Genomic DNA, 71,369 nt, shown 5'->3' on the forward strand with positions numbered 1-71,369 from the left:
GGCCCATATCCTTCTAAATCCTTGCTATTAATATGCACATCCAGATGCCTTTTAACTGCTGTAACTTTAGCAGCTTGCGTCACTTTCTCTGACAGCTCATTCCATATCCACATCACATTCTGCATGAAAATGTTACCCCTTTGCTCCTTGCTCCTCTCACTTTAAGCCTTTGTCCTGGAGTTTTGGATTCCCCGATCATGGGTAAAAGACCTTGGAAATAAAGGTTATCTATATTTCTTGCGATTTCTAAACCTCTATAGTGTCACGCGTCGGTCTCCGATACTCCAGAGTAAACAATCCCCAGTCTATCGGTTTCCCATGTAGCTCCATGCCCGGCAATATCCTTATAAATCTTTTCTGCACCATCTCATGTTTAACAACATCCTTCCCATAGTAATGAGAACCAAATTAGAAACAATTTTCTAAATGTGACCTCTCCAACATCCTGCCCAGTTGCAATGTGATCTCCCAACTTGGGTACTCAATGCACTGAGCAATAAAGACAAGTATACCAAACCCACTTCTTCACCACCCTGTCTACCTGCGACTTCATTTTGTTAGAGATTAGATTAGATTACTTACATTGTGGAAACAGACCCTTCGGCCAAACCAGTCCCCAGCGCCCCTTTGAAGAGAAACCCACTCAGACCCATTCCCCTACATTTATGATCAGGAGTGCAAGCACGAAGGGCAGAATGGTCTAGTCCTGCACCTATTGTCTACCCCTTCACCTAACGCTGCAGGCAATTCACATAACCTGCACGTTTTGGACTGTGGGAGGAAACTGGAGCACCCGGAGGAATCCCGCAGACACAGGGACAATGTGCAAACTCCTCGCACACAATTGCCTAAGGCGGGAATTGAACCCAGGTCTCTGGCCGTATGAGGTAGCAGTGCTAACCACTGTGCCACCTTGCCACCCACTTTTAAGGAACCATGAATCTGCACCCTTTTGTTTAACAACACTCCCCAGGACCCCACCATTAATTGTATATGTCCTGCCGTATGTTACATTACCAAAATGCAACATTTCACATTTATCTAAATTTACCTCCATCTGCCACTCCTTGGCCCATTGGCCCTTCTGATTAAGGTCCCACTGTACTCTAAGTTAAATCCTACTGGCCATTGCACCTCCAATTTTGATGTCATCTGTAAATATATTAAACAGGCAAATATTCACATCAAAATCATTGATATAAATGACAAAAGCAGTGGACTCAGAACCTTGTGTTACACCACTGGTCACAGGGTTCCAGTCTGAAAAGCAGTCATCTACCACGCTCTGCCCCCTAGCTTCACTCTAATTTTGTATTGGATTGGCTAGCTTATCTTGGATCCATTTATGATCCAAACTTAGTAATTTGTTTGTTGTGTGGAATCCTGACGAATGCCTTGTTGAAGGCTGCATGGACAGTGGCTACCGCACTGCCTTCACTAAACTTGTTTGTCACCTCTTCACAAAACGCAATCAATTTTGTCGGAAATGATTTCCCATGCACAAAACCATGTTGACTATGCAAGGTTCGTGAAGGTTGGTAGCTCGTGTTGAGGTTTAGGGTGTAGGTTTTCTCGCTGAGCTGTAGGATTGATATTCAGACGTTTAATTACATGGCTAGGTAACATCATCAGTGCCGACCTCCAAGTGAAGCGAAGCTGTTGTCTCCTGCTTTCTATTTATATGTTTGTCCTGGATGAGTTTCCTGGCGATGCCATTTCCTGTTCGTTTTCTGAGGGGTTGATAGATGGTATCTAGATCTATGTGCTTGTTTATGGCGTTGTGGTTGGACTGCCGGGCCTCTAGGATTCTCTGGCATGTATTTGCTTAGCTTGTCCCAGAATAGCTGTGTTGTCCCAGTCGAAATGGTGGGAATTTTTTCAGCTCACACACTTTGCTGGGAAGAGGAACACGGAGAGAGAGGGAGCAACATGCTGTTCTTTCATAGGAAGAATGCATTTTCTCCCTCTCTGAGTTGAATCACACAAAAACATTATCCTGCCCAAACTACACCAAATGAAGTCTCTTCGGACAGTGTCTGAACTGTACGACTCCAATGCATTACCTTCTCCAAGTAGGTACACCATTACTGCTGTCGTATGCAGAGACAATGCTTCCGTAACAAATAGCGCCATTAGATTTAAAGATGTGTTTATGTGTTCCGGTATACTTTTAAAGTACAAACTTTAATATTTTCACGATATCTATATTTAAATGAATATATTTTCGTCTTAAAGTACTTCCCCATCCTTTTCTCACATGAAAGGTGAAATATTCATCAGGTATTCTCGAGCTGAAAATCTTTTATGGTCAATGAGAACATTTCGCATTCTCAGGCCTGAACATCTAAAAAGGTAACATGATGTCTTCATCCCAAGAATGAGGAAAGAAAATCATATTTTAAAAGTTTCAAAAGCAATTTATTTTTCACTTCAGTGGAATTACAACCCACACACAGTTCATCAGATGTCGTCTTAGCAATGGCCTGTACAGATGCAGTAAAACATCCTTAAGATCATACCAGATACCCCTTTCGAGAAAAAGCATCATTCCATTTATTTTCCAAATCATGTGCTGTATCTACAGATTAACTGGATTTCAATTACGTACCAGCCAGATCTGCATTCTGCCTCCAGTTACATAATTTACTGTTGTTTTATGCTTCCTTCAAAACACAAACTTCCCATCACCCACTTTGTGCATTTTCTTTTGCCAAAGGTTTACTCACAGTCCTCCCCTGTCTGCATCCCATTGCAGACACACTACACTCTCCTGTCTGTATGCTATTGCAGAATCTGTGTTTCCACTTGGCATCTAATTGAATGACTACCCTGGAGAGTGAGCAAATTGAACTCCAGTCCATTCAGCCTCTTTAACCAAATCAATAATCTAGAACATAGAATATAGAACGTAGAACAATACAGCACAGAACAGGCCATTCGGTCTACGATGTTGTGCCGAACATTTGTCCTAGCTTAAGCACCAATCCATGTACCTATCCAATTGCCACTTAAAGGTCGCCAATGATTCTGACTCTGCCACTCCCACAGGCAGCGCATTCCATGCCCCCACTCTCTGGGTAAAGAACCTAACCCTGACATCTCCCCTATACCTTCCACCCTTCACCTTAAATTTATGTCCCCTTGTAACACTCTGTTGTACCCGGGGAAAAAGTTTCTGACTGTCTACTCTATCTATTCCTCTGATCATCTTATAAACCTCTATCAAGTCACCCCTCATCCTTCGCCGTTCCAATGAGAAAAGGCCTAGCACTCTCAACCTATCCTCGTACGACCTATTCTCCATTCCAGGTAATATCCAGGTAAATATTCTCTGCACCCTCTCTAAAGCTTCCACAACTTTCCTAAAGTGAGGCGACCACAATTGCACACAGTACTCCAAATGTGGTCCAAGCAAAGTCCTGTACAGCTGCAACATCACTTCACGACTCTTGAATTCAATCCCTCTGCTAATGAACGATAATACACCATAGGCCTTCTTACAAACTCTATCCACCTGAGTGGCAACTTTCAAAGATCTATGAACATTGACCCAAGATCCCTCTGCTCCTCCACCTTACTAAGGACCCTACCTTAACCCTGTATTCCACATTCTTATTTGTCCTTCCAAAATGCACAACCTCACACTTGGCAGGGTTGAACTCCATCTGCCACTCCTCAGCCCAGCTCTGCATCATACCTAAGTCCCTTTGCAGCCGACAACAGCCCTCCACACTATCCACAACTCCACCAATCTTCGTATCATCTGCAAATTAACTGACACACCCTTCGACTCCCTCATCCAAGTCATTAATAAAAATTGCAAACAGCAGAGGACCCAGAACTGATCCCTGCCGAACTCCACTTGTAACTGGACTCCAGGCTGAATATTTACCATCTACCACCACTCTCTGACTTCCACCGGTTAGCCAGTTTTCTATCCAACTGGCCAAATTTCCCTCTATCCCATGCCTCCTGACTTTCCGCAGAAGCCTACCATGTAGAAACCTTATAAAATGCCTTACTAAAATCCATGTACACTGCATCCACTGTTCTACCCTCATCCACATGCTTGGTCACCTCCTCAAAGAATTCAATGAGACTTGTAAGGCAAGACCTAGCCCTCACAAATCCGTGCTGACTGTCCCTAATCAAGCAGTGTCTTTCCAGATACTCATAAATCCTATCCCTCAGTACCCTTTCCATTACATTGCCTCCTACTGAAGTAAGACTAACTGGCCTATAATTCCCGGGGTTATCCCTATTCCCTTTTTTGAACAGGGGCACTACATTCGCCACTCTCCAGTCCCCTGGTACCACCCCCGTTGACAGTGAAGACGAAAAGATCATTGCCAACGGTACTGCAATTTCCTCTCTTGCTTCCCACATAATCCTAGGATATATCCCATCAGGCCCGGGGGACTTGTCTAATCCTCAAATTGTTCAAAATGTCCTACACACCTTCCTTCCTAACAAGTATCTCCTCTAGCTTACCAGTCCATTTCACCCTCTCCTCTTCAACAATACGGTCCCTCTCGTTCGGAAATACTAAAGAAAAGTACTCATTCAAGAGCTCTCCTATTTCTTCCGACTCAATACACAGTCTCCCACTACTGTCCTTGATCGGACCTACCCACGTTCTCGTCATTCTCATGTTTCTCACGAACGCATAAAATGCCTTGGGGTTATCCTTGATCCTATCCGCCAAAGATTTTTCATGCCCTCTCTTAGCTCTCCTAATCCCTTTCTTCAGGCCCTTCTGGCTATCCTGTATCCCTCCAATGCTATGTCTGAACCTTTTTTCCTCAAGCTTATGTATGCTTCCTTCTTCCCCTTTACAAGACATTCAATCTCCCTCGTCAACCAAGGTTCCCTCACACGACCATCACTTTCCTGCCTGACAGGTACATACATATCAAGGACACATCGTATCTGTTCCTTGAAAAAGTTCCACATTTCTACAACATCCTTCCCTGTCAGCCTATGCTCCCAACTTATGCTCCTCAGATCCTGTCTTACAGCATCGTATTTACCCTTCCCTCATTTGTAAAACCTACCCTAGGTTGTAAAATCTAGATTGTAAACTGTCGATTACCCCACATTGATCCCTGAGGCAGTCCACTAGTGACAGCTTTCCAACCTGAAAATAAGTAATTATCTCTATTCTGTACTTCCTGGTAGCTGACCAGGGCTCCCCCATTCCTGTGTACCTGCCCAGAAAGGTTGCTTGGCCTCCTGCTGTGCTGTGTAGCTGAGTGTCGATTTGTTTTTTATCTCAGTGATCCTCCTTCAGGCCATTTGTAGTCAGATGATCAGGTGGAGTTCATACCGTCAATTACCCTGATCCCTGAGAGTTTAAAAATTAGCACAGAATATAGACTAACATTTGGGGAGATCGCTACCCGGTCAAACATGCTGTCTTTCAGATGCAGCAAAAAAAATCTGTAATATCAGTCATGTGCTCAATTTTCAGCAGACAGACACCCCCTTCACATGCATCCCCTTAACAGCACAACCAATAATCTTAAGTTTCATTTTTGGCTGTTGGTGCTGTCTTGAAATATTGTCGCATTCTCTACACATTAAATAAACTATTGTCCTAGAGAGGTGACCTTATAAATGTTTATAAAATCACCAGGGGCATGGATTGGGTAATTAGGAAAGGTCTTTTTCCTGGGTGGGGAGACCAGAACTAGAGGACATAGGTTTAAGACGAGAGGGGAATGATATAAAAGGGACCTAAGGGGCAACATGTTCACACAGAGCATTCTGTATGTATGGAAAGAGCTGCCAGATGAAGTGGTGGAGGCTGGTATTATTACAATATTTAAAAGTCATCCAGATGTGGATATGGAAATGAATAATTCAGAGGGATATGGGCGAAATACTGGTAAATGATGTAAATTAATTTAGGACATCTGGTTGGCACAGATAAGTTGGACCACAGGGTCTGTTTCCCTTATGAATATATCTATTACACTATGTCTGAATCCTTCATTCGATTCCCGTATAACTCCTTAGAAGGACAGAATAGGCTCCTCCTGCCTCATTGCAGTGACACTGACTCGCTGAATGGGGTCTTCCTCTCCCTCTGTAACAGCGTCAAGGAGTACAGTGAGAGAACAACATGAGATAGGAGCTCCAGACAGCTGCTCAGCTGATAAAGATAATGGCTGGTTTGTTTGCTGCTGAAAATCCCATTCACGTCTATTGTCAATTATCACTGACTTCCCTGTCCAACAAGGTCAGTCAAGGTCAGTCTTGAATATCTTCAATAACCCAGTCTTCACTGTTCGCTGGCGATGAGAATACCAAAGACAGCACAACCTTAAGGTGATAGAAACATCCTTATCTCAATCTTAAATGGGGAAACCTCCTAATTTAAAATTGTATGAACTTCACAGCAAGTCACGCTCTATTTTTTGAGAAATGAGGGCACAACCAAAAGGAAAGAAGTAAACCATTAAACCCCTCAAACCTATGCCACATTCTTATTACCTCCGTTCAGTAAAGTATTTATCAAACTCAGCCTCCACTGCTCTCTTGGGTAGACATTTCCGATATTGTAAAGCATAGAGCCTATGAAATTGTTGCAGAACTGGACTGTTTGGTCCATCAAGTCTGATCTACTGTTAGATCATGGCTGACATGTTTCTCATCAAAATTCTCCTGCTTTTCACTGTAACCCTTGCTCCCCTTATCAATCAACACGTTATCTATTTCTGTCTTAAACACAGAACTGTATCTATATGTCTGTATGTGTGTTTCCGGTTATTGGCAGGAGGCAGAGGGTGGTGGACGAGGGTTGTCTTTTAAACTGGGTGCCTGTGTCTATTAGCGTTCCACAGGGATTGTTGCTGGATCCACTTTTTGTTGTCACTTTTATCAATGATTTAGATGAGAATTATAGAAGGCACGGTGAGCAAGTTTACAGATGACACCAAGATTAGTTATATAGTGGAAGGTGAAGAAGGTTACATAAGATTACAAAGAGATCATGATTAATTGGATCAATGAATCACAGCGTTGTACAGCACAGACACAGTCCCTTTTTCCAACTCATTCGAATCAACCAGATGTCGTAAATTAACTTTGTTTCATTTTCCAGCATTTGTCCCATATCCGTCTAAACCTTGTCAATTCATGTCCCCATCCAGTTGCCTTTTAAATGTTGTAATTTGTACCAAACTCCATCACTTCCTTGGCAGCCCATTGCATGCACGCATCACCCTCTGTGTGAAAATAGTCCCCTAAGGTCCCTTTTAAATCTTGTCCATCTCACCTTAAATCTATGTCCTCTAGTATTAGAATTCCCTACCCTAGGGTAAAGATACTGACTATTCACCCTACCCATGGTCTTCTTCGTCACATAAACCTCGAGAATGTGCAAATGTGACTCCAATCAATACGTATGTCTGTGCTTTCAGTCATCCCTGGCCCACATTCTGACATTCAATACTGACACCTCTTCCTTCTCCATCACGTCAGAATTCTAAAATTATTTTCCCAAATTGTTGAGCCACATTATAAAATACCTCTGTGGAATTTGAGTCGCGGCATTTGTATTCAGAGGTAGGGACACTACCACTGCTTGGCAATAGTCCCTAAAGCTGCAATATTATTCACCTCTGTGTTTGTTCGTTAGCCCGTTGTGAAATACTGTGACATACTGTGAAATACTGTGACAGGCAAGACTTGGATCCAGACCTCCGTGTCCAGAGTGAGAGACAGTACCACGCAAGTTCAAGTATTAGAATATAACCCAGACCTCTGGCTCAAGAGGCATGGGCATTACCCATTGCACAAGACTTCAACACTGCCCAGATTTTTCTTCATACTTTAAAGGTCAGCTTTCAGCTCTGTGTGGATTCATTAAAAATTGGCTCACTTTACTGAATGACACAGTTAAAAGAATTACATTATTAAACAGATGAAAGGTGCGCACCTCAACTATAGGATGTTGCCTTCCAGATAAACTGTGAAGATCTTTAAATGTTTGGCTATGATTTCCACCTTAAGTGTCTACTATCTGACATCTGCAATATGAGGGAAAAATATCCTGCAGAAACACTCTGCACTGTAAAGGATCTCAAATACATAATTATTACTGAACGTCAGAGACTAAGAAAGAGCTTACTTTCTGGTTCCAAAGCATCGATCACCATTTCCCGCCTCAAACGTGTGACTGCCTATTCCTAAAACCATGAAAGAATCCAAGGCAGCTTTCTAAGTTTTCTTCCCCGGTACTATCACTCACTGGGCTGAGGAGTGGCAGATGGAGTTTAATTTTGATTAATGAAAGGTATCGCAATTTCGTAAAACAAACAAGGAGAGGACATCTACAATTAAATGACGGGGCAATGGTAGTGTTGTCGAACAGAGGGCTCTAGGGGTTCTGGTTTATTTCTTTGAAGTTTGCATCATGTATAGGCAGGGTGTGTATGAAGGTGTTTGGCGTGCTGGCCTTCATTGTTCAGACCTTGGAGTACGGGAGGCGGAATGTGCAGGAATTGGTTGACGTCTCCCCAGAGTACTGTGTCCAGTTCTGGCCACCCACTCACAATGAAGATATTATAAAACTGGAGATGTTTCAGAAAAGATTTACCAGGATGTTGTTGGAAATGGAGAGTGTAAGTTATAAGGATAGGCTCGATGAACTGGAAACTTTTCCACTGCAGCATAGGAGGTTGAGATCTTATAAACCTTACGGAGGTTTATAAAGCAATGAGGGGTATAGACAATGCTGAATGGCAGGTGTTTTTTCCTTTGCGTGGAGGATTTCAAGACTAGGGAGTAATTTTAATATACGAGGAGAAAGGCTTACAGAAGACATTGTGCCATAGAGGTGCCCAGCATTGAAACAGACCCTTCTATCCAACTCGTCCAAACTGACCAGATGTCCTACATTAATGTAGTTCAATTTGCTAGCATTTGGCTCATATCTCCCTAAACACGTCCTATTCATCTGCCCATCTAGATGTCTTTTAAATGTTGTAATTGTACCAGCCTCCATCACTTCCTCTGGCAGCAAGGTACATGAACAGCACCCTCGACTTGCAAACGTTGTCCCTTAGATCTTTTTAAGTCTTTCCCCTCTCACCTTCAACCCATGCCCTATAGGTTTGGAATGTGCTACCGTTTGGGAAACGACTTGGCAATTCACACGATCCATTCCACATATGACTTTATAATCCTGTAAGATCACCTCTCAACTGCTGAAGTTCTGGGAAAATAACCCCAGCGTATTCAGCATCTCCATAAATCTCAAAACCTCTAACTCTGGCAAATCTTTGTAAAACTTTTCTGAAGTCGTTCAGGTTTCACACATCCTTCCTGCATGAGTGAGACCTTAATTGCACGAAGTATTCAAAAGTGGCCTAATCAATATCGTGGACAACTACAACGTGATCTCCTCACTCTTATATTCAATGCACTGTCCAACAACGGCAAGCATACCAAACGCCTTCTTCACCAGACGACGTACCTACGATTCCACTTTCAAAGTAGTATGAACCTGCACTCCAAGGTCTTGTTATTTAGCAACAATCCCCATGTACTTAACATAAGTCAAGCCTTAATTTTCCTTTCCAAAATGCAGCACCTCACTGTTGTGGTGGTTTTGTGATGTGGACCACAACAACGAGCACCCGAGCTACAAATCTTCTCACAAACTTTGCAGCACCTCACATTTATCTAAATTAAACTCCACCTGCCACTCCTCAGGTCATTGGCTCATCTGATCAAAATCCTGTTGTAATCTGAGGTAACCTTCTTCTCTGTCCACTGTACCTCCAATTTTGGTGTTTTCTATAAACATACTAACCATACCTCCTATGTTCATATCCAATTAAGTTATATAAATGACAAATAGCAATGGTTCCAGCACCGATTCTTGTGGCACGCCACTGGTCACAGGCCTCCAGCCTGAGAAGCAACCCACCGTCAACACCCTCCGTCTTCTACCTTCGAGCCAGTTCTGTATCCATATGGCTAGTTCTCACTGCATTCCATGAGATCTAACCTTGCTAACCAGTCTTCCCTGAGGAACCTTGTTGAACTCCTTGCTGAAGTCCATATAAATCACATCCACTGCTCTGCCCTCATCCATCCTGTTCGTTGCTTCTTCAAGCAAAAATAATCAAGTTTATGAAACACGATTTCCCACGCACAAAGCATATTGACAATCCCTAATCAGTCCTTGCCTTGCCAAATATATGTACATCCTGTCCCTCAGTATTCTCTCCAACAACGTGCCCACCACCGATATTAGGCTCACTGGTCTATAGTTCCCTGGCTTATCCTTCCCACTTTCTTTGACAATGGCACCACGTTAGTCAGCCTAATGTCTTCCAGCACCTCACCTGCGGCTATAGAAGATAAGAATATATCATCAAGATTTCCATCAATCATTTCCCAAGCATCCCACAGGGTTCTTGTGTATACCTAATAAGGACCGATGGACATTTTTATTACACAACATTTCATTCGTGTATGGAATGAACGTCCTGAGAAGTGATGGCTGTGGGTAAAGTTAAAACATTTAAAAGACATTTGATAAAGAACAAAAGTAAAGGAAGGTTTGGGAAAATCTGGGCCAAGCATTGGCAGGTGGGTCAAGTTAAGTTTGAGTTAATATTCAGCATGGACTGTATGGGCCGATAGGTCTGTTTCCAAACCCTCTGTGTAACTCGACGACTCCATGTGTGTTTGTATGTCCAAGTATGTATTTGCGTATTTGTGTCCGTGCTTGTCTATTTGGGCGTGTCTCCATGTGTCCCTGTGTGCCTAGTTGTATCTGTCTCTCTATGCACGGAATGTGTCTGTTTTTGTGAGTGTGTGCGTGTGTCTGTCTCTGAGCGCGTGTGTGTATGTGCATGGCTGCCTGTCTGTCTGTGTTTCTGCGTGTTTTCATGGTGCTGTCAGTTTGGATGGTGCTGTGAGCTGATGCCCTTCCTCTGTCCCTCGCTAACTGAAACCCTGATTATTTTCACACTCCACTCCCACCTGAACAGTCGTGTGGGGACATCAGCAGAGACTGACAGCAACAGAAAGCTCAGCCGGTCTGGCAGCATCTGTGGACAGAAATGAAAGTTAACGTTACAGGTCGAGGGACCCTGCCTCAGAATTCGTGTCAAGGGGATATTACATCAGTTTAAGCATCATAGAGACTGCCAGACTCGCCCCCACACTGATACACACGGATAGATGCACACTAATACAGAGACATAGAGACACTCACTAATACACAGAAACTAATACACACATGGAGTGTCTGTCAGTGTTTCTCTTGCTCCATGGTTTCTTGCCATTATTTCATTCACTCTGGTGTGTGTCAGCATTTCAGTCTGTCCTGAGGGAGTGTGTTAGTATTGCACATACTCACAATAGTGAGTGAGTCGGTATTTCAGTGTGACGTGTGACTGTACGACAATTTCAATGCTTACAGATGCAAAACGTCGAAGAATTATGAAGTGTGTGATGGACAGTGTGGAACTCCAACAGGACAGAAACACGTTGGTGTAGACTTCACGTGTATGGCAGATGAGGATCAGTGCAGAGCAGTGTGAGATGAAGCACTTTGGTAGGAAGAACATTGGAAGACAATCTAAAACAGGCTGTACCGTTATAAAAGGGAAACAGGAGCAGAGGGCCTTCGATGTATATGAGCACAAGTGGGGGAAAGCACTAAATTTCACAGATTAGTTTCTGTATCTGAGCTGTTTCCAGGTGGAGGTTTAGGTGGAGGTGGAGAAAGGACCCCTCCGTGTTCCATTCCTGGGATTTGGTGGAGACAATGCAGTGCAAGTCCACCCTCCTACCCACCGAGACCAGCTCGACACAAAAGGGAAATGGCATCAGGTCCACGTTTCTAAGTTGTGCCGGGGGGAAACAGAACTGCCAGTTGGTTTAAACTTAGAACTGCCCTTCAATGAACATTGCTCGTACTCGGTTTTTGGGATGTGGATGTTTCAGAATGTCCATACGAGGCATCCCTGTCCTCTCCGGCTCGTAACAGGGTTCTCTCCCTCTCCCTCTCTCTCGCACTTGCTCGCCATCTCTCCGTCTCTGCCCTCTCTCCCACTCTCGCCCTCTTTCTATCTCGCCCTTTTTCCCGCTCTCACCCTCTCTCCCTCTCTCGCCCTCTCTCCCTATGTCTTGCCACCTCTTGCTCTCTTTCGCCCTCTCGCTCTCTTTCGCCTTTTCTCCATCTCTCGCCCTCTCTCTCTCTCACCCTCTTGCCCTATCTCGCCCTCTCTCCCTCTCTCTTGCCACCTCTCTCTCTCTCGCCCTCTCGCCCTCTTTCACCCTCTCTCCATCTCTCGCCCTCTCGCCCTCTCTCGCCCTCTCTCGTCCTTTCTCCCTCGTTTGCCCTCTCTTCCTGTCTCTCCGTCTCTCGTCCTCTCTCCCTCTCTCGCCCTCTCGTCCTCTCTTGTCATCTCTCACCCTCTCTCTCCCTCTCTCCCTTTCTCTCCCTCTCTCCCGCTCTCTCCCTCTCTCATCCTCTTTCCTGCTCGCGCCCTCACTTCCTCTCTCGCCCTCTCTTCCCCTCTCGCCCTCTCTCCCTCTCTCGCCCTCTCGCCCTCTTTTGCCCTCTCTCCCTCTCCCGCCCTCTCATCCTCTCTCACTGTCACTCGCCCTCTCTCTCCCTCTCTCACCCTCTCTTCCCCTCTCTCACCCTCTCTCCCTCTTTCGCCCTCTCTCATTCTTTCGCCCTCACTCCCTTCTCCGACTCTCGCCCTCTCTTGCCGTCTCTCGCCCTTTCTCTCCCTCTCTCCCCCTTTTCTCCCTCTCTCCCACTCTCTTCCTCTCTCACCCTCTCTCGCCCTCTCGCCTGCTCTCCCTCTCTTTCTCTCTCTCCCGCTCGCCCCCTCTCCCTCTCTCATCCTCTCTCTCTCTCCCCAACTTTCTCTCTCTCTCACACTGTCTCGCCCTTATGCCCTCTCTCCCTCTCTCACGCACTAGCTCTCTCGCTCACTTGCCCTCTCTCCCTCTCTTTGCCTCTCTCACTGTCTCATCCTCCCTCGCCCTCTCACTCTCTCTCGCCCTCACGCACTCTCTTGCATTCTCTCTCTCTCGCCCTCTCTCCCACTCTCACCCTCTCTCCCGCTCTTACCCTCTCTAACTCTCACTCTTGCCCTCTCTCCCTCTCGCTCTCTCCCCCTCTCTTCGTCTCTCGTCCTCTCACCCTCTCTCACCCTAACGCACTCACTCTCCCTCTCCTGCCCTCTCTCGATCTCGCCCTCTCTCCCTCTCTCGCCCTCACATCCTCTCTCTCTGTCTATCGCCCTCTCTCCCGCTCTCGCCCTCTCATTCTTTCTCCCTCTTTCGCCATCTCTCCCTCTTTCACCTCTCTTCCTCTCTCGTCCTCTTGCCCTCTATCACCGTCTCTCGCCTTTAGTCTCCCTCTCTCGCCCTCTCTCCCGCTCATGCCCTCTTTCTTTCTCTCGCACTCTCTCCCTCTTTCGCTTTCTCAACCTCTCACCCTCTCTCACCCTTTCTCCCTCTCGCGCCTTCTCTCGCCTTCTCTCCCTCTCTTTCACGCTCTCTCCCTCTCTCTCCCTCTCCCTCTCTCTCGCACTTGCTCGCCCTCTCTAACTCTCTGAACTCCCTCCCACTCTTGCCCTCTCTCTCTCACTCTCTTGCCCTTTCTCTCCCTCTCTCGCCCTCTCTCCCTCTCTCTTGCCCCCTCTCTCTATTTCGCCCTCTCGCCCTCTTTCACAATCTCTCCATCTCTCGATGTCTCTCGCCCTCTCTCCCTCTATGGCCCTCTCTCCCTCTTTCGTACTCTCACCCTCCCACGCAATGTCTCCCCCTCTCCCTCACTCGCTCTCTCCAGCCTTCACTCCCTCTCTCACCCTCTCCCTCTCTCGCCCTCTCTCCCTCTCTCGCCCTCTTGCCCTCTCTCGCCCTCTCTGCCACTTTCGCCCTTTCTCCCTCCTTCACCCTCTCTGCCTCATTCGAACTCACTTCCTCCTTCGCCCTCTCTCTCCCTCACCTTCTCTCACTCTCTCGCCCTCTCTCCCTCTTTCATCCTGTCTCCCTCTCTCGCCTGCTCTCCCTCGCTCCCTCTCTTGATCTCTCTTACCCTCTCTCCCTTTCTGGCCCACTCGCCCTCTCTCGCCCTCCCGACCTCTCTCACACTCTCTGCCTCTTTCACCCTCTCTCCCAGTTTCGCCCTCTGTCCCTCACGCCCACTCTCACCATCTCTGTCTCTCGCCCTCGCTCCCTCGCTCCCTCGCTCCCTCTCTCCCTCTCTCGCCCTCTTTCTTTCTCTTGCACTCTCTCCCTCTTTCGCGTTCTCAGCCTCTCACCCTCTCTCACCCTCTCTCCCTCTCTCGTCTTCTCTCGCCCTCTCTCTCTCTCGGCCTCTCTCCCTCACTTTCGCCCACTCTCCCTCTCTCTCCCTCTCCCTCTCTCTTGCACTTGCTCGCCCTCTCTCCTTCTCTGCCCTCTCTCCCACTCTCGCCCTCTCTTTTTCTCGACCTCTGGCCCTCTCTCGCCCTCTCTACCTCTCTCTTGCCACCTCTCCCTCTCTTTCGCCCTCTCGCCCTCTTTCGCCTTCTCTCCATCTCTCGCCCTCTCTCACCCTCTCTCCCTCTTTTGCCCTCTCTCCCTCTCTCGCCCTCACTCCCTCCTTCGCCCTCTCTCCCCATCGCCCTCTCTCCCTCTCTTGCACTCTCTCCCTCTTTCATACTCTCTCCCTCCCTCGAACTCTCTCCCTCTCTCGCTCTCTCGCTCTCTCTCACCCTCTCTCCCTCTCTCGCCCTCTCACCCTCTCTCACACTCTCTGCATCTTTCGCCCTTTCTCCCTCCTTCGGCCTCTCTCACTCACTCGCCCTCACTCCCTCTTTTGCTCTCTCTCCCCCTCACCCTCTCTCACTATCTCGCCCTCTCTTCCTCTTTCGTGCTGTCTCCACCTCTCGCCCGCTCTCCAGCTCTCCTTCTCTCTCTCTCTCGCTCTCTCTTGCCCTCTCTCCCTCTCTCGCCACCTCTCCCTCTCTCGCCCTCTCTCCCTCTCTCGCCCTCTCTCACAATCTCTGCCTCTTTCAAACTCTGTGCCACTTTCGCCCTCCATCCCTCTCTCTCCCTCTCTTGCCCTCTTTCCTGCTCTCGCCCTCACTCCCTCTCTGGCCCTCTCTTCCCCTCTCGCCCTCTCTCCCTCTCTCGCCCTCTCATCCTCTCTCACTGTCACTCGCCCTCTCTCTCCCTCTCTCCGTCTCTCGTCCTCTCTTCCTCTCTCCCCCTCTCTCACCCTCTCTCACTCTTTCGCCCTCACTCCCTTCTTCCCCTCTCGCCCTCTCTTGCCGTCTCTCGCTCTTTCTCTCCCTCTCTCCCCTTTTCTCCCTCTCTCCCACTCTCTTCCTCTCTCACCCTCTTTCGCCCTCTCGCCTGCTCTCCCTCTCTTCCTCTCTTTCCCGCTCGCCCCCTCTCCCTCTCTCATCCTCTCTCTCTCTCCCCCACTTTCTCTCTCTCTCACACTGTCTCGCCCTTATGCCCTCTTTCCCTCTCTCGCGCACTAGCTCTCTCGCTCTCTTGACCTCTCTCCCTCTCTCTGCCTCTCTCACTGTCTCATCCTCCCTCGCCCTCTCACTCTCTCTCGCCCTCACGCACTCTCTTGCATTCTCTCTCTGTCGCCCTCTCTCCCACTCTCACCCTCTCTCCCGCTCTTACCCTCTCTAACTCTCACTCTTGCCCTCTCTCCCTCTCGCTCTCTCTCCCTCTCTTTGTCTCTCGTCCTCTCACCCTCTCTACCCTATTGCACTCACTCTACCTCTCTCACCCTCACTCCCTCTCTCTCTCTCGCCCTCTCGCACTTTCTCCCTCTCCTGCCCTCTCTCCATCTCGCCCTCTCTCCCACTCTCGCCCTCACATCCTCTCTCTCCGTCTCTCGCCCTCTCTCCCGCTCTCGCCCTCTCATCGTCTCTCCCTCTTTCGCCCTCTCTCCCTCTTTCACCTCTCTTCCTCTCTCGTCCTCTTGCCCTCTCTCACCGTCTCTCGCCTTTAGTCTCCCTCTCTCGCCCTCTCTCCCGCTCATGCCCTCTTTCTTTCTCTCGCACTCTCTCCCTCTTTCGCTTTCTCAACCTCTCACCCTCTCTCACCCTTTCTCCCTCTCGCGCCTTCTCTCGCCTTCTCTCCCTCTCTTTCACCCTCTCTCCCTCTCTCTCCCTCTCCCTCTCTCTCGCACTTGCTCGCCCTCTCTACCTCTCTGACCTCCCTCCCACTCTTGCCCTCTCTCTCTCACTCTCTTGCCCTTTCTCTCCCTCTCTCGCCCTCTCTCCCTCTCTCTTGCCCCCTCTCTCTCTTTCGCCCTCTCGCCCTCTTTCACAATCTCTCCATCTCTCGATGTCTCTCGCCCTCTCTCCCTCTATGGCCCTCTCTCCCTCTTTCGTACTCTCACCCTCCCACGCAATGTCTCCCCTCTCCCTCACTCACTCTCTCGCCTTCGCTCCCTCTCTCACCCACTCCCTCTCTCGCCCTCTCTCCCTCTCTCGCCCTCTCTGCCACTTTCGCCCTTTCTCCCTCCTTCGCCCTCTCTGCCTCACTCGAACTCACTTCCTCCTTCGCGCTCTCTCCCCCTCACCTTCTCTCACTCTCTCGCCCTCTCTCCCTCTTTCATACTGTCTCCCTCTCTCGCCTGCTCGCCCTCTCTCCCTCTCTTGATCTCTCTTTCCCTCTCTCCCTCTCTGGCCCACTCGTCCTCTTTCGCCCTCCCGACCTCTCTCACACTCTCTGCCTCTTTCGCCCTCTCTCCCAGTTTCGCCCTCTCTCCCTCACGCCCACTCTCACCATCTCTGTCTCTCGCCCTCTCTCCCTCTCTCGCCCTCTCTCCTTCTCTCTCACCCTGTCTCCCACTTTCGCCCTCTCTCCCTCTCTCCGCTTCTCGCCATCTCTCCCCCCTCGCCATCTCAGTTTTTGGGATGTGGATGTTTCAGAATCTCCATACGATGCATCCCTGTCTTCTCCGGCTCGTACCAGGGTCCTCTCCCTCTCCCTCTCTCTCACACCTGCTTGCCTTCTCTCTGTCTCTGCCCTCTCTCCCACTCTCGCCCTCTATCTCTCTCGCCCTCTTTCCCTCTCTCGCCCTCTCTCTCGCCCTCTCTCCCTATGTCTTGCCGCCACTTGCTCTCTTTCGCCCTCCTGCCCTCTTTCGCCCTCTCTCCATCTCTCGCCCTCTCTTGCCCTCTCTAAATCTCTCTCTCACTGTCTCTCCCACTCACCCTCTCTCCCTCTCTCGTCCTTTCTCCCCTCTCACCCTCTCGCCCTCCCTCACCCAATCGCACTCACTCTCCCTCTATCGCCCTCACTCCCTCTCTCGCCCTCTCTCTCTCTTGCCCTCTCGCCATCTCGCCCTCTCTCCCTGTCCCGCCCTCTCTCCCTCTCGCCCTCTCTCCCTCTTTCACTCTCTCTCCCACTTTCGTACCCTCTCCCTCTTTTGCCCTCTCTCCCTCTCTCGCCCTCTCATCCTCTCTTGCCGTCTCTCTCCCTTTTCTCCCTCTCTCACCCTGTCTCCCACTTTCGTCCTCACGCTTTTGCCCTGACCCCCTCTCTCACCCTCTCGCACTGTCTCGCCGTTTCTGGCCCTCTCTCGCCCTCTCTCCCTCTTTCGCCCTCTCGCCCTCCCTCCATCTCTTGCCCTCTCTCATGATCTCTCCCTCTTTCGCCTTCCTTCCTTTCTCGCCCTCATGCCCTCTCTCTCCCTCTTTCGGCCTCTCTTGCCCTCTCTCACTCACTCCCCCTCTCTAACCCCCTCTTGCCCTCTCTCCATCTCTCTTCCTCACTCCCACTCTCTCGCCCTCTCCGTGTCTCGCCCTCTCTCCCTCAGTCGCACTCTTTCCCTCTCTCGCCGTCTCCAGCCCTCTCTCTCCCTCTCCCCCTCTCTCCCTCTCTCACCCTCTATCCCTCTCTTGCCATCTCTCCCTCTCTCACACTCTCTCTCCTGCTCTCGCACTCTCTCCTCCTCTCGCCCTCTCCTCTCTCCTTGTCTCACTCTCTCTCGCCCTCTCGCCCTCTCACCATCTCGCGGCCTCTCTCACCTTGTCTCGCCCACTGTCTCCCTCTCTCCCTCTCTCTCACTCTCTCCCTCTCTTTCCCTCTCTTGTCTCGCCCCTCTCCCCTTCCCTCTCTTCCTCTGTCGCCCTCTCACCCTCTCTTTCCCTCTCTCCCTCTCCCTCTCTCCCTGTCTCACCCTCTCGCCCTCTCTGGCCATCTCTCCCTCTCTCGCCCTCTCTCTTACTCTTTCGCACTCTCTCCCTCTCTCGCCCTAGCTCTTTCTCTCACCCTCTCTCCCTCTCTCGCCATCTCTCGCCCTCTCTCTCTCTCACCCTCTCTCCCTCTCTTTCGACTTCTCTCCCTCTCTCTCCCTCACTCACTCTCTCGCACTTTCTCTCCCTCTCTCCCTCTCTTGCCCTCTCTCCCGCCCTCTTGCCCTCATTCGCCTTCTCTCGCCCTCTGTCACTCTCTTGCCCTCTCTCTCACTTTCGCCCTATCTCCCTCTGTCGCTCTCTCCCTCTCTCCCTCTCTCTCCCTCTCTTCCTCTCTTGCCCTTTCTCCCTCTCTCGCCCTCACTCCCTCTTTCGCCCTCTCTCCCCCTCGCCATCTCTCCCTCTCTCATCCTCTCTCTATCTTTCGTGCTCTCTCCCTCTCTCGCCCTCTCTCCCTCCCTCGCTGTCTCCCTCTCCCACGCTCTCCCTCTCTCGCCCACACTCCCTCTCTCACCCTCTCTCCCTCTTTCGCCCTTTCTCCCTCATTTGCCCTCTGTCCGTCTCCTTCCCTCTCTCCCGCTCTCGCCCTCTCTTCCTCTCTCGCCCTCTCTTCATCTCTCGCCCTCTCTCCCTCCCTCCCTCTCTCCCTCTCTCGCTCTGTCTCCCTCTCTCGCCCGCACTCCCTCTCTCGCCTTCTCTCCCTCTTTCGCCCTTTCTCCCTCATTCGCCCTCTCTCCCTCTCCTTCCATCTCTCCCGCTCTTCCCCTTTCTTCCTCTTTCACCCTCTCTCCCACTCCTTCCCTGTCTCCATCTCTTGCCCTCTCCCTCTCTTTCACCCTCTCTCCCGCTCTCGCCCTCTCTCCCTCTTTTGCCCTTTCTCGCTCTCTCGCCCTCTCTCACTCTCTCTGCCTCTTTCGCCCTCTCTCTTTCTTTCGCCATCTCTCCCTTTCCTTCCCTCTCTCCCTCTCTCGCCCTCTCTCCCGCTGTTGCCCTGTCTCCCTCTCTTGCCCTCTCTCCCTCTCTCGTCCCCTCTCCCTCTCCATCTCTTTCCCACTCTTCCTCTCTATTTCTTTTGTAGACCTTTCTAGTCTGCTCTCCCTCTCTCACTGTTCTCTCTCTCTCGCCCTCTCTCCCTCTTTTGACTTCTCTCCCTCTCGCTCTCTCCCCCCTCGACCTCTCTCCCTCTCTTGCCCTCTCTCCCTCTCTCAAACTTTCTCCCTCTCTCTCCTTGTCTTGTGTCGTCCTCTCTCTGTCCCTCTCTCCCTCTCTCACCCTCTCTCTCCCTATCTAGACCTCTCTCTCCCGCTCTCGCAATCTCTCCCTCTCTTCTTCTCTTGCCCTTTCTCCTTCTCTCGCCCTCACTCCCTCTTTCGCCCTCTCTCCCCCTCGCCATCTCTCCCTCTCTCATCCTCACTCTATCTTTCGTGCTCTCTCCCTCTCCCGCCCTCTCTACCGCTCTAGCCCTCTCTCCCTCTTTTGCCCTTTCTCGCTCTCTCGCCCTCTCTCACTCTCTCTGCCTCTTTCGCCCCTCTCTTTCTTTCGCCCTCTCTCCCTTTCCTTCCCTCTCTCCCTCTCTCGCCCTCTCTCCCGCTCTTGCCCTGTCTCCCTCTCTTGCTCTCTCTCCCTCTCTCGCCCTCTCTCCCGCTCTTGCCCTGTCTCCCTCTCTTGCCCTCTCTCCCTCTCTCGACCTCTCTCCCTCTCCATCTCTTTCCCACTCTTCCTCTCTATCCCTTTTGTAGACCTTTCTCGCCTGCTCACCCTCTCTCACTGTTCTCTCTCTCTCGCCCTCTCTCCCTCTTTTGACTTCTCTCCCTCTCGCTCTCTCCCCCCCGACCTCTCTCCCTCTCTTGCCCTCTCTCCCTCTCTCAAACTCTCCCTCTCTCTCCTTGTCTTGTGTCGTCCTCTCTCTGTCCCTCTCTCCCTCTCTCACCCTCTCTGTCCCTATCTAGTCCTCTCTCTCCCGCTCTCGCAATCTCTCCTCCTCTCGCCCTCTCTCGCCCTCAATCTCTCCCACCCTCTCTCGTCTTTTCTCAACCTCTCTCCACCTCTCACCCACTTTCCCACTCTCGCCCTCTCTCTCCCGCCCTCTTGCCCTCTCTCCCCCTCTCTAACTCTCTCATCCTCTGTCTCTCTCTCTCTTGCCCACTATCTCTCTTTTGCCCTCTCTCCCTCTCTCCCTTTCTCGCTCTCTCTTCCTCTCTCCCTCTCTCTCTCTACCCTCTTCCTCTCTTGCCTTGTCTCCCTCTCTCGCCCTCCCTTGCCCTCACTCCCTCTTTCGCCCTCTCTCCCACCTCGCCATCTCTCCCTCTCTCGTCCTCTCTCCCTCTTTAATTCTCTCTCTCGCCCTCTCTCCCTCACTCCATCTCTCCCTCTCTCGCCCACACTCCCTCTCTTGCCCTCTGTCCCTCTTTCGCTCTCTCGCCCTTTCTCACTCTCTCTGCCTCTTTTGCCCTCTCTCCACTCTCCTTCCCTCTCTCCCTCTCTCCCTTTTTTGCCCTCTCTCCCTCTCTCGCCCTCACTCCGTGTCTTGCCCTCTCTCCACCTCTGTCCCCCTCTCTCCCTCTCTCGCCCTCTCACCCTCTCTCGCCCTCTGTCTTTCTCTCTCCCTCTCTCCCTCTCTCGCCCTCTCTCCCACTCTCGCGCTTTCTCGCCCTCACTCCCTCTCTTGCCCTTTCTCGACCTCTCTCGCCATCTCTCCCTCTCTGGCACTCTATCCCTCTCTCACCCTCTCTCCCTCTTTTGCCCTTTCGCCCTCTCTCACCCTCTCGCGCTCTCTTCATCTCTCGCCCTTTCCAAATCTCGCCCTCTCTCCCTCTCCCGCCCTCTCTCCCTCTTTTGCCCTCTTTCCCACTATCACCCCCTCTCCCTCTCTGGCCCACCCCCACTTTCTCGCTCTCACTCTCTCCCTCTCTCGCCATCTCTCCCTCTCTCCCCATCTCTCCCTCTCTCACCCTCTCACCCTCTCTCCCTCACGCCCGCTCTCTTGCACTCTCTCACCATCTCTTGCCCTCTCGCCCGCTCTCCCTCTCTCCCTCTCTCGCCCCCTCTCCCTCTCTCCCCCTTCTCTCCTCCACTTTCTCTCTCTCTCTCACCCTTTCTCACCCTTTCGCCCTTTCTCTCTCTCTCCATCTCACCCTCTCTCGCCCTCTCTCTGCCTCTCTCGCCATCTCTCCCTCCCCCGCCCTGTCGCTCCCTCTCGCCCTCACGCCCTCTTTCACCTTCTCTCTCTCTCTCTTGCTCTCTCTCCCTTTCTCTCCCTCTGTCGCCCTCTCTAATGCTCTCTCACCCTCTCTCCCACTCGCCCTCTCTCCCTCTCTCGCCCTCTCTCCCTCTCCCGCTCTCTCTCCCTCTCTCACCCTTTTGCCTTCTCTCACCCTATTGCACTCCCTCTCTCTCTCTCGCCCTCTCACCCTCTCTCTCTCTGTTGCCCTCTCACTATCTCGACCTCTATCCCTCTCTCACCCTCTCTTCCTCTCTCGCCCTTTCTCTCTCTCACCCTCGCTCCCTCGTTCGCCCTCTCGTCCTCTAACCATCTCTTGCCCTCCCTCACGCTCTCTCGCCCACTCTCTCTCTCCCTGTCTCGCACTCTCGCACTCTCTTGCATCACCCACTCTCTGCCTCTCTCTCCCTCTCACCCTCTCTTTCCCTCTCTCCCTGTCTCGCCTTCTCTCTTCCTCTTTTGCCCTCTCTCCCTCTCTCGCCGTCTGTCTTTCTCTCACCCTCTCTACCTCTTTCGCCCTCTCTCCGTCTCTCGTCTTCTCTCCCTCTCTTTCCCTCTCTCACTTTCGTAGTCGCTCCCTCTCTCGCCCTCTCTCGCCCACACTCGCTCTCTCGCCCTCTGTCCCTCTTTTGCCTTCTCGCCCTGTCACACTCTCTCTGCCTCTTTTGGCCTCTCTCACTCTATCGCCCTCTCTCCTTCTTTCTCCCTCTCTCGCCCCCTCTCCAACTCTCTCCCACTCTCCCTCTCCATCCCACTCTCGACCTTTCTCGCCCGCCCGCTCTCCCTCTCTCGCCCTCTCTCCCTCATTCATCCTGTCTCCCTGTCTCGCCCTCTCTCCCTTCCTTACTCTCTCTCGCTTTCTTGCCCTCACACCCTCTCTCGCCGCTTCTCCTTGTTTCGCACTTTCTCCCGCACTCTCACCCTCTCTCTCTCTCTCACCCTCTCTCCCTCTCTCCCACTCTCGTGCTTTGTTGCCCTCTCTCCCTCTCTCGCCGCTTGTCCCTCTCTCGCACTTTCTCTCTCACTGTTGCCCTCTCGCCCTCTCTCCCTCTCTCTCCCTCTTTCCCTCTTTTGCTTTCACTCCCTCTCTTGCCCTCTCTCCATTTCTTGCCCTCTCTCTACCTCTTTCCCCCTCTCTCCCTCTCTCGCCCTCTGTCTTTCTCTCGCCCTCTTTTGCCATCTCTCCCTCTCTCCCACTCTTGCACTTTCTTGCCCTCACTCCCTCTCTTGCCCTTTCTCGCTCTCTCGCCATCTCTCTCTCTCTCGCAATCTCTCCATCTCTCTCGCCCTCTCTCCCTCGCACTCTCTCTCTCCGTTACTCTCCCTCTCTAGCTCTCTCACTCTCACTCCCTCTCTTGCCCTATCTCTACCTCTTTTGCCCTCTCTCCATCTTTCGTCCTAACACCATCACTCGCCCTCTCCCTCTCTCTCGCCCTCTCTCTCGCTCACTCCCCCTCTCTTGTCCTGTTTCCCTCTTTCACACTCTCTCCCTCTCTCTCCCTCTCTCCCTCTCTCCATCTCCCCCTCTGTCAAAGTCTTTCACGCTCTCTCCCTCTCTCACCCTCTCACCCTCTCTCGCCCTCTGTCGTTCTCTCGTCTTCTCTCCACTTTAACCCTCTCTCCCTCTCTCACCCACTCTCCCTCTCTACTTCTGTATTCATCTCGCTCCCTCTTGCCCTCTCTTGCCCACTTTCCATCTCTCTCCCTCTCTTCCTCTCTCTCCCTCTCTCGACCTTTCTCACCCTTTCTCCTGTCTCTTCCTCTCTCGCCCTCTCTCCCTCTTTTGCCCTCTCTCACCCTCTGTCCCTTTCTCCCTCTCACCCCCTCTCTCCCTCTCTCTCTCTTCCGCTTTCTTGCCATCTCTCACTCTCTAAACGCTTCTTCCTCTCTCGCATATTCTCGCTCACTCTCGCCCTCTCGCCCTCTCACCCTCTCGCCCTCTCTCTGCCTCTCTCGCCATCTCTACCTCCTCCGCCCTCGCCCTCCCTCTCGCCCTCACTCCCTCTTTCACCTTCTCTCTCTCTCTTGCTCTCTCTCCCACTCTCGCACTCTCGCCCTCACTCGCCCTCTCTAAAGGTCTCTTTCACCCTCGTTCCTACTCGCCCTCTCCCCTCTCTCTCCCTCTTTCCCTCTTTTGCCCTCTTTCCCTCTCTCACTCTATCCCTCTCTCCCCCTCTCTTCCTCTCTTGCCCTCTCTCCCTCTCTCACCCTCTCCCTTTCTCGCCCTCTCTCCTTGTCTCACACTCTCTCTCGCCCTCTTACCCTCGTTCGCCGTCTCTCCCTCTCTCACCCTCTCTCTCTCTCTGGCCCTCTGGCGTACTCTCCCTCTCTCGCCCTCTATCCCTCTCTCTCTCTGTCTCTCCATCTCTCGCCGTCTCTTCCCCTCTCGCCCTCTCTCTTTCTCTCTTCCCACTCCCCCTCTCCCCTTCTCCTTGTCTCGCCCTCTCGCCCTCACTCTCCCTCTCTCCCTCTGTCGCACTCTTGACCTCTCTCGCCGTCCCTCGCCCTCTATCTCCCTCTCTCCCTCTCTCATCCTCTGTCCCCACTCTCGCCCTCTCTCACCCTCTATCCCTCTTTTGCCCTCTCTCCATCTTTCACCCTGACTCCCTCTCTTGCCCTCTCTCCCTCTCTTCCTCTCTCATACTCTCTCCCTCTCTCACCTTCTCTCCCGCTCTCGCACTCTCTCCTCCTCTCGCCATCTCTCCCTCTCTCCCTCTCACTCTCTTTCTCGCCCTCTTGCCCTCTCTCGCCCTCTCTCCCTCTCTCGCCCTATCTGCCTCTTTTGCCCTCTATCCCTCTCTCGCCCGCTCTCTCTCTCTCTCGACCTCGTTCCCTCGTTCGTCCTCTCACCATCTCTTGCCCTCTCTCACCCTCTCTCACCCACTCTCTCCCTCTCTCCGTATCTCGCGCTTTCTCCTTCTCTCTCCCTCTCTTGTATCGCCCTCTCTCTCCCTCTCTGCCTCTCTCTCGCCCTCTCGCCCTCTTTTTCCCTCTCTCCCTCTCTCGCCCTCTCTTTTCCTCTTTTTCCCTCTCTCCCTCTCTCGCCCTCTCTCTCTCTCTCGCCCTCTCTCCCTCTCTTTTGCCCTCTCTCTCCCTCACTCCCTCTCTCGCATTTCCATGCACTCTCTCCCTCTCTCGCCCTCTCTCCCACTCTCGCCCGCTCTCCCGCCCTCTTGCCCTCTCTCGCCCTCTCTCCCCCTATGTCTCTCTTTTGCCCTCTATCTCACTTTCGCACTCTCTCCCTCTCTTCCTCGCTCGCCCTCTCTCCCTCTTTCCTTCTCTCTCCTCTCTTCCTCTCTTGCCCTTCTCCCTCACTCACCCTCTCTCTCCCACACTCCCCCTTTCGCCCTCTCTCCCCCCCTCGCCATTTCTCCCTCTCTCGCCCTCTCTCCCTCTTTCGCAGCCGAGAGCGGCGGGAGCAGGGTGGAAGTTCAGACGGAGCACAAAACTCGGTCGGGAAGGTAAGTGATTGCCATTAGAGTGGGTGTGTTCTAAACCCCAGCTCCTACAAAGTAGGGTCTCCCTCCCTCCCTCCCTCCCTCCTCCTCTAAACTAGATTAAGAGTCCACAGACTTGCCACAAAAAGAGGGTCTAAGGAAGATCGGATCAAAGAGTGAGGCTTCAGCTCAGGAGTCATTGACAAGGAGGTTGAGTGAAGTGATTACGCCACAGTTGAAGAGGGTGAAGACATGACTGCCAAGCTGGTTCAGTGTGCTACGTGCTTGATGTGGGAGGTCAACGACTCTGGTGTGTCTGGCTCATATATGGGTGGAAAGTGTGTGCACAGTCAGCTATTGACCGAGCATATTGCAGCACTTACGAAAGAACTCGAGGACCTTAGGCTCATCCGAGAGAACGAGATCTTTCTGGACAAGACCTTCAGTGAGGTTATTACACCAATCATGCCAGAAAAGAGCAGAAGAGAGCAGACGATGAGTAAGGCAGAGAGGAGACAGGTGCAAGAGAGCCCGGGAGATGTACCTGTCAGGAACAAGTATAAGCTTTTGGAAACAGTAGAGACTGATGACACTGCCAGTTCGCAAGGCAGCCAGGTCTGTAAATCAAACGTTGGCGCAGAGGCAGAGCGGAAGAGTCCGATATCGCACAGAGCCGTGGTAATAGGGGACTCCATCGTGAAGAGGAACTGACCGGGGTTTTTGTGGCAGCAGACGGGATTTAAGGATGGTGTGTTGCCTTCCTGGTGCCAGGGTGAAAGACGTCGCAGACAGAGTGCAGGAAATCCTCGAGGACGAGGGTGAAGAGCGAGAGGGGGTGGTACATGTCAGCACAAATGATGTGGGGAAGAAGAGGAGGAACATACTACAGCGGGACTTCGGAGAACTAGGAAGAAGGCTGAATAGCAGGACGTCCAAGGTGGTTATCTACAGTTGGCTTCCAGTTCCCCGGGCAGGTGTGGCCAGAATAAAGGAGATAATGGACTTGAACTTGTGGTTGGGGATCTGGTGCAGGAAGCAAGGATTTAAGTTCTTGGATCACTGGGTATGTTTTGTGGTAAGCATAAATTCTACAAGAGGGACGGCTTGCACCTTAATAGGTTAGGGACCAGCATTCTGGCAGGCAGGTTTTTTACTGCAACACCACTACATTTAAATTAAGTAGCGGGGGGGGGGGGGGGGGGACAAACTGGATGTTTAAAAAGGAAATTAAATGGAAAGTTAGAACAAGAGAAGTCAAGAAAGACAACTGTATCAATCGGCAGAAAACTCGGAAAGGGATCATGCTGTAAGGTTGAGTAAAATAGGGGTTGATGGGAAGGATCAGAGCAGTAACAGATTAAAAATACTATACATGAATGCACGAAGCATTAGACATAAGATGGCTGAGCTTGAGGCTCTTTTGGAAATTGGCAGATACGATATTGTGGGGATAACTGAGATGTGGCTTCAAGTGGACAGGGCCTGGGAAATGAATATTCAAGGCTACATGTGCTATCGTAAGGAAAGACTGACGGGCAGACGGGGTGGGGTGGCCTTGTTGATAAGGGATGATATTCAGTCCCTTGCGCGGGGGGGACCTAGAGTCAGGGGACGTAGAGTCAGTGTGGATAGAGCTGCGAAATACTAAGGATAAAAAGATCCTCTTGGGAGTTATCTACAGGCCCTCAAACAGTAGTCTGGATGTCGGATGTAAGTTGAATCAGGAGGTGAAATTGGCCTGTCACAAAGATGTTACTACAGATGTTATGGGGGATTTTAACGTACAGGCACACTGGGAGAATCAGGATGGTATTGGACCTCAAGAAAGAGACTTTATGGAGAGCCTCAGAGATGGATTCTTAGAGCAGCTGGTGCTGAAGCCGACCAGGGAGAAGGCAATTCTGGATCTGGTGTTGTGTAACGAAACAGAATTGGTCAGAGACCTCGAAGTGAAGGAGCCATTGGGAAGTAGTGACCATAATACATGAAGCTTCAATCTGCAATTTGAGAGGGAGAGGGTACAGTCGGAAGTGACAGTACTTCTGTTGAATAAAGGGAACGATGGAGCTATGAGGGAGGAGCTGGCCAAAGGTCAATGATGCAATACTTAACAGGGATGACCGTGGAGGAACAATGGCAGATATTTCTGTGTATAATGCAGAAGTTGCAGGATCAATTCATTCCTAAAAGGAAGAAAGATCCCAGAAGGAGGCATGGGCGGCCGTGGCTGACGTGGGATGTTAAGAAATATATAAAGTTAAAAGAGAAAAAGTATAACATAGCAAAGATAAGTAGGAAAACAGAGGAGTGGGAAGCTTATAAAGAGCAACAGAGGATTACTAAGAAAGAATTACGCAGAGCAAAAATGAGGTACGAAGGTAAACAGGCCAATAATATAAAGGATGATAGTAAAAGCTTTTTTAGGTATGTGCAAGGCAAAAAAATGTTTAGGATTAACACTGGGCCCTTGAAGACATAAACAGGGGAATATATTACGGGGAACAAAGAAATGGCAGAAGAATTAAATGGGTACTTCAGTTCTGTGTTCACTGGGGAAGACACAAGCAATCTCCCTGAGGTAACAGTGGCTGAGGGACCTGAACTTACGGGAATTTATATTTGCCAGGATTTGGTGTTGGAGAGACTGTTGGGTCTGATGGTTGATAAGTCTCCGGGACCTGATGGTCTACATCCCAGGGTACTGAAGGAGGTGACTCGGGGAATCGTGGATGCGTTGGTGATTATTTTCCAGAGTTCGATAGATTTGGTGTCGGTTCCTGAGGATTGGAGGGTGGCTAATGTTATACCACTTTTTAAGAGAGGTGGGAGAGAGAAAGCAGGAAATTATAGACCAGTTAGTCTGACCTCAGTGGTGGGAAAGATGCTGGAGTCTATTATAAAGGATGAAATTATGGCACATCTGGATAGTAGTAACAGGATAGGACAGAGTCAGCATGGATTTATGAAGGGGAAATCATGCTTGACTATAATTCTTGAATTTTTTGAGGATGTAACTCTGAAGATGGACGAGGGAGATCCAGTAGATGTAGTGTACCTGGACCTTCAGAAAGCTTTTGATAAAGTCCCACACAGGAGGTTAGTGAGCAAAATTAGGGCGGATGGTATTGGGGGCAAAGTACTAGATTGGATTGATAATTGGTTGGCTGATAGGAAACAAAGGGTAGTGATAAACGCCTCCATTTCGGAATGGCAAGCAGTGACCAGTGGGGTACCGAAGGGATCCGTGCTGGGACCGCAGCTTTTTACAATATATGTTAATGATATAGAAGATGGTATCAGCAATAACATTAGCAAATTTGCTGATGATACAAAGCTGGGTGGTAGGGCGAAATGTGATGAGGATGTTAGGAGGTTATACGGTACCTGGGCAAGTTAGGTGAGTGGGCAGATTCATGGCAGATGCAGGTTAATGTGGATAAATGTATGGTTATCCAATTTGGTGGCAAGAATAGTAAGGCAGATTACTACCTCAATGGAATCAATTTAGGTAAAGGGACAGTACAGAGAGATCTGGGTGTTCTTGTACACCAGTCAATGAAGGCAAGCATGCAGGTACAGCAGGTAGTGAGGAAGGCTAATAGCATGTTGGCCTTCATAACAAGAGGAATTAAATATAGAAGCAAAGAGGTGCTTCTGCAGCTGTACAGGGCCCTGGTGAGACCATACCTGGAGTACTGTGTGCAGTTCTGGTCAGGGTGATAGTCACGCAGTAAGTGTGGTGGGGAAGGGTGACAGTGAAGCAGGAATTGTGAAGTGTCAGGGTGATAGTGACACAGTAAGCGGGTGAGGGTCATGGTGATAGTGACACAGTCAGTGTGAGGGTGTTAGGGTGTCAGTGACGCAGTCAGTGTGAGGGGTTCAGGCTGTCTGTGACGCAGTCAGTGTGAGGATGTTAGAATGATAGTGACGCAGAAAGTGTGAGAGGATCAGGGGTGACTGTCTACGCAGTCAGTGTGAGGGGGTTCAGGGTGATAGTGACACAGTCAGTGTGAGGGTGCCAGTGTGATAGTGACACAGTCAGTGTGAGGGTGCCAGTGTGATAGTGACAAAGTAAGTGTGAGGGGGTCAGAGTGACAGTGACACAGTCAGTGTGAGGGGTCAGGGTAACAGTGACAGAGTAAGTGTGAGGGGTCAGGGTGACAGTGACGCTGTAAGTGTGAGGGTGTTACGGTGTCAGTGAACAGTCAGTGTGAGGGTGTTAGGGTGTCAGTGACGCAGTCAGTGTGAGGGGTTCAGGGTGACAGTGACACAGTCAGTGTGAGGGTGTTAGGGTGTCAGTGACACAATCAGTGTGAGGTGATGAGGGTGGCAGTGACGCAGTCAATGTGAGGGGGTCAGGGTGTCAGTGACACAGTAAGGATGCAGGAAGTTTGAGGAGGTCAGGGCGAGAGAGATACAATAAGTGTGAGGGGATCAGGGTGATAGTGAAGTAGTAATTGTGAGGGGTCAGGGTGATAGTGATGAAGTAAGTGTGTGCGGGACAGGGGGAAAGTGACGCAGTAAGAGTGAGGGTGTCAGGGTGTCAGTGAAGCAGTAAGTGTGAGAGGGTCAGAGTGATAGTGACGCAGTAAGTGTGAGGGGTTTAGGGTGATAGTGACACAGCTAGTGTGTGGAGGACAGGGTGACAGTGATGCAACAAGTGTGAGGGGGTCATTCTGATAGTGATGCAGTAGTTGTGAGCGTGACAGGGTGATAGTGACACAGTAAGTGTGAGCGGGTAAGAGTGACAGTGACACAGTCAGTGTGAGGGGTCAGAGTGATAGTGACACAGTAAGTTTGAGGGGTCAGGGTGACAGTGACACAGTCAGTGTGAGGGTGTTAATGTGTCAGTTAGCAGTCATTGTGAGGGGGTCAGGGTAACAGAGACACAGTAAGCGTGTGAGGTTCAGGTTGATATTGAAGCAGTAAGTGTATGGGGGTCAGGGTGATAGTGAAGCAGTAAGTGTTAGGGGGCCTAGGGTGACAGTGTATGCAGTCACTGTGAGGGGTTCAGGGTGACAGTGACACAGTAACTGTGAGGGGATCAGTGTTGTCGTGACGCTGTAGTTGTGAGCGTGTCAGGGTGATAGTGACACAGTAAGTGTGAGGGGTCAGAGTGACAGTGACGCAGTAAGTGTGAGGGGTCAGAGTGATAGTGACTCAGTAAGTGTGAGGGGTCAGGGTGACAGTGACACAGTAAGCGTGAGAGTTTCAGGTTGATATTGATTCAGTAAGTGTGTTGGGGCCAGGGTGATAGTGAATCAGTAAGTGTGAGGGGGCCCAGGGTGACAGTGTACGCAGTCACTGTGAGGGCTTCAGGGTGACAGTGACACAGTAACTGTGAGGGGGTCAGGGTGACAGTGACACAGTAAGTGTGAGGCGGTCAGGGTGACAAGGATGCAGGAAGTGTAAGGCGGTCAGGATGAGAGCGATGCAGTAAGTGGGAGGGGGTCAGGGTGATAGTGACGCAGTAAGAGTGAAGTGTCAGGTTAATAGTGGCACAGTAAGCGTGTGGGGGTCAGGGTGATAGTGAAGCAGTAATTGTGAGAAGGCTCAGCGTGACATTCTACGCAGTCAGTGTGAGGGGGTTAGGGTGACAGTGAAGCAGTAAGTGTGAGGGGGCTCAGCATGAGAGTCTACGCAGTCAGTGTGAGGGGGTCAGGGTGATAGTGACGCAGAAATTATAGGGGTTTTAGGGTGTTAGTGACACACTATGTGTGAGGGTGTCAGCGTTATAGTGACGCAGTAAATGTGAGGGGGTCTGTGTGACAGTAACGCTGTCAGTGTCGGGGTCAGAGTGGTAGTGAGACAGTCAGTGTGAGGGGTCAGGGTGACAGTGACGCATATAGTCTGAGGGGATCAGGGTGACAGTGACACAGTCAGTGTGAGGGTGTTAGGGTGAAGTGATGCAGTCAGTGTGAGGGGGTCAAGGTGACAATGACACAGTAAGCGTGTGAGGTTCATGTTGATATTGAAGCAGTAAGAGTGTGGGGGTCAGAGTGATAGTGAAGCAGTAAGTGTGATGGGGCCCATGGTGACAGTGTACACAGTAACTATGAGGGGGTCAGGGTGACAGTGACACAGTAAGTGTGAGGCGGTCAGGATGACAAGGATGCAGTAAGTGTAAGGGGGTCAGGTTGATAGTGATGCAGTAAGTGTGAGGGGGTCAGGGTGATAGTGACGCAGTAAGTGTGAAGTGTCAGGTCGATAGTGACACAGTAAGCGTGTGGGGGTCAGGGTGATAGTGAAGCAGTAATTGTGAGAGGGCTCAGCATGACATTCTACGCAGTCAGTGTGAGGGGGTCAGGGTGACAGTGAAGCAGTAACTGTGAGGGGGCTCAATGTGACAGTCTACACAGTAAGTGTGAGGGGGTCAGGGTGACAGTGCCACAGTAACTGTGAGGGAGTCAGGGTGACAATGACACAGTAAGTGTGAGGCGGACAGGATGACAAGGATGCAGTAATTGTGAGACAATCAGGGTGATAGTGACGCATTAGGTGAGAGGGGATCAGGGTGACCGTGATGCAGTAAGTGTAATGGGGTCAGTTTGATAGTGACGCATTAATGTGAGGCGGGCAGAGTGATAGTGACGCAGTAAGTGTGAGAGGATCAGAGAGAGAATGACGTGGTAATTCTGAGGGGTAAGGTTGATAGTGACACAGTAACTGTGAGGGGGTGAGCGTGACAGTGACACAATAAGTCTGAGGGGATCTGGGTGACAGTGACGCAGTCAGTGTGAGGGGTCACGGTGATAGTGACACAGTAAGTGTGTGGAAGTCAGGGGATAGTGAAGCAGTAAGTGTGAGGAGATCAGGGTGACAGTGACGCAGTAAGTGTGATGGAGTCCTGCTCATAATGACACAGTAACTGTGATGGTTTCAGGGTGATAGTGACACAGTAAGTGTGAAGGGGTCAGGGTGACAGTGACGCAGTAAGTGTGAGGGGGTGTCAGTGAAAGTGACGCAGCAGTTGTGAGGCGGTCAGGGTAATAATGACGCAGTAAGTGTAAGGGGGTATCGGTGACAGTGACACAGTTATTGTGAGGGGTTATGGCTCATAGTAACGCAGCAATGTAAGAGTGTCAGGTTGATAGTGAAGGGGATCAATGTGGTAGTGACAGATTAATTGTGTGGGTTTCAGGGTGACAGTCACACAGTAAGATATGAGGGGGTCACGGTGACAGTGACGTAGTTATTGTGTGTGCGTCAGGATGACAGTGACACAGTGACTGTGACGGTATCACGGTGATAAAAACGCAGGAAGCGTGAGGGGGTCAGGGTGACGGTCACGCAGTAAGTCAGAGAGGGAGAGGCTGGTAGTGACACAGTAAGTACAATGTTGTTAGGGTGGCAGTGATGCAGTAAGTGTGAGGGGGTCACGGTGGCAGTGACACAGTTATTATGTGGGTGTCAGGATGATACTGACGCAGCAAATATGATGGGTCAGACTGACAGTGATGCAGTAAGTGTGAGGGGGTCACGGTGGCAGTGACACAGTTATTGTGTGGGTGTCAGGATGACAGTGACGCAGCAAATATGATCGGTCAGACTGACAGTGATGCAGTAAGTGTGAGGTGTAAAGGTGACAGTGACACAGTAAGTGGGGGAGGAAGAGGCTGGTAGTGAAACAGTAACTGTGATGGTGTTAGGCTGATCGTGACACAGTAAGTGTGAGGGGTAAAGGTGATAGTGACACAAAAAGTGTGAGGAGGTCAGGCTGATAGTGACGCAGTAAGTGTTAGGAGGTCAGGGTGATAGTGACGCAGTAAGTGTGAGGGGGTCAGGCTGCGAATGACACAGTAACTGTGATCGTGTTAGGTTGACAATGACGCAGTAAGTGTGAGTGTGGGTCAGTCAATAATGACACAGTAAGTGTGAGGGGTTCAGAGTGACACTGATGCAGTAAGTGTGAGACGGTCAGGCTGATAGTGACGCAAAAAGTGTCGCGGTGTAAGGGTGATATTGACGCAGTCATGGTGGGGGCGTTATGGTAAGAGTGATGCAGTAAGTGTGAGGGGTCAGACTGACAGGGAAGCAGTAATTCTGAGGGGGTAGGGTGAAAGTGACGCATTGTGAGGGGTCAAACTGTAAGTGATGCAGTAAGTGTGAGGGGGAAATGCTGGTAGTGACACCGTAACTGTGATGCGGTGATGGTGTTAGTTTGATCGTGACGCAGTAAGTTTGAGGCGGTCAGAGTGATAGTGACGCAGTGTGAGGTGTCAGGGTTATAACGATGAGTAAGTGTGAGGGGTCTGGCTGGTAGTGACGCAGTAAATGTGAGGGGTCAGGGTGATAGTGACACAGTAAGTGTGTGGGGGTCCGGGGGATAGTGACACAGTAAGTGTGAATGGTTCAGGGTGATAGTGACACAGTAAGTGTGAGGGGGTCAGGGTGACAGTGACGCAGTAAATGTGAGGCAGTGCGGCTCAAAGTGACACAGTAAGTGTGAGGAGGTCAGGGTGATAGTGACACAGTAAGTGTGAGGGGGTCAGGGTTACAGTGACGCAGTCAGTGTGAGGGGGTCCGGCTAATATTGACACAGTAAGTGTGAGCGGGGTCAGGGTGCTACTGATGGAATAATTGTGAAGTGTCAGGGTGATAGTGATGCAGTAGGTGTGAGGGGGTGTCGGTGCCAGTGACGCAGTATGTGTGAGGGGGTCAGGGTGATATTGATGCAGTAAGTGTGAGGGGGTGTTGGTGACAGTGATGCAGTAGGTGTGAGGGGGTCAGGGTAATAATGACGCAGTAAGTGTGAGGGGGTATCGGTGACAGTGACACAGTTATTGTGAGGGGTTATGGCTCATATTAACGCAGAAATGTAAGGGTGTCAGGTTGATAGTGAAGGGTGATCACGGTGGTAGTGGCAGATTAATTGTGTGGGTTTCAGGGTGACAGTGACGCTGTTAGTGTGAAGGGGTCTGGGTGACAGTGACACAGTAACTGTGAGGGTCTCACGATGACAGTGACGCAATAAGTGTGAGGGTGTCACAGTGACAGCGACGCAATAAGTGTGGGAGGTCAGGGTGACAGTCACACAGTAAGATATGAGGGGGTTGTGTGAGGGGGACAGATTAATTGTGTGGGGTTCAGGGTGACAGTGACGCAGTTAGTGTGTAAGGGTCTGGGTGACAGTGCCACAGTAACTGTGAAGGTGTCATATGACAGTGACGCAATACGTTTGAGGGTGTCACAGTGACAGCGACGCAGTAAGTGTGGGAAGTCAGGGTGACAGTGATGCAGTAACTGTGAGGGGTCAGTGTGAAAGTGAAGCAGTAAGTGTGAGGGTATTAGGGCGATATTGACACAGGAAGTGTGATGGGGCCAGGGTGATAGTGGCGCAGTAAGTGTGAGGGGGTCAGGGTGACTTTGACGCAGTAATTGTGAGGGGGTCAGGGTGATAGTGGCCCAGTAAGTGTGAAGGGGTCAGAGTGATAATGACACAGTAAGTGTGAGAGGTTAGGGCGATAGTGACACGGTAAGCGTAAGGGGGTCAGGGTGATATTGATCCAGTAAGTGTGAGGGGGTGATGGTGGCAGTGACACAGTTATTGTGTGGGTGTCAGGATGACAGTGACGCAGCAAATATGATGGGTCAGACTGACAGTGATGCAGTAAGTGTGAGGTGTAAAGGTGACAGTGACACAGTAAGTGGGGGAACGAGAGGCTGGTAGTGAAACAGTAACTGTGATGCTGTTAGGCTGATCGTGACACAGTAAGTGTGAGGGGTAAAGGTGATAGTGACACAGAAAGTGTGAGGAGGTCAGGCTGATAGTGATGCAGTAAGTGTGAGGGGGTCAGGCTGCGAATGACACAGTAACTGTGATCGTGTTAGGTTGACAATGACGCAGTAAGTGTGAGTGGGGGTCAGTCAATAATGACACAGTAAGTGTGAGGGGTTCAGGGTGACACTGATGCAGTAAGTGTGAGACGGTCAGGCTGATAGTGACGCAAAAAGTGTCGCGGTGTAAGGGTGATAGTGACGCAGTCAGTGTGGGGGCGTTATGGTGAGAGTGATGCAGTAAGTGTGAGGGGTCAGACTGACAGTGAAGCAGTAATTCTGAGGGGGGTAGGGTGAAAGTGACGCATTGTAAGGGGTCAAACTGTAAGTGATGCAGTAAGTGTGAGGGGGAAATGCTGGTAGTGACACAGTAACTCTGATGCTGTGATGGTGTTAGGTTGATCGTGACGCAGTAAGTTTGAGGCGGTCAGAGTGATAGTGATGCAGTGTGAGGTGTCAGGGTTATAGCGACGCAGTAAATCTGAGGGGTCAGGGTGATAGTGACACAGTAAGTGTGTGGGGGTCAGTGGGATAGTGACGCAGTAAGTGTGAGGCAGTCCGGCTCATAGTGATACTGTATGTAAGAGGAGGTCAGGGTGATAGTGACACAGTAAGTGTGAGGGGGTCAGGGTGACAGTGACACAGTCAGTGTGAGGGAGTCCGGCTAATATTGACACAGTAATTGTGAGCGGGTCAGGGTGCTACTAATGGAAAAATTGTGAAGTGTCAGGGTGATAGTGACGCAGTAAGTGTGAGGGGTTCCGGGTGATTGTGACGCAGTAAGTGTGAGGGGGTCAGGGAGATAGTGAAGAAGTAAGTGCTAGGAGGTCAGGGTGAGAGTGATGCAGTAACTGTGGGGGCTCAGGGTGATAATGGCTCAGTAAGTGTGAGGGGATTAGGGTGAGAGTGATGCAGTAATTATGAGGTGGTCAGGGCGATAGTGACACAAAAGGTGTGAGGGGGTGAGTACGATATTGACACAGGAAGTGTGAGCGTGTCTGGGTGATAATGATGCAGTAATTGAGAGGGGGTCAGGGTGACAGTGATGCAGCAACAGTGTGGGGGTAAGGAGATAGTGGTGCAGAAAGTGCCTTGGGGTGAGGGTGATAGTGACGCAGTAACTGTGAGGGAGTCAGGGTGATAGTGACGCAGTAATTGTGAGTGTTTCAGGGTGACAGTGACACAGTAAGTGTGAGGTGTGCCAGGGTGATAATGGCCCAGTAAATCTGAGGGGGTCAGGGTGGTAGTGACACAGTAAGTGTGAGGTGGTCAGAGTGATAGTGACACAGTATGCGTTAGGGGTTTAGGACGATAGTAACACAGTAAGTGTGAGGGGGTCAGGGTGGCAGTGATGCAGTAACTGTGAGTGGTTTACGGCGATAGTGACACAGTAAGTGTGAGGGGGTCAGGGTGTTAGAGGCCCAGTAATTTTGAGGGCTCAGTGTGTTAGTGATGCAGTAAGTGTGAGATGGTCAGGGTGATAGTGATGCAGTAACTGTGAGGGTGTCCGGATGATAGTGGTGCAGGAAATGTGAGGGGGTCAGGGTGATAGTGACCGAGTATGTGTGAAGGATCAGGGTGATAGTGACGCAGTAAGTGTGAGGGGGTCAGAGTGACTGTGATGCGGTAATTGTGAGGGGGTCAGGGTGATAGTGACAGAGTAAGTGTGAGCAGGCCATGGTGACATTGATGCAGTAATTGCGAGGGGGTCAGGTTGACAAAGATGCAGTAACCGTGAGGGGTCAGAGTGATAGTGACGCAGTAAGTGTGAGAGGGTTAGGGCAACAGTGACACAGTAAGTGTGAGGGGGTCAGGGTGATAGTGACACAGTAAGTGTGAGGGTGTGAGGGTGATTGTGACGCAGTAAGTGTGAGGGGGTCAGGGTGTTAGTTGCCCAGTAAGTGTGAGGTAGTCAGGGTGATAATGATGCAGTAACTGTGAGGGGGTCAGGGTGATAGTGACACATTAAGTGTGAGGGGGTCAGTGTGACAGTGATGCAGTAACTGTGAGGGGGTCAGGATAATAGTGATGCAGTAAGTGTGAGGGGGTCAATATGATAGTGTCCCAGTAAATGTGAGGACTCAGGGTGATAGTGATGCACTAATTGTGAGGGGGTCAGGGAGATGGTCACGTAGTAAGTGTGAGGGGGTCAGGGTGATAGTGATGCAGTAACTGTGGGGTGTCAGGGTGATAGAGCCTCAGTAAGTGTGAGAGGATCAGGGTGATAGTGATGCAATAAGTGTGAGGGGGTCAGGGTGATAGTGATGCAGTAACTGTGGGGTGTCAGGGTGATAGTGGCTCAGTAAGTGTGAGAGGATCAGGGTGATAGTGATGCAGTAACTGTGAGGGGGTCAGGGCGATAGTGACACAGAAAGTGTGAGGGGGTCAGGGTGATAGCGGTCCAGCAAGTGTGAGGGTATCAGGGTGACATTGATGAAGTAACTGTGAGGGGGTCAGGGTGATAGTCACACAGTAAGTGTGAGGGGATTAGGGCGATATTGACACAAAGTGTGATGGGGTCAGGGTGAAAGTAGCCCAGTAAGTGTGAGGGTGTCAGGGTGATTGTGACGCAGTAATTGTGAGGGGGCAGGGTGATAGTGATGCAGTGAGTGTGAGGGGGTCAGGGTGATAGTGGCCCAGTAAGTGTGAGAGAGGTTACGGTGATAATGGCCCAGTAAGTGTGAGGGGGTCAGGTTGGTATTGACACAGTAAGTGTGTGGGGGTCAGGGTGACATTGATGCAGTAAGTGTGAGGGGGTCAGTGTGATAGTGACGCAGTAAGTGTGGGGGATCAGAGTGATAGTGACGCAGTATGTGTGAGGGGTTTAGGGAGATAGTGACACAGGAAGTGTGAGGGGGTCAGGGTGATATTGATCCAATAAGTGTGAGGTCTCAGGGTGATAGTGACGCAGTGAGCATGCGGGTGTCAGGGTGATAGTGATTCAGTAAGTGTGATGGAGTCAGGGTGACAGTGATGCAGTGACTGTGAGGGGTCAGTGTGAAAGTGAAGCAGTAAGTGTGAGGGTATTAGGGCGATATTGACACAGGAAGTGTGATGGGGCCAGGGTGATAGTGGCGCAGTAAGTGTGAGGGGGTCAGGGTGACTTTGACGCAGTAATTGTGAGGGGGTCAGGGTGATAGTGGCCCAGTAAGTGTGAAGGGGTCAGAGTGATAATGACACAGTAAGTGTGAGAGGTTAGGGCGATAGTGACACGGTAAGCGTAAGGGGGTCAGGGTGATATTGTTTCAATACGTGTGAGGGGGTCAGGGTGACAGTGACACAGTTACTGTGAGGGTGTCAGGGTGATAGTGAGGCATTAACTGTGAGAGGGTCAGTGTGATAGTGACGCAGTGAGTGTGAGGGGATTAGGGCGATATTGACACAGGAAGTGTGATGGGGTCAGGGTGATAGTGGCCCAGTAAGTGTGACGGGGTCAGGGTGATAGTGATATGTGTGATGCAGTATTATGGGTTCAGGATGGCAGTGACGCAGTTATAGTGTGGGTGTCAGCGTGAAAGTAAGTGTGAGAAGGAGAGGCTGCTAGTCACACAGTAAGTACAATGAGGTCAGGTTTCCTGTGACGCAGTTAGTGTGAGGGCGTTAGGGTGATAGTGATACTGTAAGTGTGAGGGGTTCAGAGTAACAGTGATGTAGTAAGTGTGAGGGGGTCAGAGTGACAGTGATGGAGTAAGTGTGAAGGGGTTAAGGCGATAGTGACGCAGTAAGTGAGGGGGTCAGGGTGATAGTGGCCCAGTAAGTGTGAGAGGGGTTATGATTATAATGGCCCAGTAAGTGTGAGGGGGTCAGGTTGGTAGTGGCACAGTAAGTGTGAGGGGATCAGGGTGACATTGATGCAGTAAGTGTGAGGGGGACAGGGAGATAGTGATGCAGTGTGAGGGGTTCAGTGTGATAGTGGCCCAGTAAGTGTGAGGGTGTCAGGGTGACATTGATGCAGTAACTGTGAGGGGGTCAGGGTGATAGTGACGCAGTAAGTGTGATGGGTTCAGGGTGACAGTGACACAGTAAGTGTGAGAGGTTCAGGGTGACAGTGACACAGTAAGTGTGAGAAGGAGAGACTGCTAGTCACACAGTAAGTACGATGAGGTCAGGTTTCCAGTGAAGCAGTTAGTGTGTGGGCGTCAGGGTGATAGTGACGAAGTAAGAGTGTGGGGGACAGGGTGATCATGACACGGTAAGTGTAAGGGGGTCAGGGTGACAGTGATGGAGTAAGTGTGAGTGTGTTAGGGTGATAGTCACACAGTACGTGTGATGGGTTCAGGGTGATAATGGCCCAGTAAGTGTGTGGGCTCATGGTGATAGTGATGAAGTAAGTGTGAGGGGGGTCATGCTCCTAGTGATGCAGTAAGTGTGAGGGGGACAGGGAGATAGTGATGCAGTGTGAGGGCATCAATGTGATAGCGGCCCAGTAAGTGTGAGGGGGTCAGGGTGACATTCATGCAATAAGTGTGAGGGTGTGAGGGTGATTGTGACGCAGTAAGTGTGAGGGGTTTAGGGCGGTAGTGACACAGTAAGTGTGAGGGGGTCAGGGTGTTAGTGGCCCAGTAAGTGTGAGGTGGTCAGGGTGATAGTGACGCAGTAAGTGTGAGGGGGTCAGGGTTATAGTGACACAGTAAGTGTGAAGTGGTCAGGGTGATAGTGACACATTAAGTGTGAGGGGGTCAGTGTGACAGTGATGCAGTAACTGTGAGGGGGTCAGGATAATAGTGATGCAGTAAGTGTGAGGGGGTCAAGATGATAGTGGCCCAGTAAATGTGAGGAATCAGGATGATAGTGACGCACTAATTGTGAGGGGGTCAGGGTGATAGTGACGCAGTAAGTGTGAGGGGGTCAGGGAGATGGTGCTGCAGTAAGTGTGAAAGGGTCAGGGTGATAGTGGCTCAGTAAGTGTGAGAGGATCAGAGTGATTGTGATGCAGTAACTGTGAGGGGGTCAGGGCGATAGTGACACAGAAAGTGTGAGGGGGTCAGGGTGATAGCGGCCCAGTAAGTGTGAGGGGGTCAGGGTGACATTGATGCAGTAACTGTGAGGGGGTCAGGGTGATAGTGACACAGTAAGTGTGAGGGGTTCATGTTGACAGTAACGCAGTAAGTGTGAGGGGGCAGGATGATAGTGACGCAGAAAGTGTTAGGGGGTCAGGGTGATAGCGGCCCAGTAAGTGTGAGGGGGTCAGGGTGACAGTGACGCAGTAAGTGTGAGGGGACAGTGTGATAGTGATGCAGTAACTGTGCGGGGATCAGGGCGATAGTGACACAGAAAGTGTAAGGCGGTCAGGGTGATAGCGGTCCAGCAAGTGTGAGGGGGTCAGGGTTATATTGATGCAGTAACTGTGAGGGTGTCAGGGTGACATTGATGAAGTAACTGTGAGGGGGTCAGGGTGATAGTGACACAGGAAGTGTGAGGGGATTAGGGCGATATTGACACAAAGTGTGATGGGGTCAGGGTGAAAGTAGCCCAGTAAGTGTGAGGGGGTCAGGGTGATTGTGACGCAGTAAGTGTGAGGGGGTCAGGGAGATGGTGATGCAGTAAGTGTGAAAGGGTCAGGGTGATAGTGGCTCAGTAAGTGTGAGGGGGTCAGGGTGACATTGATGCAGTAACTGTGAGGGTGTCAGGGTGACATTGATGAAGTAACTGTGAGGGGGTCAGGGTGATAGTGACACAGTAAGTGTGAGGGGGTCAGGGTGACATTGATGCAGTAAGTGTGAGGGGGTCAGGGTGATAGTGACACAGTAAGTGTGAGGGGTTCAGGTTGACGGTGACGCAGTAAGTGTGAGGGGACAGTGTGATAGTGATGCAGTAACTATGAGGGGATCAGGGCGATAGTGACACAGAAAGTGTAAGGAGGTCAGGGTGATAGCGGTCCAGCAAGTGTGAGGGTATCAGGGTGACATTGATGAAGTAACTGTGAGGGGGTCAGGGTGATAGTGACACAGCAAGTGTGAGGGGATTAGGGCGATATTGACACAAAGTGTGATGGGGTCAGGGTGAAAGTAGCCCAGTAAGTGTGAGGGGGTCAGGGTGATTGTGACGCAGTAAGTGTGAGGGCGTCAGGGAGATGGTGATGCAGTAAGTGTGAAAGGGTCAGGGTGATAGTGGCTCAGTAAGTGTGAGAGTATCAGGGTGATAGTGATGCAGTAACTGTGAGGGGGTCAGGGCGATAGTGACACAGAAAGTGTGAGGGGGTCAGGGTGATAGCGGCCAAGTAAGTGTGAGGGGGTCAGGGTGACATTGATGCAGTAAGTGTGAGGGGATCAGGGTGATAGTGACACAGTAAGTGTGAGGGGTTCAGGTTGACGGTGACGCAGTAAGTGTGAGGGGACAGTGTGATAGTGATGCAGTAACTGTGAGGGGATCAGGGCGATAGTGACACAGAAAGTGTAAGGCGGTCAGGGTGATAGCGGTCCAGCAAGTGTGAGGGTATCAGGGTGACATTGATGAAGTAACTGTGAGGGGGTCAGGGTGATAGTGACACAGGAAGTGTGAGGGGATTAGGGCGATATTGACACAAAGTGTGATGGGGTCAGGGTGAAAGTAGCCCAGTAAGTGTGAGGGGGTCAGGGTGATTGTGACGCAGTAATTGTGAGGGGGCAGGGTGATAGTGATGCAGTAAGTGTGAGGGGGTCAGGGTGATAGTGGCCCAGTAAGTGTGAGAGAGGATACGGTGATAATGGCCCAGTAAGTGTGAAGGGGTCAGGTTGGTATTGACACAGTAAATGTGAGGGGGTCAGGGTGACATTTATGCAGTAAGTGTGAGGGGGTCAGGGTGATAGTGACGCTGTAAGTGTGGGGGGTCAGAGTGATAGTGACGCAATATGTGTGAGGGGTTTAGGGAGATAGTGACACAGTAAGTGTGAGGTGGTCAGGGTGATAGTGACACATTAAGTGTGAGGGGGTCAGTGTGACAGTGATGCAGTAACTGTGAGGGGTTCAGGATAAAAGTGATGCAGTAAGTGTGAGGGGGTCAAGATGATAATGGCCCAGTAAATGTGAGGACTCAGGATGATAGTGACGCACTAATTGTGAGGGGGTCAGGGTGATAGTGACGCAGTAAGTGTGAAGGGGTCAGGGAGAAGGTGATGCAGTAAGTGTGAGGGGGTCAGCGTGATAGTGGCTCAGTAAGTGTGAGAGGATCAGGGTGATAGTGATGCAGTAACTGTGAGGGGGTCAGGGCGATAGTGACACAGGAAGTGTGAGGGGGTCAGGGTGATAGCAGCCCAGTAAGTGTGAGGGGGTCAGGGTGACAGTGACGCATTAAGTGCGAGGGGACAGTGTGATAGTGATGCAGTAACTGTGCGGGGATCAGGGCGATTGTTACACAGAAAGTGTAAGGCGGTCAGGGTGATAGCGGTCCAGCAAGTGTGAGGGTATCAGGGTGATATTGATGAAGTAACTGTGAGGGGGTCAGGGTGATAGTGACACAGTAAGTGTGAGGGGGTCAGGGTGATAGCGGCCCAGTAAGTGTGAGGGGGTCAGGGTGACATTGATGCAGTAACTGTGAGGGGGTCAGGGTGATAGTGACACAGTAAGTGTGAGGGGTTCAGGTTGACAGTGACGCAGTAAGTGTGAGGGGACAGGATGATAGTGATGCAGTAACAGTGAGGGGATCAGGGCGATAGTGACACAGAAAATGTAAGGCAGTCAGAATGATAGCGGTCCAGCAAGTGTGAGGGGGTCAGGGTGATAGTGACGCAGTAAGTGTGAGGGTGTGTGGGTGATTGTGACGCAGTAAGTGTGAGGGGTTTAGGGCGGTAGTGACAGAGAAAGTGTGAGGGGGTCAGGGTGATAGCGGCCAAGTAAGTGTGGTGGGGTTAGGGTGACATTGATGCAGTAACTGTGAGGGGTCAGGGTGATAGTGACACAGTAAGTGTGAGGGGTTCAGGTTGACAGTGACGCAGTAAGTGTGAGGGGACTGTGTGATAGTGATGCAGTAAATGTGAGGGGATCAGAGCGATAGTGACACAGAATGTGTAAGGCTGTCAGGGTGATAGCGGTACAGCAAGTGTGAGGGTATCAGGGTGACATTGATGAAGTAACTGTGAGGGGGTCAGGGTGATAGTGACGCAGGAAGTGTGAGGGGATTAGGGCGATATTGACACAAAGTGTGATGGGGTCAGGGTGAAAGTAGCCCAGTAATTGTGAGGGGGTCAGGGTGATAGTGACGCAGAAAGTGTGAGGGGGTCAGGGAGATGGTGATGCAGTAAGTGTGAGGGGGTCAGGGTGACAGTGATGCAGTAACTGTGAGGGGATCAGGGTGATAGTGACACAGTAAGTGTGAGAGGATCAGGGTGATAGTGATGCAGTAACTGTGAGGGGTTAGGGCGATAGTGACACAGAAAGTGTGAGGGGGTCAGGGTGACATTGATGCAGTGACTGTGAGGGAATCAGGGTGATAGTGACACAGTAAGTGTGAGGGTTTCAGGTTGACAGTGACGCAGTAAGTGTGAGGGGGCAGGACGATAGTGATGCAGTAACAGTGAGGGATCAGGGCGATAGTGACACAGAAAATGTAAGGCGGTCAGGATGATAGCGGTCCAGCAAATGTGAGGGGGTCAGGGTGACATTGATGCAGTAACTGTGAGGGGGTCAGGGTGATAGTGACACAGTAAGTCTGAGGGTGTCAGGGTGATTGTGAGCAGTAAGTGTGAGGGGTTTAGGGCGGTAGTGACACAGTAAGTGTGAGGGGGTCAGGGTGTTAGTGGCCCAGTAAGTGTGAGGTGGTCAGGGTGACATTGATGCAGAAACTGTGAGGGGGTCAGGGTGATAGTGACACAGTAAGTGTGAGGGGGTCAGGGTGATAGCGGCCCAGTAAGTGTGAGGGGGTCAGGGTGACATTGATGCAGTAACTGTGAGGGGGTCAGGGTGATAGTGACACAGTAAGTGTGAGGGGTTCAGGTTGACAGTGACGCAGTAAGTGTGAGGGGACAGTGTGATAGTGATGCAGTAACTGTGCGGGGATCAGGGCGATAGTGACACAGAAAGTGTAAGGCGGTCAGGGTGATAGTGATGCAGTAAGTGTGAGGGGGTCAGGGTGACATTGATGCAGTAACTGTGAGGGTGTCAGGGTGACATTGATGAAGTAACTGTGAGGGGGTCAGGGTGATAGTGACACAGTAAGTGTGAGGGGGTCAGGGTGACATTGATGCAGTAAGTGTGAGGGGGTCAGGGTGATAGTGACACAGTAAGTGTGAGGGGTTCAGGTTGACGGTGACGCAGTAAGTGTGAGGGGAAAGTGTGATAGTGATGCAGTAACTGTGAGGGGATCAGGGCGATAGTGACACAGAATGTGTAAGGCGGTCAGGGTGATAGCGGTCCAGCAAGTGTGAGGGTATCAGGGTGACATTGATGAAGTAACTGTGAGGGGGTCAGGGTGATAGTCACACAGTAAGTGTGAGGGGATTAGGGCGATATTGACACAAAGTGTGATGGGGTCAGGGTGAAAGTAGCCCAGTAAGTGTGAGGGGGTCAGGGTGATTGTGACGCAGTAATTGTGAGGGGGCAGGGTGATAGTGATGCAGTGAGTGTGAGGGGGTCAGGGTGATAGTGGCCCAGTAAGTGTGAGAGAGGTTACGGTGATAATGGCCCAGTAAGTGTGAAGGGGTCAGGTTGGTATTGACACAGTAAGTGTGTGGGGGTCAGGGTGACATTGATGCAGTAAGTGTGAGGGGGTCAGTGTGATAGTGACGCTGTAAGTGTGGGGGGTCAGAGTGATAGTGACGCTGTATGTGTGAGGGGTTTAGGGAGATAGTGACACAGTAAGTGTGAGGTGGTCAGGGTGATAGTGACACATTAAGTGTGAGGGGGTCAGTGTGACAGTGATGCAGTAACTGTGAGGGGGTCAGGATAATAGTGATGCAGTAAGTGTGAGGGGGTCAAGATGATAGTGGCCCAGTAAATGTGAGGACTCAGGATGATAGTGACGCACTAATTGTGAGGGGGTCAGGGTGATAGTGACGCAGTAAGTGTGAGGGGGTCAGGGAGATGGTGATGCAGTAAGTGTGAGGGGGTCAGGGTGATAGTGGCTCAGTAAGTGTGAGAGGATCAGGGTGATAGTGATGCAGTAACTGTGAGGGGGTCAGGGCGATAGTGACACAGGAAGTGTGAGGGGGTCAGGGTGATAGCGGCCCAGTAAGTGTGAGGGGGCCAGTGTGACAGTGATGCAGTAACTGTGAGGGGATCAGGGTGATAGTGACAAAGTAAGTGTGAGGGGTTCAGGTTGACAGTGACGCAGTAAGTGTGAGGGGGCAGGATGATAGTGATGCAGTAACAGTGAGGGGATCAGGGCGATAGTGACACAGAAAATGTAAGGCAGTCAGAATGATAGCGGTCCAGCAAGTGTGAGGGGGTCAGGGTGACATTGATGCAGTAACTGTGAGGGTGTCAGGGTGACATTGATGAAGTAACTGTGAGGGGGTCAGGGTGATAGTGACACAGTAAGTGTTAGGGTGTCAGGGTGATTGTGAGCAGTAAGTGTGAGGGGTTTAGGGCGGTAGTGACACAGTAAGTGTGAGGGGGTCAGGGTGATATTGACGCAGTAAGTGTGAGGGTGTGAGGGTGATTGTGATGCAGTAAGTGTGAGGGGCTTAGGGCTGTAGTGACACAGTAAGTGTGAGGGGGTCAGGGTGTTAGTGGCCAGTAAGTGTGAGCTGGTCAGGGAGACATTCATGCAGTAAGTATGAGGGTGTGAGGGTGATTGTGACGCAGTAAGTGTGAGGGGTTTAGGGCGGTAGTGACACAGTAAGTGTGAGGGGGTCAGGGTGTTAGTGGCCCAGTAAGTGTGAGGTGGTCAGGGTGATAGTGACGCAGTAAGTGTGAGGGGGTCAGGGTTATAGTGACACAGTAAGTGTGAGGTGGTCAGGGTGATAGTGACACATTAAGTGTGAGGGGGTCAGTGTGACAGTGATGCAGTAACTGTGAGGGGGTCAGGATAATTGTGATGCAGTAAGTGTGAGGGGGTCAAGATGATAGTGGCCCAGTAAATGTGAGGACTCAGGATGATAGTGACGCACTAATTGTGAGGGGGTCAGGGTGATAGTGACGCAGTAACTGTGAGGGGGTCAGGGAGATGGTGATGCAGTAAGTGTGAGGGGGTCAGGGTGATAGTGGCTCAGTAAGTGTGAGAGGATCAGGGTGATTGTGATGCAGTAACTGTGAGGGGGTCAGGGCGATAGTGACACAGAAAGTGTGAGGGGGTCAGGGTGATAGCGGCCCAGTAAGTGTGAGGGGGTCAGGGTGACATTGATGCAGTAACTGTGTGGGGGTCAGGGTGATAGTGACACAGTAAGTGTGAGGGGTTCATGTTGACAGTGACGCAGTAAGTGTGAGGGGGCAGGATGATAGTGATGCAGTAACAGTGAGGGGATCAGGGCGATAGTGACACAGAAAATGTAAGGCAGTCAGAATGATAGCGGTCCAGCAAGTGTGAGGGGGTCAGGGTGACATTGATGCAGTAACTGTGAGGGTGTCAGGGTGACATTGATGAAGTAACTGTGAGGGGGTCAGGGTGATAGTGACACAGCAAGTGTGAGAGTTTCAGGGTGACAGTGACACAGTAAGTGTGAGAAGGAGAGGCTGCTAGTCACACAGTAAGTATGATTTGGTCAGGTTTCCAGTGACGCAGTTAGTGTGAGGGCGTCAGGTTGATAGTGACGAAGTAAGCGTGTGGGGGACAGAGTGATTGTGACACGGTAAGCGTGAGGGGGGTCAGAGAGATAGTGATGGAGTAAATGTGAGTTGGTTATGGTGATTGTGACACAGTAAGTTTGAGTGGGTCAGGGTCATAGCGGCCCATTAAGTGTAAGGGGGTCAGTATGATAGTGACGCAGTAAATGTGAGGGGGTCAGGGTGATCGTGACATAATAAGTGTGAAGGGGTTAGGGCGATAGTGACACAGTAAGTGTGAAGGGATCATTGAGATAGTGGCCCAGTAAGTATGAGGGGCTCACGGTGGGGGATAGTGACGCAGTAAGTGTGAGGGGGTCAGGGTGATTGTGATGCAGTAAGTGTGAGGGGGTTAGGGCGATATTGACAAAGGAAGTGTGATGGGAGTCAGGGTGATCGTGGCCCAGTAATTGTGAGGGGGTCAGGGTGATAGTGACGCAGTAAGTGTGAGGGGGTCAGGGTTATAGTGACACAGTAAGTGTGAGGTGGTCAGGGTGATAGTGACACATTAAGTGTGAGGGGGTCAGTGTGACAGTGATGCAGTAACTGTGAGGGGGTCAGGATAATTGTGATGCAGTAAGTGTGAGGGGGTCAAGATGATAGTGGCCCAGTAAATGTGAGGACTCAGGATGATAGTGACGCACTAATTGTGAGGGGGTCAGGGTGATAGTGACGCAGTAAGTGTGAGGGGGTCAGGGAGATGGTGATGCAGTAAGTGTGAGGGGGTCAGGGTGATCGTGGCTCAGTAAGTGTGAGAGGATCAGGGTGATAGTGATGCAGTAACTGTGAGGGGGTCAGGGCGATAATGACACAGAAAGTGTGAGGGGGTCAGGGTGATAGCGGCCCAGTAAGTGTGAGGGGGTCAGGGTGACATTGATGCAGTAAGTGTGAGGGGGTCAGGGTGATAGTGACACAGTAAGTGTGAGGGGTTCATGTTGACAGTGACGCAGGAAGTGTGAGGGGGCAGGATGATAGTGATGCAGTAACAGTGAGGGGATCAGGGCGATAGTGACACAGAAAATGTAAGGCGGTCAGGATGATAGCGGTCCAGCAAGTGTGAGGGGGTCAGGGTGACATTGATGCAGTAACTGTGAGGGTGTCAGGGTGAAATTGATGAAGTAAGTGTGAGGGGTCAGGGTGTTAGTGACACAGTAAGGGTGAGAGTTTCAGGGTGACAGTGACACAGTAAGTTTGAGAAGGAGAGGCTGCTAGTCACACAGTAAGTATGATTTGGTCAGGTTTCCAGTGACGCAGTTAGTGTGAGGGCGTCAGGTTGATAGTGACGAAGTAAGTGTGTGGGGGACAGAGTGATTGTGACACGGTAAGCGTGAGGGGGGTCAGAGAGACAGTGATGGAGTAAGTGTGAGTTGGTTAGGGTGATTGTGACACAGTAAGTTTGAGTGGGTCAGGGTCATAGCGGCCCAGTAAGTGTAAGGGGGTCAGTATAATAGTGACGCAGTAAATGTGAGGGGGTCAGGGTGATTGTGACATAATAAGTGTGAAGGGGTTAGGGCGATAGTGACACAGTAAGTGTGAAGGGATCAGTGAGATAGTGGCCCAGTAAGTATGAGAGGCCCACGGTGGGGGATAGTGACGCAGTAAGTGTGAGGGGGTCAGGGTGATTGTGATGCAGTAAGTGTGAGGGGGTTAGGGCGATATTGACAAAGGAAGTGTGATGGGAGTCAGGGTGATCGTGGCCCAGTAATTGTGAGGGGGTCAGGGTGATAGTGATGCAGTAAGTGTGAAGGGGTCTCTTTGATAGTGACGCATTATGTGTCCCCCATTATGTGTGAGGGGAAGCGGCTGGTAGTGATGCAGTAAGTATTATGGGGTCAGGATGGCATTAACGCAGTTATTGTGTGGGTGTCAGGGTAACTGTGACACAGTAGGTGGGAGGAGGAGAGGCTGCTAGTGAAACAGTAAGTATGATGAGGTTAGGGTGGCAGTGACTCAGTGAGTGTGAGGGGGTCAGGGTGATAGTGATGCAGTAATTGTGAGGGGGTCAGGGAGATAGTCACGCAGTCAGTGTAGGGGGTATGAGTAGTGATGCAGTAAGTGTGAGAGGCAGAGGCTGGTTGTGACAAAGTTAAAGTGTGGGAGACAGTGTGATAGTGACACAGTAAGTACGAGGGTGTCAGTGTGAGAGTGACGCAGTAAGTGTGAGGGAGTCTGGGTGATAGTGATGCAGTAAGTGTGAGGGGAAGAAGCTGGTAGTGACACAGTAATTGTGTGGGGTCAGGGTGGCAGTGATGAAGTAAGCGTGTGGGGTTCCGTGTGATAGTGACGCAGAAATTGTGAGGGGTCAGGGTGTTATCGATGAAGTAAGCATGTGGGGGACAGGGGGAGAGTGACGCAGTAAGAGTGAGGGGCTCAGGGTAACAGTGATGCAGTAAGTGTGAGGGTGTCAGGGTTATAGCGACACAGTAGTTGTGAGAGGGTCAGGGTGACAGACATGCAGTAAGTGTGAGGGGGTCAGGGTGATAGTGACGCAGTAAGTTTGAGGAGGGCATGGAGATAGTGACGCAGTCTGCATGAGGGGTCAGGGTGATTGTGACGCAGTAAGTGTGAGGGGGTCTGGGTGATAGTGACGTAGTAAGTGTGAGGGGAAGAGGCTGATAGTAATGCAGTAAGTGTGAGGGCGTCAGGGTGATAGGGGCCCTGTAAGTGTAAGGGAGTCAAGATGATAGTGACTCAGTAAGTGTGAGGGGGTCAGGGTGATAGTAACACAGGAGGTGTAAGGGGTCAGGGTGACTGTGATGCAGTAAGTGTGAGGGTGTCAGTGTGAGAGTGACGCAGTAAATGTGAGGGGGTTAGAGCGATAGTGACACAGTAAGTGTGAGGGGGTCTGGGTCATAGTGATGCAGTAAGTGTGATGGGATTAGGGCAATAGTAGCACAGTAAGTGTGAGGGGGTCAGGGTGATAATGGCCCAGTAATTGAGACAGCTCAGCGTGATAGCGACAAAGTAGGTGTGAGGGGGTTAGGGCGATAGTGACATGGTAAGTGTGAGGGGGTCAGGGTGATAGTGATGCAGTAATTGTGAGGGGGCATGGTAATATTGGCTCAGTAATTTTGTGGGCTCAGGGTGATAGTGACGCAGTATGTTTGAGGTGGTCAGGGTGATAGTGACGCAGTAAGTGTGAGGGGGATAGGGTGATATTGACACAGTAAGTGTGAGGGGGTCAGGATGATAGTGGCCCAGTAATTGTGTGGGCTCAGGGTGATAGTGACGCAGTAAATGTGAGGCGGTTAGGGCGATAGTGACACAATAAGTGTGAGAGGGTCAGGGTGATAGTGACACTGTAAGTGTGAGGGGGTCAGGGTGATCGTGACACAGTAAGTGTGAGCGGGTTAGGGCGATAGTGACACTTGAAGTGTGAAGGGATCAGTGAGATAGTGGCCCAGTAAGTATGAGGGGCTCAGGTTGGGGGATAGAGACGCAGTAAGTGTGAGGGGGTCAGGGTGATAGTGATGCAGTAAGTGTGAGGAGGTCAGGGCGATATTGACAAATGAAGTGTGATGGGGTCAGGGTGATAGTTGCCCAGTAATTGTGAGGGGGTCAGTGTGATATTGACAAGGTAATTGTGAGGGGTTCAGGGTGACAGTGACGCAGTAAGTGTGAAGGGGTCTCTTTGATAGTGATGCATTATGTGTGAGGGGAAGAGGCTTGTAGTGATGCAGTAAGTATTATGGGGTCAGGATGGCATTGACGCAGTTATTGAGTAGGTGTCAGGGTAACAGTGACACAGTAGGTGGGAGGAGTAGAGGCTGCCAGTGACACAGTAAGTATGATGCGGTCAGGGTGGCAGTGACGCAGTGAGTGTGAGGTGGTCAGGGTGATAGTGACGCAGTGAGTGTGAAGGGGTCAGGGTGATAGTGATGCAGTAATTGTGAGGGGGTCAGGGTGATAGTAACGCAGTAAGTATAGGGGGTATGAGTAGTGATGCAGTCAGTGTGAGAGGCAGAGGCTGGTTGTGACAAAGTAAGAGTGTGGGAGACAGTGTGATAGTGACACAGTAAGTACGAGGGTGTCAGTGTGAGAGTGACGCAGTAAGTGTGAGGGAGTCTGGGTGATAGTGATGCAGTAAGTGAGGGGTAGAAGCTGGTAGTTACACAGTAATTGTGCGGGGTCAGGGTGGCAGCGATGAAGTAAGCGTGTGGGGGTCAGCGTGATAGTGATGCAGAAATTGTGAGGGGTCAGGGTGTTAGCGATGAAGTAAGCATGTGGGGGAAAGGGGAGAGTGACGCAGTAAGAGTGAGGGGGTCAGGGTAACAGTGATGCGGTAAGTGTGAGGGGGTCAGGGTGACAGTGATGCAGCAAGTGTGAGGGGGTCAGGGTGATAGTGGCCCAGAAAGTGTGAGGGCTCAAGGTGATAGTGACGCAGTAAGTGTGGGGTGTCAGGGTGATAATGATGGAGTAATTGTGAGGGGGTCAGGGTGATAGTGACACAGTAATTGTGAGGGGCTCAGGTTGACAGTGATGCAGTAAGTGTGGGGGAGTTTGGTTGGTAGTGAAGCAGAATGTGTGAGGGGAAGAGGCTGGCAGTGATGCAATAAGTATTATGGGGTCAGAATGGGAGTGATGACGTTATTGAGTGGGTGTCAGGGTGACAGTGACACAGTAAGTGTGAGAGGGTCAGGGTGATAGTGACGAAATAAGCCTGTGATTGAGGCACAGTTAGTGTGAAGGGGTCAGGGTGACAGTGATGCAGCAACTGTGAGGGAGTCAGATGATAGTGGTGCAGAAAGTGTTAGGGGGTCAGGGTGATAGTGACGCAGTAAGTTTGAGGAGGTCATGGAGATAGTGACACAGTCAGTTTGAGGGGTCAGGGTGATTGTGCCGCAGTAAGAGTGAGGGGGTCTGGGTGATAGTGACGTAGTAAGTGTGAGGGGAAGAGGCTGATGGTGATGCAGTAAGTGTGAGGGGGTCAGGGTGATAGGGGCCCTGTAAGTGTGAGGGGTCAGGGTGAGAGTGATGCAGTAATGGTGAGGGTGCCAGTGTGATAGTGACGCAGTAAATGTGAGGGGTTAGAGCGATATTGACACAGTAAGTGTGAGGGGGTCTGGGTGATAGTGATGCAGTAAGTGTGAGGGGGTTAGCGCAATAGTAGCACAGTAAGTGTGAGGGGGTCAGGGTGATAGTGGCCCAGTAATTGTGACGGCTCAGCGTGATAGTGATGCAGTAGGTGTGAGGGGGTTAGGGAAATAGTGACATGGTAAGTGTGAGGGGGTCAGGTTGATAGAGGCACAGTAAGCGTGTGGGGGACAGTGTGATAATGACGCAGTAAGTGTGAGGGGGGTCAGGGTGACAGTGATACGGTAACTGTGAGGCGGTCGGGATGACTGTGACACAGTAACTGTGACGGGGTCAGAGTGAGAGTGACGCAGTAAGTGTGAGGGGGCAGGGTAATAATGGCTCAGTAATCGTGTGGGCTCAGGGTGATACTGACACAGCATGTTTGAGGGGGTCAGGGTGATAGTGGCCCAGTAAATGTGAGGGGGTCAGGGTGATAGTCGTACAGTAAGTGTGAGGTGGTCAGGGTGATCGTGACGCAGTAACTGTGATTGGGTCATGGTGATAGTGAAGAAGAACGTGTGAGGGTGTCAGGGTGACAGTGACACAGTAAGTGTGAGGGGGTCGGGATTACAGTGACACAGTAAGTGTGAGGGGGTTAGGGTGACAGTAACACAGTAGGTGTGAGGGGTCAGGGTGAAAGTGATGCAGTAAGTGTGAATGAGTCAGGATGATAGTGATGCAGTAATAGTGAGGGTGTCAGTGTGATATTGATGCAGTAAATGTGAGGGGGTTAGAGCGATAGTGACACAGTTAGTGTGAGGTGTTCTGTGTGATAATGGCACAATAAGTGTGAGGACTCAGGGTGATAGTGATGCAGTAAGTGTGAGGAGGTTAGGGCAATAGTAGCACACTAAGAGTGAGGGGTTCAGGGTGATAGTGCCCCAGTAATTGTGACGGCTCAGCGTGATAGTGATGCAGTAGGTGTGAGGGGGTTAGGGCGATAGTGACACGGTAAGTGTGAGGGGGTCTGGGTGATAGCGGCCCAGTTAGCGTGTGGGGGACAGGGTGACAGTGACGCAGTAAGTGTGAGGTGGTCAGGGTGATCGTGATGCAGTAATTGTGACTGGGTCATGGTGATAGTAAAGAAGAACGTGTGAGGGTGTCAGGGTGACAGTGACACAGTAAGTGTGAGGGGGTCTGGATGACAGTGATGCTCTAACTGTGAGGGGTCGGGATGACAGTGACACAGCAAGTGTGAGGGGGTCAGAGTGATAGTAACACAGTAGGTATGAGGGGTCAGGGTGACAGAGATGCAGTAAGTGTGAGGGCGTCAAGATGATAGTGATGGATTAATTGTCACACCCTATCGCAGGTTTAGGCGACAGTGACACAGGAAGTGTGAGGGGGTCTGGGTGATTTTGGCCCAGTAAGTGTGAGCGCTCATTGTGATAGCGACGCTCTAAGTGTGGGGGGGTCAGGGTGATAGTGACGCAGTTAGTGTGAGGGGGTTAGGGCGATAGTGACACAGTAAGTGTGAGGGGTTCAGTACGATAGTGGCCCAGTAAGTGTGAGAGGGTCAGGGTGATAGTGACGCAGTCAGTGTGAGGGGGCAGGATGATAGTGGCCCAGTAAGTGTGTGGGCTCCGGGTGATAGTGACGCAGTATGTGTGAGGTGGTCAGGTTGATAGTGATGCAGTAAGTGTGTGGCGTTTAGTGTGATAGTGACGCAGTTAGTGTGAGGGGTTTAGGGTGATAGTGACACAGTAAGTGTGACGGGGTCAGAGCGATAGTGACACAAAAAGTGTGAGGGGGCAGTGTGATAGTGGCCCAGTAAGTGTGAGATGGTCTGGGTGATCGTGACGAAGTAAGCGTGTTGGGGAAGGGTCATATTCACACAGTTAATGTGAATGGATCGGGGATAATGGCCCAGTAACTGTGAAGTAGGTCAGGGTAATAGTGGACGAGTAAGCGTGACGGGGACAGGGTGACAGTGACACAATTAGTGTGAGGGTGCCAGGGTGATAATGACGCAGTAAGTGTGAGGGGTTTAGGGCGATAGTGACACAGTCATTGTGAGGGGTTCAACGTGATAATAGCCCAGTAAGTGTGAGGACTCAGGGTGATAGTAACGCAGTAAGTGTGAGGGGGTGAGGGTAATAGTGGCACAGTAAGTGTGAGAGGGTCAGAGTGATAGTGACACAGTGATTGTGAGGGCTCAGCGTGATAGTGACGCAGTAGGTTTGAAGTCGTTAGGGCGATAGTTACACGGTAAGTGGGAGGGAGTCAGGGTGATAGTGGCCCAGTAAGCGTTGGGTGACAGGGTGACAGTGACGCAGTAAGTGTGAGGGGGTCAGGGTGATAGTGACACAGTAAGTGTGAGGGGGTCAGGGTGATAGTGGCCCAGTAAGAGTTAGATGGTGTGGGTTATATTGACGAATTAAGTGTGTTGGGGACAGGGTCATATTGACAAAGTTAGTGTGAGTGGGTCAGGGTGATAGTGGCCCAGTAAGCGTGACGGGGACAGGGTGACAGTGACACAGTAAGTGTGAGGGAGTCAGGGTGATAGAGGCCCAGTAAGTGTGAGAGGGTCTGGGTGATAGTGACGCAGTTATTATGAGGGGTCAGGGTGATAGTGACGAAGTAAACGTGTTAGGGAAAGGGTCATATTGACACAGTTAGTGTAAGGGGGTAAGGGTGAGAGTGGCCCAGAAAGTGTGACGGGGGTCAGCGTGATAGTGGCCCTGTAAATGTGACGGGCACAGGGTGACAGTGACACAGTAAGTGCGAGGTGGTCAGGGTGATCGTGTAGAAGGACGTGTGTGGGTGTCAGGGTGACAGTGATGCAGTAAGTGTTAGGGGGTTGGGTAGCGATGCAGTAAGTGTGAGGGTAAGAGGCTGGTAGTGATGCAGTAATTATGAGGGGTCAGGGTCGTAGTGATGAAGTAAGCATGTGGGGTACACGATGATTGTGATGCAGTATGTGTGAGGGGGTCAGCGTGGTAGTGACGAAGTAAGCGTGTGTGTGACAGGGTGATAGTGATGCAGTAATTGTGAGTGGGTCAGGGTGTTTGTGAGGAAGTAAGTGTGTGGGGGACAGGGTGATAGGATGTACTAAGTGTGAGGGTGTCAGTGTGACAGTAACGAAGTTAGCGTGTGGGGGACAGGGTGATTGTGATGCAGTATGTGTGAGGGGGTCAGCGTGGTAGTGATGAAGTAAGCGTGTGGGTGACAGGGTGATAGTAATGCTGTAATTGTGAGTGGGTCAGTGTGATAGTGACGCAGGAAGTGTGAGGGAGCCTGGGTAGTGATGCAGTAAGGGTGACGGTAAGAGGCTGGTAGTGATGCAGTAATTGTGAGGGGGTCAGGGTGGTAGTGACGAAGTAAGCGTGTGGGGGACAGGGTGATTGTGATGCAGTAAGTGTGAGGGGGTCAGGGTGGTAGTGACGAAGTAAGCGTGTGGGGGACAGGGTGATAGTGATGCAGGAAATGTGAGTGGGTCAAGATGTTAGTGACAAAGTAAGTGTGTGGGGGCCAGGGTGATAGTGATGCAGTAATTGTGAGGGGGTCAGGGTGATTGAGAGGAAGTAAGTGTGTGGGGGATAGGGTGATTGTGATGCAGTAAGTGTGAGGAGGTCAGTGTGATAGTAACGAAGTTATCTTGTGGGAGACAGGGTGATGGTGATGCAGTAAGTGTGAGGGTGTCAGGGTGGTAGTGACGAAGTAAGCGTGTGGGTGGCAGGGTGATAGTGATGCACTAATTGTGAGTGGGTCAGGGTGATAGTGACGAAATAAGTGTGAGTGTGTCAGGGTGACAGTGACACAGGGTGGTAGTGACGAAGCAAGTGTTTGGGGGACAGGGTGATAGTGATGCAGTAAGTGTGAGGGCGTCAGGGTGGTTGTATAACTGTAAGTGTGAGGGGCTCAGGGTGAGAGTGATGCAGTAAGTGTGAGTGAGTCAGGGTGATAGTGATGCAGTAATGGCGAGGGTGTCAGGGTGTTAGTGACGCAGTAAGTGTGAGGGGTTAGGCCGATAGTGACACAGCAAGTGTGAGGGGTTCAGGGTGATAGTGACACAGTAAGTGTGACGGAACAGGGTGATAATGATGCAGTAAGTGTGAGGGTGTCAGTGTGACAGTGACACAGTAAGTGTGAGGGGAAGAAGCTAGTAGTGACACAGTAATTGTGTGGGGTCAAGGTGGCAGTGATGAAGTAAGTGTGTGGGGAACAGGGTGATAGTGATGCAGTAAGTGTGAGGGGGTCAGGGTGATAGTGATGCAGAAATTGTGAAGGGGTCAGGGAGATAGTGACGCAGTAAGTGTGAGGGTGTACGGGTGACAGGGATGCAGTAAATGTGATTGGGTCAGGGTGGTCATGAGGAAGTAAGTGTGGGGGGGACAGGGTGATAGTGATGCAGTAAGTGTGAGGGGGTCAGGGTGGTCATGACGAAGTCAGCGTGTGGGGGACAGTGTGATTGTGTTGCAGTAAGTGTGAGCGTTTCAGGGTGGTTGTGACAAAGTAAGCGTGTGGGTGACAGGGTGATAGTGATGTAGTAAGTGTGAGCGTGTCAGGGTGGTAGTGACGAAGTAAGCGTGTTGGGGACAGGGTGATAATGATGCAGTAAGTGTGAGGGTGTCAGGGTGGTAGTGACGAAGTAAGCGTGTGGGTGGCAGGGTAAAAGTGATGCAGTAATTGTGAATGGGTCAGGGTGATTGTGACGCAGTAAGTGTGAAGGTGTCATGGTGACAGTGACGTAGTAAGTGTGAGGGAGCGTGGGTGGTGATGCAGTAAGTGTGATGGTAAGAGGCTGGTAGTGATGCAGTAATTGTGAGGGGGTCAGGGTGGTAGTGACAAAGTAAGCGTGTGGCGTACAGGGTGATTGTGATGCAGGAATTGTGAAGTTGTCAGGGTGGAAGTGATGAAGTAAGCGTGTGGGGGACAGTGTGATTGTGTTGCAGTAAGTGTGAGCGGGTCAGGGTGGTAGTGACAAATTAAGCGTGTGGGGGACAGGGTGATAGTGATGCAGTAAGTGTGAGGGTGTTAGGGTTATTGTGACGCAGTAAGTGTGAGGGTGTCCGGGTGACAGTGATGCAGTAATTGTGAGAAGGTCAGGGTAGTCGTGAGGAAGTAAGTGTGTGGGGACATGGTGATAGTGATACACTAAGTGTGAGGCAGTCAGTGTAATAGTGACGAAGTTAGCGTGTGGGGGACAGGGTGATAGTGATGCAGTAATTGTGTGGGGGTCAGGGTTATTGTGACACAGTAAGTGTGAGGGTGTCAGGGTGATAGTGACGCAGTAAGTGTGAGGGGGTCTGGGTGATAGTCACGCAGTAAGTGTGAGGTGTCAGGCTGATAGTGACGCAGTAAGTGTGAGGGGGTCTGGGTGATAGCGACGTAGTAAGTTTGAGGGGAAGAGGCTGATGGTGATGCAGTAATTGTGAGGGTGTCTGGGTGATAGTGGCCCTGTAAATGTGAGGGAGTCAGGGTGATAGCAACACAGTACGTGTGAGGGGGACAGGGTGATAGTGACGCAGTAAGTGTGAGGGGAAGAACTGGTAGTGACACAGTAATTGTGTGGGGTCAGGGTGGCAGTGATGAAGTAAGTGTGAAGGGGTCAGGGAGATAGTGATGCTGTCAGTGTGAGGGGTCATGGTGATAGTGACGCAGTAAGTGTGAGGGATTTAGGGCGATCGTGAAACAGTAAGTGTGAGGGGTTCAGGGTGACAGTGATGCAGCAAGTATGAGGGGGTCAGGGTGATGGTGACACAGCCATTATGTGGGGGTCAGGGTGGTCGTGACGCAGTAAGTGTGTGGGGACAGGGGGATAGTGACGCAGTAAGTGTGAGGGGGTCTGGGTGACATTGATGTAGTAACTGTCAGGGGCTCAGGGTGATAGTGACGCAGTAACTGTGAGGGGGTCAGGGTGATAGTGGCCCAGTAAGTGTGAGGGGGTCAGGGTGATTGTGACACAATAAGTATGAGGGGGTCAGGGTGATAGTGACTCAGTAAGTGTGAGGTATTTAGGGCTACAGTGACACAGTTAGTGTGAGGGGGTCAGAGTGAGAGTGGGCCAGTAATTATGAGGGGGTCAGGGTGATAGTGACGCAGTAACTGTGAGGGAGTTAGGGTGATATTGAGACAGTAAGTATGACGGGGTCAGGGTGATAGTGGCCCAGTAATTGTGAGGGGTCAGGGTGATAGTGACACAGTAAGTGTGAGGGGGTCAGGGTGATCATGAAGAAGAAGGTGTGAGGGTGTCAGGGTGACAGTGACATAGTAAGTGTTAGGGGGTCTGGGTAGTGATGCAGTAAGTGTGAGGGTAAGAGGCTGGTAGTGATGCAGTAGTTGTGAGGGGGTCAGGGTGGTAGTGACGAATTAAGCGTGTGTGGTACAGGGTGATAGTGATGCAGTAATTGTGAGGGGGTCAGGGTGGTAGTGACGAATTAAGCGTGTGTGGTACAGGGCGATAGTGATGCAGTAATTGTGAGTGGGACAGAGTGATACTGACGCAATAAGTGTGAGGTGTCAGGGTGATAGTGACGCAGTTCTTGTGAGGGGGTCTGGCTGATAGTGACGTAGTAAGTGTGAGAGGAAGAGGCTGATGGTGATGCAGTAAGTGTGAGGGTGTCAGGGTGATAGGGGCCCTGTAAATGTGAGGGAGTCAAAGTGATAGTGATGCAGGAAGAGTGAGGGGGTCAGGGTGATAGTAACACAGTAAGTGTGAGGGGTTCAGGGTGACAGTGACGCAGTAAGTGTGAGGGAGTTTGCGTTATAGTGATGCAGTAAGTGTGCGGGGAAGAAGCTGGTAGTGACACAGTAATTGTTTGGGGTCAGGGGGCAGTGATGAAGTAAGCGTGTGGGGGACAGGGTGATAGTGATGCAAAAAGTGTGAGGGGGCCAGGGTGATAGTGACGCTATAAGAGTGAGCGGGTCAGGGTGACAGTGATGCTGCAAGTATGAGGGGGTCAGAGTGATGGTGACACAGTAATTATGTGGGGGTCAGGTGGTCGTGATGCAGTAAATGAGTGGGCACAGGGGGATGGTGATGCAGTAAGTGTGAGGGGGTCTGGGGGACAGTTATGTAGTAACTGTGAGGGGCTTAGGGTGATAGTGACGCAGTTACTGTGAGGGGGTCGGGGTGATATTGACTCAGTAAGTATGACGGGGTCAGTGTGATAGTGGCCCAGTAATTGTGAGGGGTCAGGTTGAACGTGACACAGTAAGTGTGAGGGGGTCAGGGTGATCGTGAAGAAGAACGTGTGAGGGTGTCAGGGTGACAGTGGCACAGTAAGTGTGAGGGGATCTGGGTGGTATTGATGAAGTAAGCATGTGGGTGACAGGGTGATAGTGATGCAGTAATTGGGAGGGGGTCAGGGGTGATCGTAACGCAGTAAGTGTTAGGGTGTCTGTGCGACAGTGATGCAGTAATTGTGAGGGGGTGAGGGTGATAGTGACTCAGTAAGTGTGAGGGGGTCAGTGTAATAGTGGCCCAGTAAGTGTGAGGTGTTTATGGCGATCGTGACACAGTAAGTGTGAGGGTGTCAGGGTGATAGTGGCCCAGTAATTGTGAGGGGGGTCAGGGTAATAGTGATGCAGTAACTGTGAGGGAGTTAGGGCAATAATGACACAGTGTGTATGATGGGGTCAGGGTGATAGTGGCCCAGTAATTGTGAGTTGTCAGGGTGATAGTGACACAGCAAGTGCGAGGGGGTCATGGTGACAGTGACACAATAACTGTGAGGGGATCAGGGTGATAGTGACGCAGTAAGTGTGAGGGAGTCAGGGTATCGTGACACAGTAAGTGTGACGTTGTCTGGGTGACAGTGATGCAGTAACTGTGGTTGGGTCAGCGTGATAGTGACGCAGTAAGTGTGAGTGGATCAGCGTGACAGTGACGCAGTAAGTGTGAGGAGTCAGGGGGATAGTGGCCCCATTAGTGTGAGGGGGTCACCTTGATCGTGATGCAGTAATTGTGAGGAGGTCAGGGTGACAGTGACGCAGTAAGTGTGAGGGGGTTTGGGTGATAGTGACGCAATAAGTTGGAGAGGAAGAGGCTGGTAGTGATGCAGTAGTTGTGAGGGATCAGGGTGGTAGTGATGAAGTTAGCGTGTGGGGGACAGGGGGATAGTGTCGCAGTAAGTGTGAGGCGCCAGGGTGACAGTGATGCAGTAAGTGTGAAGGGGTCAGGGTGATAGTGACGCAGTGAGTGTAGGGGTTTTAGGGTGATAGTGACGCAGTCAGTGTGGGTGTGTAAGGGTGATAGTGACCTAGTAATTGTGAGTGGGTCAGGATAATATTGATGCAGTCAGTGTGAGGGGTCACACTTAAACCCAGCTCCTGAGCTCTGGCCGCGGTGCTCTCTCCTTCCCTGTGCACCAGGACTTGAGGCTGAATCAGTCCCTCTCCAGCTCAGCTTCTCCAACACAAAGACACACAACAAAATCTTTCACTCTGCTGCTCAGAACGCTTTAATCAACATTTCTATTGTTTACAAATGGAAGTGCTGGATACAGTCAGTGGGATGGTGCCTTTTCTCACTGGCCCCTGAGTTGTGAGAAACATTGAAATGTGTCCCTGTAACCGTCCTGTGGGATAAGGATGGACAAACCAGCGCTACCCTCAGTCTGTTACCATAGCGACAGGCTACTCCATCGCTGAAACACTGAACTGAAATGAGAAAATCCCGGATGGCTTGATTAAAGAGGGAATTTGATGGATGGAAGGATTTGGGTGAAGGGATAATTCAGCACATTCTTCAGCTGCTGCCTGAACTTAGTCTGGGTTACGGCATAAATCGCGGTGTTTGTGCAGCAACTGAGGAGCTGCATCATAAAGCCCAATTCCTGCACAAAGGGATGGAGATACACAGACTGATACCCAAAATACCAGATCCGTCTACATATAGAATACAGCATTAACAATGACCATAACAGGATGAAATTAGCCGAGATCACAAACAGTAAAATGATGGGTTTTTTTCGGTTTCTCATTTCTGTGTCAGACTGAGCGTCCCCATTGGTGTGAGCGCGGAGTCTCCTGCGGGCTCTGCTGCTCACTAAAATGTGTCTGACGGTGAGAACATTGAGCAACATAATCAGGAGAAATGGGACACACGGGGTTAGAAAGTGGTGGAGGAACTCGATTGCGACCCAGACACTGAAATATGCAACAGCGGCTATTACATCACAAAACCAGGGGTCGTTCATTAGCCCATACCGAGCCGTGAGCATAAAATACCAGAAAATGTTCTTTAAACAGCTCAGCACAGTCACTGCTCCCAGAACCACAGCTGCTGTTTTGTCACTACAATATTTACTTTTCAGCTTCTGGCAACAAATGGCCACAAACCGATCAAAGGTGAAAGTGACGGTGAACCAGACAGAACAGTCAGTGGCTGCATAAAGCAGGACGGCGTGGATATTACACACGGGGACGGAGTACCTCAGGAAATAAAACTGTTCTGGATAAACAATGGGAATGTGTCTCAGGATCAGGTCGAGGATAATAACCAGGAGATCCGCCACTGCCATGGCTCCCAGGTAACGTCTGACACATGGAGACAATCCACAATCTTTATAAAGCAGCACGTAGATGGTCACGACGTTACCTGTGAGGAAGGAAAACAAACCCATTATCCATCAGCCTGGAGGCAAAGGGACCCGTTTGATCGGGGACCCAGTAAGATTTTCAAATGTGTCCCTGTATTCAGGGATTTATTCGAATAATTGGAGCTGGAATAACTAATGGGAAGTTCGGAATTACCGAGGAAAATGTGACATAAACCACAAGAAACCTTCCCTCCCCAAACACACATAGACACATCCATAAGGACAGATTGTTTCTAGAACATTCCCACACATTCGATCACTCCAGAGCAGACACAGGTCACTCCATCTCAGTTCCGAAAACGGAGGGTGGGAACGTTGCTGTTCTGAAAGATTCTCTCCCAATTTCCTGAAGACGAACGGAGTTTGGGAATTCCTGTAGTTTGGTCTATGTTGTGGTCGCTCCTGTGTCGTGAAGAAATGTAAACACAGGGAAAACGTATTCACCCCTTTACCTGCCTGAGGGGCCCTAGGAACAGTGTTTCCTTCTCCCTGGAGCGGGATCGCTTCCCTTGGGATCTTATCGTTTGTTCAATTCACTGACGTCCGACCGTTCACAAACAATGTCAGGGACAGAATGTTCCTGGGAATGTCAGTCATAGAATGTCAGGGACAGAACATTCAAGGGAATGTCAGTTATAGAATGTCGGGGACAGAACGTTCCGGGGAATATCAGTGAAAGAATGTCAGGGACAGAACGTTCCAGGGAATGTCAGTTATAGAATGCCAGGGACAGAACATTCTGGGGAATGGCGGTTATAGAATGTCAGGGACAGAACGTTCCGGGGAATGTCAGTTATAGAATGCCAGGGACACAACATTCTGGGGAATGGCGGTTATAGAATGTCAGGGACAGAACGTTCCAGGGAATGTCAGTTATAGAATGCCAGGGACAGAACATTCTGGGGAATGGCGGTTATAGAATGTCAGGGACAGAACGTTCCGGGGAATGTCAGATATAGAATGCCAGGGACACAACATTCTGGGGAATGGCGGTTATAGAATGTCAGGGACAGAACGTTCCGGGGAATGTCAGTTATAGAATGCCAGGGACACAACATTCTTGGGAATGGCGGTTATAGAATGTCAGGGACAGAATGTTCCAGGGAATGTCAGTTATAGAATGCCAGGGACAGAACATTCTGGGGAATGGCGGTTATAGAATGTCAGGGATAGAACGTTCCAGGGAATGTCAGTTATAGAATGCCAGGGACAGAACATTCTGGGGAATGGCGGTTATAGAATGTCAGGGACAGAGCATTCCGGGGAATGTCAGTTATAGAATGCCGGGGACAGAACATTCCGGGAAATGGCGGTTATATAATGTCAGGGGCAGAAAGATCCGGGGAATGTCAGTTATACAATGTTGGGGTCAGAACGTTCCAGGGAATGACAGTTATACAATTTCACGGACCGAACGTTACGTCGAATATCAGTTATAGAATGTTGGGGTCAGAAAGGTTCAGGAAATGTGAGTTGTAGAATGTCAGGGACAGGACATTCCAGGGAATGTCAGCTATAGAATGTCAGGGACAGAACGTTCCATGGAAATTCAGTTATAGAATGTCAGGGACAGAACGTTCCGGGGAATGTCAGTTATAAAATATTGTGGACAGAACTTTCCAGCGAATGGCGGTTATGGAATGTCGGGGACAGAACATTCCGGGGAATGGCTGTTATGGAATGTCAGGGACAGAACGTTCTGGGGAATGTCAGTTATAGAATGTCATGGACAGAACGTTCCGGGGAATATCAGTTATAGAATGTTGGGGTCAGAATGTTCCGGGGAATGTCAGTTATAGAATGTCAGGGACAGGACATTCCAGAGAATGTCAGTTGTAGAATGTCAGGGACAGAACGTTCCGTGGAATGTCAGTTATAGAATGTCGGGGACAGAACGTTCCAGGGAATGTCAGTTATAAAATGTTGTGGAAAGAAAGTTCTGGGGAATGGCGGTTATGGAATGTCGGGGACAGAACGTTTCCAGGGAATGGCAGTTATAGAATGTCGGGGACAGAACGTTCCGGGGAATGGCAGTTATAAAATATTTTGGACAGAACGTTCTGGGGAATGTCAGTTATCGAATGTCGGGAACAGAACATTCCGGGGAATGGCGGTTATAGAATTTCGGGGACAGAACGTTTTGGGGAATGGCGGTTATAGAATCTCGGGGACAGAACGTTCCGGGGAGTGTCAGTTATAGAATTTCAGGACAGAACGTTCCGGGGAATGTCCGTTATAGAATGTTGGGAACAGAACGTTCTGGGGAATGTCAGTTATAGAATGTCAGGGACAAAACATTTCGGGGAATGTCAGTTATAGTTTGTTGGAGACAGAACTTTCCGGGGAATGGCGGTTATAGAATTTCAGGGACAGAACGTTCCGGGAACCCCCTTGACATGTCCATCACCTTTCACCCCATCCACCTCACCAACATGATGCACTGTGCACAGGGCTACATATCTGTCCAGTAGGTAAGCTGCACAGACCACATAATTGCATTATCTATAAACCTCAACCAGGCAGTCTGTTAAGCACAGAGACCTGTGCAGTGATCTCCCGTGAATTAATCTCTAACCCAGGAGCAGTTACCGCCCCAGTATGTAGGACTGTGTACACCACCCCAGTACATTGATCTGTAACCCAGGAGCAGTTACCGCCCCAGTATGTAGGACTGTGTACACCACCCAGCGCATTGCTCAGTAACACTGTGTTAGATCACTGCCCAGCGTGGGGAAAATTGCAGCCCATGCTGGGAGTGACAGGTTGTGCAGTCCCCACCCATTTTCAGCTCCATATCTCCATTGTGCCATGACACAGGGGTGCTGTGGGTGTGAACATCACATGCCAGAGAGAGATGGTGTGGGGAATCAGTTTAAATATCACCACATGGGAGGGGTTTGGGGTATAGACAGAGAGGGGGAGACTGAGGGACATTGTCATGGAAGGATGTGTTCCCAGGTTTCAGAATGCTGAAATGTGGACACTTCGATAATATCCTCTAACATGAGCTTGTGTTCCCAGGTCAGTTGGGAAAGAGGGACATTGGTGTGAAGGCAGATGAGCATTTGTTCTGCATCTTTATAACTGGAATTAGTTTTAACAGAATCCATGACTCATTGGACAGATTCTAACAATAATTTATCTTATTTTGATTTTCCTTGATTGTGACAGAGGGATCGTCCACACGAGGCTGAGCTAGTTTCCTAGTATCATCTTACTGGACTCACCTCATTAACTACCCACCCCACCCCATGGTGTCCCTCTCATTCAATACCAGCCCGATTCTCCCACCCATCATGGCTGGAGGGACTCACCATCGCCCGGGTGCCCCTGGATATTCCGTGATCCATGGCACTGGTGTCACCTTTAACAAGCCAATGGGCACATGTTTGAGCTTTCTCCGTTAGGAGCTGCCCTGCACAGTTTACCCTGAGCATGGCAGATAAGGGGCAATTACACCACAGTTTGTCGACAAGGACATGGAGGCCCTGGTGGATGGGTTTGTACAGAAGGGGACCATTCTCTTCCCAAAAGAAGGCCACACCACTAGATCCACTGAGCAAGGTCTGAGCTCACCACCCAGCTCAGTGCAGTATCTGCGATCTAACGAAATGTCCAGCAATACAGGACAAGCATCAATAACCTTCCCTGCTCTGTCAGGATAAGGGTCACTCTATTCTCTCTGCTCCCTCACACTCAATGTATATCTATAATCGCACCAACACACGAACAAGATTCCTGCTCCACCACACTCACTGCTGTATGCAGCACCTTCTGCCTCTGTCTCTGTCTCTCTCTCTCTATGTCTCTCTGTCTCTGTCTCTCCCTCTCTCTCCCTCTCTCTCCCCCTCCCCCTCCCTCCCTACCTCCCTCCACTTTACCCCCCCTACACTAATAACGCTGCATGGATGCAACACTGTGGACTGACTCCCTCTGGACCCCTCACCATGAACCTGTTCACCACCTATACCAGCACTAACAGCAGGGCCACCCACTCCCACCCTCACTCCCTCCCTCCCTTTCTCCCATTCCAGGAGAAACAGCCTGAAATAGGACAGAAAGGGCCAAGCCGGGTGGTGGAGTGCCCGATATCCCCCACAACCTCCCCCCGCCATGTGGGGATGACCCTGGAACGAGCCGGAGAGGACAGGGACGCCTCGTGTGGAGATTCTGAAACATCCACGTCCCACCGACCAAGTGAGGAGCAATGTTCAGTGAAGGGCAATTCTCACTTTAAACCCACTGGCAGCTCCGTTTCCCCCCGGCACAACTTAGAAGCCGTGGCCCTGATGCCATCTCCCTTTTGTGTCGAGCTGGTACAAATGGAATCCCCACGGTCTCGGTGGGCAGGAGGGTGGACTCACAACACATCATCACCACCACCTCCCAGGAAGGGAGCACGGAGACTCCCTCCAACACCTCCCCCTGTAAACAGCTCAGGTACTGAAACTGATCTGTGATAGTTACGGCTCTCCCCACTTGTCCTGACATCTTCAACAATCTATGCTCATATACACGCAACACTCTCTGTTCCTGCAGCCCCTTTATAATGGCACTGCCTGTTTTAAACTGACTTTCATTGTCCTTCCTACCAAAGTGCATCACCTCACGCAGCTCTGCACTGATCCCCATCTGCCATAAACCTGAACACTTCACCACCATGTCATTGTCATGTTAGAGTTCTACCCTGAACTCCATAGACTTCAGAGTTATTCCAGGTTCGGTGACATCTACAAATATTGAGATTGTTATAGCGTCACAGTCCCCATGAAACAACTGTAATACTGCCACACTCACGAGTGTGAGCAAGTGAAATATCGATATGTTCCCAAGAACGGAGTCGAATAATGACATGCTGTCAATGGATCAACAAGAATTCTGACACATACGAGACAGAGTAGTTGAAATATTGACAAACCACAGAGCAAGAGATATCCGATAGGTTCCCACTTATCTATATTCATCAGGGTATAATGTGATGAAGTTGAAAGTGTATACTGGACCTTTAAGAGAGACGGAATGCTGTTCTGAACTGAGAGCTTGCAAGCACCTGTGATATGAGAGGATGGCAGTCCCAAACACAGTATATTGCTCTCGAGCTGGAGTCAGGTAATAAGCAGTTAAGAGAAAGGGGGTCTCAGAGTTGTGAATAGTTGATGTAAAATGTTCACTTTCGGAGTCAAAAAATAAATTGATGTTTTTATTTAAACAGTTGAATTTGGCAGATCTGTCACTCATATTGTAACAGTTCACGAGGCAAATTGAGTATTTTTTAATGTTTCATTTAAGTTACCAGATAAACTTCACGCAGTGATCTAACAATTCCTGTGTGTGTATCTGTGTGTCTCTGTGTGGGGCAGGTCTGGAGTCTCTGTGGTGCTTAAAGTGATGCAATGCCTCCCTCTGCTGGTCTCCATACGCCACTGCACAGGCATTGGCAGAGGGTGAAAACCAACAGGGATTCATTACGAGAGGGGAAGGAAGGGAGCAACTGCTCACAGCACCATCCAAACTGATGTCTTATCCATGTACTGATCTAAATGTCCTTTAAACATTGTAACTGTCCCTGCTTTCGCCACTTCCTCTGGAAGTTCATTCCACACACAAGCCAGATTCTGTCTAAAATATTTACCTTATGTGACTTTTGTAAATCGTTTTCCTTACACCTCAAAATATCCCTTAGGTTTGAATCCCCAAATCTAGGGAAAAGACATCAGCCCTTCAGCTTATCTGTACCCCTCATTATTTTATAAACCTCTGTAAAGTTACTGCTTAATCTCATACTCTCCAGTGAAAAAAGTGCCAGCCTATCCACCCTCTCCTTATAGCTCACTCCCTCTTTTCCCAGCAGCATCCAGTTTAATCTCTTCTGAACCCTCTCCAGCTTAATAATATCAAGGTCAATAATATCAAAGTGAATAATCAAGGTAATTTCTAAGGGTACGGGGAGTCCAAAACTAGAGGACATAGGCTTAAGGTGAGAAGGGGACTATTTAAAAGTGACCTAAGGGGCCGCTTTTTCACCCACAGAGTGGTGTGCCTATAGAATGAGCGGGCAGGGTGACCAGACTGGACATAGTATTCCAGAAGAGTTCACACCAATTTTCTATACAACCTCAACATGACGTCTCAATTCCGATAGTACAAGATCAGACCATTGATGACAAGTGTGTTAAACACCTTCTTAACCACACTATCAAGATGAGATGCAAATTTTAAAGAATTATACCTGACAGCCTAGATCTCTGTCCGACAACACTGCCAAAAGACCGTATATTTAATTGTATAGATCATGCTCTTGTTTGATTTACCAAATCCAATATCTCGCATTAATCCAAACTAAACTCCATTTGCCACCCCTCAGCCCAGTGTATGATATCACTGCCACCTCCCCCTCCCCCTTCAATTTTAAAATTCCCATCCCCTCTCCAGGAGGCCTGCACACTCCGGCCTTGATTTTCACAAAGACCCTGAGCTTGATTTGCCTTGTGTGGTTAGGGGGAGGAGGGACAGATTGCAGACACACTCAGTGGGTAGGTGAGCCTGGACAGTAATCAGTGGCCTGGTATAATTTCGTGGTTTTAGGAAGAGGTAAGTCGCACGTTAGAGGTGGATAATAGTGATCGGTGTTTTGGAAACAGAAATTAAGCTCTTCCTTCGTCTCTGGCGTTCAGTAATACATATCCATTTGAGATCCTTCATTGTGCAAAGTGTGTTTGTAGGATTTCTTTCTGAAGTATTGCAGGCTACAGATAATAGTGATTAAAGACATAATTTCGGTAGCACAGCACATACACTCAATATCCTACAGTTGAGACAAATATCTTGCATTTGATTATCAATCCAATGAGTTTTTTGTAGTTCAGTAATGGTGACCTAATTAGACTATATCCACACCGAGCTGAAATCGGGCACTAAAATATGACTCAAAATCTGGGTATGGTAGTGAAGTGGGTAGTGTCCCTGTCTCTGAACCAGAGCTCTGGATTTGATTCCATTTTCTGAACTTGTGTGGTAGTGTTCCTAGCTCTGGACTAGAAGGCCTGGATTAAGGTCCTGCCTGTTGCAGAGGTATGTCCCAGCATGTCAGAACAGGCTGATGAGCAAACACACAGGAGAATACTGTTACAGATTTATATGAAATGCTGAGTGGTGCTAGTTTCCCTACCTCAGGGCAAGGAGGTCGAGCTATGAAGCCCACAGAAGTGTCTCAAGATTCATGTAAACAACCTGAATAGTATGGATTTAGAATTGTGACTTGATGGAGAAGGAAGAGGTGTCAGTATTGCATTTCAGAATTTAGGCCCGGGATGACTGAAAGTACAGCTATTCGTGTTGATTGAAGTCATATTTCGCAGCAGTAAAGGTTTATAAAATCAGAATGGTCATGGATAGGTTGAGTATGTCAGGGCTTTTCCCGAGGTTAGGGGCGTCCAAAACTAGAGGGCATTGGTGGAAAGTGAGAGGGGAAAGAGTTTGATGAGACCTAATAACACTTTTCACACAGAGGGTGGTGTGCATATGGAATGAACTGCCAGTGGAAGTGGTGGTGGCTGGTACAAATACAGCGTGCAAAAGGCATGTGGATGCTAACAGACCTGCCGAGCTTTTCCAGCTATTTCTGTATTTCTTTTAAAAATGCATTCATTTTAACACAGGTATTCTGAATAAATTAAACAATTTATTTTTTTAATGATGCAGGGCAATGTAAACCTATTTCAAATCGACAGACCATTTTCTGCTAAGGGTATGGCTCCGTGCATGACAGCAGCAGTAATGCACCTACATGGAACAGGGAATGTGATGGAGACATAGTTTGGACAATGTACAAGGAGACCTCACATGATCCAGTTTGAGAGAGGATGGCATTACTGTGAGATTCAACTCAGACAGGGAGAAAATGTAATCTGCCTGAGAAGGAATGGCCTATTGCACTCTCTCTCCTTCATTATTCCTCATCCCAGCAATGTGTGCGAACTAAAAACACTCTACAGTCATCGTTACCATTCTTATTTTTATAGAATCGCCGCAGTGTTGAAACTGGCCCTTCAGCTCAACAAGTCCATACTAACCTTTCAAACCCATTTCCCTATATTTTCCCCTGACTAATGCACCTAACCTAGAAATCCCTGAACATTACGGACAACTTAGCATGACCAATCCACCGAACCTTCACAGTTTGAGGTGTGGTAGGAAACGGGTCACCGATTAAAAGCTCACACAGAAAAGTGGAGAATGTCAAACTCCACATAGACAGTCACCCAAGGCTGGAATCGAACCGAGCAGCGCTAACCACCGTGCTACCCTTTGGCTGACCCCTAACCACAATTCATTGGAATCTCCTCACTTCGTAATGCAAAGGGAATTCAGCCAAAACCACCTTTTCCAGCTGTGTGAGTACAATATCTTCAGAAGCAGAATAACGTTTTGGACAATCTCGCAATTTTTCCTTTTGTCATGAGTTCCAATAATATCTGGACAAAGTTGTTTCAAGTTAAAATAGCAGAGATTTTATTTATAGGTGTGCGTGTGTGTGCTTTTAGAAAGGGAAATATCGATTATATATTTGCAATACCCAAACAGTTTGCCATTCATCTTTCCATCATAGTTTGAGAAACATTGCTCTGGATCATAAACGTGTTATTTTAGCAGATTAAAGAAACTAGCCTGACTTGTTCCTAAAACTGTAAATGACCCAACCTGAGACCGACATCATCAGCCATGTCACAAACATTTAACATTTGTTGTGAGCAGTGGAGCAGTGGGAATAGAAAAGGAAACAGTGACCCAAAAAGCCGGGGAACTATAGACCGGTGAGCCTGATGTCAGTGGTGGGTAAGTTGTTGGAGGGGATTCTGAGGGATAGCATTTACATACATTTGGGAAGGCAAAGGCTGATCGGAGTAGACAACATGGCTTTCTGCATGAGAAATCATGTTTCATTAATTTGGTTAAGTTTTTCGAAGAGGTGACAAAGAAGATTGATGAAGCCAGTTTGGTAGACATTGTCTATATGTACTTCAGTAAGGTGTTCATTTAAAGAACAAAGAGCAAAGAAAATTTACAGCCCAGGAACAGGCCCTTCCGCCCTCCAAGTCTGAGCCGATCCAAATGTACTGTCTAAATCTGTCGCCCAATTCCTAAGCATCTGTATCCCTCTGCTTCCCACCTACTCATGCGTCTGTCCAGACGCGTCTTAAATGAATCTGCCGTGCCTGCCTCTACCACCTCTGCTAGTAACGCGTTCCAAACGCCCACCACCTTCTGTGTGAAACACTTACCGCGTGTATCCCCTTTAAACATTCCACCGCTCATTTTGAAAGCACGACCTTCCGTTATCGAATCCTTCAAACTGGGAAGAAGCTCCTCTCTATCCAACCTGGTATATACCCTTTATGATTTTGCAAACCTCAATCAAGTCCCCCCACAATCTCCCTTTTTTCTAGTGAAAATAAATCTAACCTACTCAGCCTCTCTTCATAGCTAGTATTTAATTCTGATTGGTAGACAGATTAGTAAGTTTCAGTCAAATGGGATACAGAAGAAGCTAGTCACAATTGGCTTGAATGAAGAGGGATAATTTTCAGACAGGAAGGCTTTGAGCAGTAGTGTGCTGTAAGAATCAGTACTGATTTCACTGCATTTCATCAGTTATGTAAAGGATTTAGATGTGAATATTGGGGCCATAGTTAGTAAGGTTGCAGATGACATCAGAAAGGTGGTGTAGTGGATTATCTCAGAATACAATGAGACCACAATTAGATGGGACCAAGGGGCAAGGAGTGACAGATGACGTTTAATTTAGATAAATACGAGGTTTTGCATTTTGTGAACGCAAACCAGGGCAGGAATTATATACCTGATGGTAGGTTCCAGGGGAGTATTCTGGAACAAAGGGACATAGGGCTGCAGGTACATTGCTCCTTGAAAGTTGAGTCGCAAGTAGACAGAGTGGTGCTGAACACATTTGTCACAGTTGCCTTAATCAATCAGAGCATTGAGTCTCGGAGTTGTAGTGGCATGTTGCATGTGTATAGGATGCTGGTGAGGCCACTTTAAGAATACTGCGTACAATTCGGTTTTCTGCAGATATTACTTACACAGATGTTGCAGGACTGGAAGTTTGAGCTTTAGGGAGTGGCTGATTAGGTTGAGGTGTTACCCCCTGGAATATAATAGTTTGAGGGGTGACATTATGGAGGTTTATTAAACCAGCAGGTGCATGGATATTCTGAACAGCCATGTTCTGCTGCCCAGGATAGTGGAGTCCAGAACAAGAGGCCATAGGCTGAAGATGGGTGGGCGAATGATTTAGAAGGGACCTGAAAGTAAATGTTTCACACAGAGAGTGGTGTGTGTACGGAAAGTGCTGTCAAAGGAAGTGGTGAAGGCGGTTGCAATCGCACATTTTAAAAGTATCTGAAGGAGCGATATTGGC

This window comes from Chiloscyllium punctatum, chromosome 21 (genome assembly GCF_047496795.1).
Source record: "Chiloscyllium punctatum isolate Juve2018m chromosome 21, sChiPun1.3, whole genome shotgun sequence".
Lineage (NCBI taxonomy): Eukaryota > Metazoa > Chordata > Chondrichthyes > Orectolobiformes > Hemiscylliidae > Chiloscyllium > Chiloscyllium punctatum.